Source organism: Diceros bicornis, unplaced genomic scaffold (assembly GCF_020826845.1).
Source record: "Diceros bicornis minor isolate mBicDic1 unplaced genomic scaffold, mDicBic1.mat.cur scaffold_55_ctg1, whole genome shotgun sequence".
NCBI classification, from domain to species: Eukaryota; Metazoa; Chordata; class Mammalia; order Perissodactyla; family Rhinocerotidae; genus Diceros; species Diceros bicornis.
In genome coordinates, this window is record NW_026691429.1 from 2,609,343 (window position 1) to 2,681,431 (window position 72,089).

The 72,089-nt window shown below is 41.7% G+C and overlaps 2 protein-coding genes, 2 long non-coding RNA genes and 1 pseudogene across 6 annotated transcripts in view; all 5 read right to left on the reverse strand.

The window, feature by feature from the left end:
• Positions 1–2,567, reverse strand: part of LOC131403199 (uncharacterized) — a 4,055-nt gene extending 1,488 nt beyond the window's left edge. Inside the window, exons 1-4 of one of the 3 annotated variants that reach the window (XR_009219286.1) lie at positions 2,134–2,567; positions 1,369–1,579; positions 1,130–1,225; positions 38–544 (exon numbers count right to left, since the gene is read on the reverse strand). This is a non-coding gene — a long non-coding RNA (uncharacterized LOC131403199). Of the gene's footprint in view, positions 1–37; positions 1,226–1,368; positions 1,580–2,133 lie in introns of all 3 variants that reach the window. The other 2 variants (XR_009219287.1, XR_009219285.1) reach the window with 2 other exon arrangements.
• Positions 2,568–35,755: 33,188 nt separating this feature from the next.
• On the reverse strand, positions 35,756–38,010 carry LOC131403204 (uncharacterized). Its single transcript, XR_009219290.1, has 3 exons — positions 37,976–38,010; positions 37,421–37,490; positions 35,756–35,837 (listed from the first exon to the last, which is right to left on the reverse strand). It is a non-coding gene; the product is annotated as an uncharacterized LOC131403204 (long non-coding RNA).
• Positions 38,011–38,181: 171 nt separating this feature from the next.
• Positions 38,182–41,686, reverse strand: LOC131403116 (ral guanine nucleotide dissociation stimulator-like). Its single transcript, XM_058537459.1, has 4 exons — positions 41,508–41,686; positions 40,802–40,912; positions 39,908–40,144; positions 38,182–38,212 (listed from the first exon to the last, which is right to left on the reverse strand). The coding sequence occupies exons 1-4, from the start codon at positions 41,657–41,659 to the stop codon at positions 38,182–38,184; spliced, it is 531 nt and encodes a 176-aa protein (XP_058393442.1). The 5' UTR covers positions 41,660–41,686.
• Positions 41,687–54,016: 12,330 nt separating this feature from the next.
• On the reverse strand, positions 54,017–55,201 carry LOC131403203 (olfactory receptor 5M10-like). Its single transcript, XM_058537503.1, has one exon. The coding sequence runs from the start codon at positions 55,119–55,121 to the stop codon at positions 54,189–54,191; it is 933 nt and encodes a 310-aa protein (XP_058393486.1). The 5' UTR covers positions 55,122–55,201; the 3' UTR covers positions 54,017–54,188.
• A 9,726-nt stretch (positions 55,202–64,927) lies between these two features.
• On the reverse strand, positions 64,928–65,866 carry LOC131403087 (olfactory receptor 5AP2-like; annotated as a pseudogene).
• Positions 65,867–72,089: the final 6,223 nt, after the last annotated feature.

Consider the following 72,089-nt stretch of genomic DNA (forward strand, 5'->3'; position numbering starts at 1 on the left):
CTTGACCACGTGGTTCCTGGGGAACAAACTCCCTTACTTTCACCTGAAGTCCAAGACCTTTAGGAAAATCATATAGTTCAGAATTACATGCTGTGACACAGAGTTTCTTTTCTCATCCAGTGACACGTGAGCTCCAGTGCTTTTTTTAAATTGGGTGTTTCTTAGGAATGGGTGGAGCTAAAAGGGAGACATAATTGGGAAATGAAATGAGCATGGAAATTGAAGGCAGAAAACCCAGATTCGAACTGGTGGGGATACTGAGTTGCCCAGCAATTAGATTTTTTTCCCTCTATATTAGTCATCCTCTGAATAAGTTCAATTTGGGGAGTGTTTACTATTCTGCACGCTTAAGGAAGCAGGCATTCTTGTCTGCCCTCAGAGAGCACATGGTGAGGTTTAAACCATTCCTGAAGATTCCACGTCCAGGGAGTGCTGTGGGGCTAAACCTGAGCTGCACCTTGAGCAATGAGGTTTGCTTTAGGGGTGCTAGGGAGTTTCCTCGAGCTCAAGAAGAGACAAAGAAAGACAGCCTGCTTCTTCCTACCTTTGAACAAAATATTTTATTAAATGAGAGAGAAGAGATGAAAGCTCCTAGTACAGAATCTTCACGCATTAATTGATATAATTTCTATATAAATGTACAACTGATATTTGTATAATACATAACTATATATATGGTTGTATATATACATGAACAAATATATATTCACAACAAATGTGTGTATTTAGATCTGACATGACATTCACTTCCTCATACCTGAAAGCAAGAGTTTCATGACACATTATTCATAGGTTTTGGATTTATATAAGTCTAGGTTCATGTACAAATTCATCTAAGTAGAATTGATAAGGACTTGGGGAATTAAAATATATTTCATAGTATTGGGGTTCTGATCTGTAAAAAGGGGATCAAACTCCTTGCTTCCAAAAGTCATTTTAAATTTCAATGGGGAAATATTTATTTAGCTATCAGTAGCCTTTCTAGAAAAATGCAGGAAGTTCAAATAAATTGTCCTTTCCCCAGAAGCATTTAAGATATCAAGGGATAGGGCCAGAACTAGATTTTGGAAATCCCTGAATTTTTTAATTCCCTGGGATGAATTGTCATTGTTTTCTCTTGAACACTTACCTCTCACAGTGAAAGTTTTTAATCAATTATTTCTAGTTAAAAGAGTTGACACTGTTGCTAATTAGACCCTACAATCATTAGAGGTTTACTTGCAACCTGTAAGAAAGAACAGTAATTCATTATGCACAAGTCACTGCTGATCTGTGACAATGTGACAATCACAATTCGATACCCAAATAAAATAACTCTCGGATCCTAAAAGAACAATAATGAGAATCCTATTTAAGGGAGAATTTTACCTGCTAAGGGAGAAACATGAGCTGGCCTGCATTCATTATGGACCCCTGTTCTGCTTTTATAAAAAGTATTTCATGGAGGGCTCAGGCCACCACATCCACAGCATCATAGATGTAGTAGCTGGATCCAGACAGAGTCGTGTCTAATGTTTCCTTTGGCAGAGACTCCAGGGAGGCATTGAATGGACACTCCAAAAATTTCCACATTCAGTTCCTGCAAATGAGCAGTTGAAATGTTCAAGGCATCATTTGGTAAAGAAAAAGTCTTCTTGGTATTTAGAGGGGCTAACTGTCCATAGAGAGTGTTTAAATCCAGATATGTCAAAGTTCTGGTGCGCAAAGGAAAGACTCCCATGGTAGGTATCGAAAAAGTGGTGACATGGAATAAAAGAAGCATCCCACTGTGGTGTAGTGATCCACACCTTCTGAGTGGTTAAATAATGGTTTCCTGCAATGCTCACATTTATTAATCTACTTGTGTCACCATAAATGATAAACACGTTGGCTGATGAGTCTGTGCTTCTGGCTATGCATGTCCAATCTTTTGAAGTGTACGTCCTCTTGCTCACAGGTATCTTAGTCACAGGCAGGCACCGTTCATAGTCATCTCTCTTCTAAGTTCCCAGAGGAACTGCTCACCTTTTTTATCAACTGATACTAAGATTCCTACCCAGGTCCAGCCAAAATGTGTCAACAATGAGACCATTCTGAAGACTAGAGATGTGTCCTTGTGAGCTATCTGATAGAGAGAGGAAAACTAGTCCTTACCTTTCAGTACAGGATCAAAATCTCCATAGGTTGTCTGAATCAAAAGAGAAAAAGTGTTCCATATTGAGTTCTCTGGAAGAAAAATAAACAGAATTTCAACAAAATTCATATGATCAGTTAGCTAAACTTACATTCTTGGTGCTAACACTGTGAGTATGAAGCAATATTATCTGATGGTAGAAGTGATTGAGGGGAAGCTTGGCGTTGAAGCCAGACTGCCTGGGTTCAAATCCTGACTCTAATGTGACTAGCTTAACGCACTTGAGAAGGTTAAATAACCTCTATCCATCTTAGTTTCTATATCTCTAAAAAGTCCCATAATAACGTTACCTATTCATTGTCTTATATTAGGATTAAATTTGTGACTATTTGTAAAGCATTTGAAGAGTGTAAAGTGGTTTTAAGTACATGTTTACATATAAAATTTTATTAACTATTTGATAAATAACTAGGGTATGATTATTTCAGAATATCTAGTTTCCACTCCTTTGAGAGAATTTGGGCAACCACACTTCCAGAAGCTCCTGTGGTCTGCTTTAGACAGTGATGCTAGCCTCAGGCTACTTCATCCCTCTCTCAGATTCACACACCAAAATAATGAATCCACCATTTCAAGAACTATCTGTGGTAGGTTTTTTCCTTAGGGAGACATGCAAAACCACTTTCTTCTTTTCCACATGAGTGGCCACAGAATTTCACCAAGGAGGAAAACTTCAGTCCCTCCAGATCCATCCCTCCACCACGCTCATATCTGTGGTATTTTGTAGAGCTCCAACAGTGTCCCAATGTGGGCAGAGAATGCTGGTGTGGTTCCTGCAGTGACAGCCACATTCTTGTTCTGTGCCTGGCAGGTGTAATTAGGGATCATCTGACCCCATCCCGATAACCACCTCAGGGTGCTCACCAAGGTGCTGACATCACTGTGGAAGGAATTGTAGACATGGAAACCCAGAGACAGGGTGGGGAGCAGCTGGGGGCTCCTGTTGATCTCCTCGATGGCAAAAACAAAGACCAGGACATAATGATAGTTTTTGAAGTTCAACCTGTACCAAGCCATAGTATTAAAAATAAAGATCAAGTCATGCACTTCAGGCATAACTCATGTGGGGAAAAAAAAGAGTAAAGGGTGGCATTTTGACTTAAGCAACTTGTTCGTTCCAGAGCAATGGCTGTCTCTTCATGACTTTGGAATCTGGAGCACACGCACAAGATGTTCCCAAAGCCTTGGAAGATCAAGCCCTACAACTCTGGACTCAAAAGAGATAGATCAATATCCTAAAATGAATTAGTGGAAAGAAGAGGCCCAAAGGATGCTTAAGGGGAAAGAACCCATTTGCATATTTGTTTACAAGTCAAACACTATTTCATACAGTGGCACCAACATGAGGTTGGTCATGGGCATGTGCAGGTATAGTGAGATGAAGCAAAAGTTTATAATCCATTAAAGAAACTAGGTAGGACAGGGAAGTGCATAAGAAAAACTTGAAGGAAGGGCAAGTCGAGTACAGAATGGTATCATCAAAACTTCTGCAATATACCTTTCTAAAACTGCCTGCCTCACAGACTTAGGAAACACATACTACCAGAAGCAGGGAAATTGTACCATAATAAATAAGGAGATAGTCTTAGGGAGAAAATAAAGAGGAAGAAGCAATTTATGACTCTATGTTTTTCTAAAAGAGTAAAAACAATTCAGAGTCCGAGGAGCAGTGTAAACTTGCAGCTTTTCATCTATTTCTTTACAGATTAGAAAACCATCATAAGCAGTGGGCTTTACAGCTTATCTTTGGGTTGATTCCTCTCTTACACATCTAAGTTCAGTCTAACGTTAATTTTCAAACAATTTAATTGACAAGGTACAACATGCAATTCCAGAAGATTGCACAGCAGAACATAGGCTTTTGGTGCTCTAACATTAAAATATTATTTTCATTGGTGAATACAGCTTTAAAAACCAAAATGTTGGGATGCTGTAATTCTGAGTCACACAGAAACACTCAGATTGGATTACAAATAAGACTTGTATTCATTTCCTATTGCTACTCTGAGAAACTACCACAGATTTAGAGGCCTAAAATAACACAAAATTTATTATCTTATACTTTGGGAGGAGAGAAATCTAAAATGAGTCTCACTGGCTAAAATACAGGTGTCAGCAGGAATGCATTCCTTCTGGAGGCTCTAGAGAAGAGTCCATTTCCTTGCATTTTCTAGCTTCTAGAGGCTGCTCACATTCCTAGGTAACATCCTCATATCACTTCAATCTCTGTTTCCATTGTCATAACTCCTTCTCTGACTCTGACTCTTGACTTATTCTTTCACTTGTAAGGACCCTTGTGATTATATTGGACACATCCAGATAATTCAGGATTATCTCCTCATCTCAAGATCCTTGACTTCTTCACACTTGCAAAGTCTCCTTTCTATGTGAGGTAACATATTCACAGATTCGAAGGATTAGGAATTGGTCACCTTTGGGGGCACATTCCACCTACCACAGGACCCAACTACATGCTTTCCAATACTTGAAGCAAAACACAGAAGAGGTTAAAATAGGTAGAAATGATATTCCATTTAAATATGAACCAAAAGAAAGCATGGGTATCCTTGTTAATATCTGATAAAATCCGAGTTCAAAGCAAAAATCATGTGAAATATCAAAGGTGGTGACCATATGTCATATGTGACATATGTGGTGACCATATGTGGTGAAAGGAAGAGAAGATTGAGTACTAACAGTCATTATATATATCCCCCCAAAGTGAAAAAAAGCTATTATTTATAGACCCATGTGCATAAGTACATATATGAACAACCAGATTTGGAGATTTAACATATCCTCTTAGAAATGGTCAAATTAAAGACAAAAAAAATATGCAAAGTTATGGAAGACTTAAGCTTAACAGATATTTACATATAAATGTAAATAAGGCTGGTATATTATGAACCCCAAAGAATATACATACATTTGACCAGACACTGGGCCATCAAGTAAGCCTTTGAACATTGAAATTATACACAATGCATTCTCTGACCACAGTATCATTAGGCTAGCAATTAATAAAAAGATCTAGAAAATTCCATTTTATATATATATGTATATATATGTTAAACACTTGATCTTTGATCCAGTACTAGGGATCAAATGTACAACACGACTATAGTTAACACCGCTGTATGATACATATGAATGTTAAGATACTAAATCCTGAGTTCTCATCAAGAGGAAAAAAATATTCTTTTCTTTTTTCGCTTTTTCTGTTTTATTATATTTATATGAGATGATAGATGCTAACTAAATTTATTGTGGTAATCATTTTACCAAATATATAAGTCAAACCATTATGCAGTACACCTTAAATTTATACAGTGATGAGCATCAATAATATCTCAATAAAACTGGAAAAAAACCACATCTTTTTCAGAGAATACACCAAATTATTTTAGACCATAAAGGATACTGAGTAAATGCATTTTGAAGAAAAATAAATATCATCTCAATAAGTAGTTCGTTTTTGAATAATCTATACATTATGATGAGACTTTCTCTTAGTACTAACTTCTAGCCAAGGTATGGTTTGCCCAAAGATTCCCTCCCCTCCCACAATATGGGTCAGGAGCAGGGTGGCTTGTGGATCACTGCAGTAGGATCTTGGTGTTTTTTCCCTACAATTGGCATCCTTTAGGCTTTCAGAAAATAATCACTAATGGAGATTATTCCAAGGCAGGGGAAAATAAAAGATGCTTATTTCTGTCTTCTGTTTGGAAGGAAAATATTCCAGAAGGGAAAAAGAAAGGAAGCCACAAATAATTATTGAAGGAAAAGAAAGGAGCTGATGATTCATAGTTTACGGGAGAATCTCAACACAGCTTTTATATTCAACTTTCATAACTGTCAGAGGGATTCACACACACACAGGAACTTACACGCAAAATGTGACATCTTTGCTTGGACAAGTCACAAAGAAATTTCCATTGCATTTCTGAATCCTGGGTCAATGTATAGAAGGGGGAAAACCCACTGACCACCAAGTTCCCTTCCTTGTAGACACTGGGCCTTATGTAATCAAAGCCGCTCGAATAACTCATCAGGCACATGGAATGTGGAAATTTCCCAAAGAGGGGCAGAAGCAGCAGAAAGAACATCTCAGCTGACTTAACAGTTTGAGGCAAGGCCTCTAGTCAGTGGTGACTGAGGGATCAGAGATGGAAACAGACCTGCAGTGTAGCCTTCTGCAGGGAAATTTTACTCCTGTGCATGGTACACGTGTCTAAAAGTGCTCTGCCATTCAAGACCATGGAAAGAAGATTTGTTATTAATCAGAACTAGGGCATTTTCAAGAGCAATATATACTGGCTCAGATCTTCCCTCAATGTCACTGTGGGTCAGAGTTGCTTCCGGTGTCCTCTTTCTGTCACTCCCCCAGTCCAGGCCTAACTGCTCACTGCTCTCAGTAAGGAGCTCTGGGGTCCTCCCTGCCCTGGGGCTCTGCACCTGGCACGCTGTGCCCTGGTAAAGACAAAGGTGAAAAATACGTTTGGGCAACATCTTCCACTGAAGGTGCCAGAGATTTCATCAGGGATGGGGGTCAGCAAGGCTCTGGGAACTACCCCATTCTGAGATTGGATTTTTTCTTTCCCAGGCAAACATTCTGTTTCTTGCAATTGACTGAGTGGTGTTGCAACCATCAAAACACAACATCAGAAAGGGCTGGTATTGCAATCGGCAAAAATAGCCCAGCATGATTCCTGTGATACCCAAGGATGAGGTCATTGACCATGCCTTGGGTAAGCCTCAATGGTAATTTACAGCCTATATCACCAACCTCACCCTTAGGTCTATCTGACCAATGTCTGAAGAACTGGTCTCATGCACAGTTCAGGAAATGGATATCCATTATCCAGTTCATATCAGTTTCCCATGAAATGAAGTCTAAATTCACATATATTTACACCTAACCTCTTCCTTAGACCTATGTCCTGTGCTAGGACTCCAGTACTTAGTTACTACATGTTCCAGTACATTCCATTTAAAGTCTGTCTCTCCTAAACCCAAAGTCTCTCTCAACAACTCTTTTGCCATTTCTCTGCTAATCTTCAAGGCAAACATTTGCAACGGTTGTTAGTATTCAAATATTCCTCTTCCTCAATTCCCATTCTTTTCAACCCACTTCAATCAGGTCTGTCCACGTATGTCACTCAATCTGTTCTCGTCAAGAACATCAGCAGCTTCTACGAGGCCCAATCCAGTGGTCATTCTTTACTCTTTTTTTTACTTCAGCACGCAGCATCATTTGACCCGGCTGACTGCTCTATCCTTAGGACACTACTTTCTCATAAACTCAAGCTAATTTTCTTTTTGAATATAGTATTACATTCAGATTATTTTCTCAAACTTATCTAGTGATAGAGGTGTACTGAAGTCTTCTACTACAGTTATAGAGAAACAGATTCTTATTTGTTATTCTGTCATTTTTTCGTTATATATTTGGGTGTAATGTAAATAAGTACATACAGGATTAGGTCTTTTCTTGTGAATTGTTCCTTTTCATGAAGGGGTCTTATTTTTTCATAGCGAAGTATTTCACTACATTAATAAATGATCAAACATTTTTTCTGATAGACCACTCTTCTAAATGCCTTATGAATATTAACTTACAGAGTACTAAATATAAACTTAAGAAGTGTCCAGTACTATCATTCCCACTTCAGATGTGAGAAAACTGGCATGTTACTTGCCTGAGCTCTTTGGCTAGAAAATGGTAGAGCCTGAATTTGAGCCCAGACAGTAGACACTCTTAACCACCAGCATATTCCTTGAGTACATTCTATATGTCTAGCACTTTTGGAGACACTGGTGTCTGTAGCAATGAATGAAATTCCACTTTTGCTATTGGAGCGCTTAGGTTCTAATTGGGGAAAGACAGACTATAGAGAAATCAAGAAAACATGTTATTATAAGTGTCATGTAGAAAATGTAGAAAGCATTTTAAGATAGTTAAGAGGGATTGAGATCTTGCTTATTTGCATAGAATAGGAAGGGATAAACTCTTAGTTAAGGAGCACTTGAACAGATAGCATAACAAGTTGGGACAGTGAGTCATACGAATTTGTGTGACTAAAGCAATATATTCATGCAAAGGTCTGGAAGACAGAGGCCAGTGTGACTGGAGTAGATCAAGTTGGGGACAGTGAGGGAGTGGTAGAAGGTGATGTGGTCAGAGACTTGGTCGGTCCTGATGTTGTTGGGTTTTATGGTTCACTATTAGGTCTTTTCCTTCTGCTATCAATGAGTTGACATATCAGTTGGAATCTCAGCAGGAAACAAAGGACACACTGAGACTAGGATGATTCAAGTAGAGTTTTCATAAAGGGGCTTCTCGGAGTTGCAGACAGGATGTAAGAAGACCACAAAAGGTGGTTGGTACCCAGTGAGATGGTAAGTGTAGGGCTCTACTAACACCCCTAAGCCTGAAGGCGTAAGGATAGTGAAAAATTATCAATTCTAGAAACAAGAGATGAGGTAATGCATTCCAGAAGCTGAAAGGAGGTCAGGGGTAGCATCCAGCCCCAGGTTCTCCTGCAAGAAATAGCCAGGAACAGATGTCACTCTCTTTCACCCTTCTGATTTCATATCTAGGCTCCCCATTGACCAAACCCAGCCAAAAGCCATAAAGCAAGAAAGCCCGCTGACGTAGTTCATCTTCACTAACCTTCCTGGGTACAGCAAGATAGAGAAGGTGGATCTACTGGGGCAAATGGAAGATATTCTGAACTGTGCAGCCCTTTTTTGCCTGAGAATGTACTCTTGTCAATCACCTGGGTGGGAAGTTCATACCCCTGCCCAGGAATCCCATCAGCTACTGTCCTGTCCTAGGTGCAATCCAAGCATTGATATTCCCATGTGTAGTCTAAAATAGTTGCCATTGCAGGTGTTCTTCATGTAAGATGGGTTATGAGGTTCTTGGGAAGAATTGCAAACCATAATTAACCAACAGGTCCTGGTTCCCAGAGGTGGACACTTCTACCAGGAGACAAAGTCAGAGTCCCATTGAACTTTACTACTGCTTATGACGCCAACAGAATGAAAGAAGTCACTATGGCCTCTGGCACAAGTAATTCATCCAGAGGACAAGGGGCTTCTGTTATACAGTGAGGGCAAAGAAGACATTTGGCCTTCAAGTAATCCATTGGGATGTCTTTTGATATTCTTTCCCCAATAATTAAGTGTAGGAGCTCTATCCTGTGAAGGATGTGGTTATCAGGTGTTCAGATGACTCAGGGATGAGGATCTGGATCCTCTCTCCAGGTAAGCCACCCAGACCACCAGAGGTGCATGTCAAGGGTGAGGGGAATCTAAATGGGACAGTAGGAGAAGTGGGATTGTAAGTATCAATTGTAGCATGAATAAAAGGTGCAGTCAAGAGCTGTCTGTAATTTGTCCCACTGATCTTCCTGTTCTAAGTTTCCCCAGTCAAGAAGACCAACCAGAATCCTAGTGCACTGACTGTAAGAAGCAAGTGCATCTGAGTGGCATAAGTGGTGGACCATAATGGAGGCAGTGGTATATTTTCTAGATTCTTATTTCAGGACTAAGTCACTCGCTCTTGTAGCTGCAGAAATTATTCTAAGGGCTCATACTGCCAACCTCTCTGGGAATTTCCTTGGGCCAAAGGAAAGTGCCACACCTAAGATTGTGACCACTCCGAATAGCAGCCCGCTTCCAATCACTGGTTCATGGGGGGAGAGGGGTGGATACAAAGGCCCAATTCCTTTGCCTCAATTTGAGAGACTCCAGAAGGGCCACCTCAGCTCCAGTGCTCCCACTGGGATCAACTGTGGTCTCCACTTTTAACTTATCACAGTTCAATTTCTTCTGCCTAATCTCAGTTCTCTTCTTTAGAGATGGTTACCTCAAGCAAGTAACAAACTTTTTATGCCAAAGTTTCTTCATCTGTATAATGAGAACAATGAGATTGACTACTTCACAGACTTGTATTAAGGATTCAATCAGCTAATATATGTAAAACATTTATGAGACTCCCAGTATATAGGAAACATTATATATTTCATCTTTTATTGTGAATTAATTAAAATCCATTGCAGGATTATACTGAGCAAAATGAGCCACACACAAAAAAGAGTAAATATTGTATGATTCTATTTGTATGAATTCCAAGAACAGTCAAAAAATAATCTGTGGTAGGAAAAATAATCAGAACAGTGGTTGCATCTAACCTCCGATTGTGGAGAAGGGGTGAGGCAGGAGCAAGGATTGACTGAGAAAGGACATGGAGGAACTTTATGGGTTGAGGAGAATGTTCTATATCTTGAAAGGAGTATAGGTTATATAGGTGTATGCATTTGTCAAAATGCATTCAGTTCTACACCTAAGATCTATGCTTTGTGCTATGTGTAACATATGCCTCCATTAAAATCAGATTCATTTTCCTAAGTGAAAGAAGCCAGAGATGAAAAGCCATTTATTGTAAATTCCATTGTACGCCATTTGGGGAAAGGCAAAACTGTAGGGAAGGACAAGAAATCAATGGTTTGTGGGGCAAAGAGTAAGAGAGGGGGATGACTACAAAGGGACAGCACAAAGGAATTTGGGAGTGATGGAACTGTCCTATCAAGACTGTTCATGTGTGTATCATGTTAGATCATGACTGTGTTGACGGATACACAACTCTATGCATTTGCCAAGACCCATAGAACAGTACATCCCAGAGTGGATATTACTGTAGGTTAAAAAAATTAATGCACCAGCTAGTGAAGGGAACATAAAATGGAAAACAAGCTATAACAAATGAATCTAAATGTATTGCAAATGAATAACATAGCCACAATGAAGGCTATGAAAAGGAAACCAAAATTACTTTGGAAACTTATGTTTTACCAGATGCTGTAAGCCTGGATCAAAAGAACTGACCAGAAATCCTGCAGTCTAGTTCATAAAAAATGTTTCTCAGAAGGATATCAGTTAGCAATTCTGAAACTAATTTATGCATACACTAGACATGAACAACTAAGTAAATATATTGTAGATGATGAGAGCCAGTGTATCACAGTCAAAGAAAGATGTTATAAACAAGGAAAGAGAGAAGGCTGGCTCTTATTCCAATCCAACTGAGGTGTTGGATTGGAATAAGAGCTACCATTATCAGTTCATGCTTTTCACGGATGGATGGGTAGATAGATAGATAGATAGATACATAGATAGATAATAGATAGATACATAGATACATAGATAGATAGAGAGATAGATAGTTAATGTGTGTATGTAGAGGACAGTATAGATTCATATTTTTCCAAGGCCTGACAGCTCAGAAGGCCTAGAAGAACGATACACCAGTAATAATGAGAATACCTATCAACCACCCAGAAATTGGTTACTAAGATACTATTCTAAAGAAAAAGGAAGGAACCAGGGCTCTCTTGAGGAATACTGGATTCCAGGGCTATGGTAGAGGAAACACAACCTGACCCTGAAATATCTCTGAAGGATATTCTAGTGTAAAATAAAGATTCACAAAAGGAAACCCCCAAAATCTGACTAAAAATCCCCCTTCAGGTCCTTGAATAACACCTAACTTGCGCACGTGCAGGGAACGAATCTAGGAGACTTAGAAGAGAAAAGCCACTGAAAACGGAATATTGTGCAGAAATTTCGGAGATCACACATGTCAGGAGTGGGAGGTTGGCTTTTGGATTCATCTGGAGTGGAATGACCTTGATAAAAGAAAAAAAAGCCCTAGCTTTCAATTATGACCCTAGAAATGTCACAGCCTGAGAGTCAGTGCCACACACTAAGAGTAAGGACTACATCTTGGGAGTCAGTGCAAAACTGAAATATATATGTCCTTTTAGGGTCTAAAACCTAGGCTTCAGAGGCTCAGGGTGATCCATTCGTACTAGAAACCTAATCATTAGAGGAAGGCAACATGATTAAGACCTTCTACGAGGTATTGTTCACAAGATCCAGCACACAATAAAAGCTTAATAGACATGCAGAGCAGCAGGAAAATGCTCTCAATTATGAATATATAAATCAGTAGAAGCAGACCCAGAGACAATCCAGATACCTGAGTTAGCAGACAAGGACTTCAAAATAACTATGAATAAAAGGAAAGAAACATGAACAATTGTAGAAAATGAAAGACAAACTAGAAATCTTTACAGCAACCAAAGAAAAAGGACATGTTTCTTTCAAAAGAGCAATAGTAAGTCTGGAAACTTTTCAAAAGAAACTTTGGAAGCAGAAGCCATGAATGACATCTGACAGCTAAAGGGTTGAATGGGAGGGGGGAAAAAAGCTGCCAATTTAAAATTCTCTGACTTAAGTAAAATATTCTTCAAAAATGCAGACAAATTAAAGATATTTTTCAAATGGGGTTTAAAAAAAACAAGCTAGAACAATTAAACAGCAGCAGAACTGAAATTCAAGAAACTCTAAAGAGAATTTTCAGGCTGAAGGAAAAGAATTCCACACAAAGACACATAATGTTAGGAATGATCATCAGCAGGAAGGAAATGTATGTAAATATAATGAATATTGACTGAATAAAATAACCCTGTATACTTTTACAACTTTTATGTAAGTTTAAACATTTTCAAAATATAATGCTTTTAAAAACATGTTGAACTGATACCCGAAAAATAGCGATGATGGAAGCACCTCCAAGAAAATCTTCACTCCACCTCGCAAGACTAGAGATTATGAAGCCCCAGCAAATGGTGCTCACAATCTGCATCCAACAGCAGATGTGACAGAAGCCCTAGAGAGACATCACCAGTTCCTTCCAAAATTAGAGGCAACCAGACCTCAGATAACAACTGTCATCCACAAACACAAATGCTGGGGTCTGAGCATCAAGACCTCCATTCCCCCAAAACTAGAAATTATGGGACTCCAGCAAGCACCCCCTAGTCACTTCCAATTCTAGAAATGACAGCAGTCCCATAAGTAACACCCTTAGCTGCTCCTCAACACTAGACAATGGGAAGGCCCAGCCCAGTGACCCACCCAGTCTATGCCAACAGTACAGACAAGGGCAGACCCGGAAAGTAGACTTCCGATCTCCCCCAACACTAGAAAAAAGTTCTATAAAGACCTCTCCAGAGCCCCCTGACTAAAGATACATGGAATCTCATGCAATTAACCCAATCCTCTCCCTGAATTAGAGACAATGGCCCTCCATGAAGTGACCCCTCCCTGTCACCCCAACACTTGAAAGGTGGGATCCTCGTACAAGCAGTGGTCCTCCAGTCTCCAAGCACCAGATACAACAGGAACCTCAGTCTCATGCCTCCCAGTTATCCCCAAAATAACGAGGGCTCCATCAAATGACAGAAGCTTCAGCAAGTGCTCCCTCATATTCCTGCAAGATTAGAGATGTTGGAAACCCCAAAAACCAACTTACAACCCCCTCTACACCAAGAAGAAAGGAGCCCCAACCAATACCACACCATTTTCACCCAACACAAAGCCCAGCTCGCCTCTTGACTACTAAGACTAGATATGAGTATACCCAGCAAGGAGTAACCCAGTCTCCCCCCAGAAAAGCAATGACCAGAGTCTCACTAGGCAACACACCAGGTTCTCCAGTGTAAGTGTCAAACAGATCCTCAGAAAACTCCCTCTCTTCCCATTATCAAAAGATAAGAGTCTATAGAAGCATCAGCAAGCAGTACTCAACACAAATGAGAGGAGACCACAATGCAAGTCCCTCAAGTCCCTCCCAACAGGAGATGACTGCCCCTGTGGGGAATCCTCCCTAATCCCAAACACAAGGAACATTCTGAGCCCCAGCTGGCAACTCGTCAGCTTCCTCTTGCTGTGTAGATGTCTCTGTCCCCAACTGTAGTGGATAGATAGAGCCCCATTCAACCTAAAATCCCCTGCCCTGGGGAATGTGGAGGACCCAGTCTCAGAATAAGAAACACAGTAGTTGTCCTGACAAGCCACCAACAACCCCCAAGCTCCCCTTCTACAGAAGGTGACAGGAGCCCAGGAAACAAACTTTCCCCCAACATTTCCTGCTCCACCAAACCCCTCTTATCTGTTGCACATCCTGCTGACCTTCAGAATAACTTCTACTGCTAAAAGAGTCACTAGGAGCCAAGAAAGGCTGGAGCTGGGGGAGAGGCTGAGAAGGATAGAGAGGGGAGAGGAGTAAGAGTAAAGGGAAAGATGAGACCTTCCATGTTGTCCCAAACACAGCCATGAATTCCAGAGGCCCCAAACAGCTCCAATCAAACCAGGTTCTCAGGGGTGAGCAGGAGCAGAAGAAAAGGAATTCTGGGCTTATGAGGAGAGGCGGTCTGGAGGAAAGGGGGGTGTGTAGGCTAGCAGCCAAGATAGCCACCAATGGTAACTTCCACCTGTGTTTATGCCCTGTGCAGCCCCCTCCTACATTTGATTAGCCGTGAATTGTCATGAACACAAGTGGTCAATACAGTGCTGCAGAAATGACAATGTCTGACATCTGAGGCTACATCATAAACCACACTGAAGCTGCCTCCTTGGTCTCTTAGATTGCTCCCTCTCTAGGGGAAGCCATCCACCATGCCATGAGGATGCTCCAGTAGCCCTGTGGAGAGGTCCACGTGGAGAGGAACCAACTTGCCAGCACCAAGTGCTCACCATTCAGTGAGCCACCTGGGAAGATCTTCCAGTCTCAGCCAAATTTTGAACTTTAATGACTATGTATGCTAACATGTTTAGGAGTGAAGTCTACTGTTGTTTGCAACGTACTTCAAAATGCATTAAACAGAGATGGATTCTTGGGTGATAAATGGATGGAGGTGGCAAAGTAAACATAGTAAATTGTAACTGATGGAATCTAGGTGGTGGACTGTCTTCATTAGGCTGCTGTAGTAAAGTACCACAGACAGGGTGGCTTAAACAGCAGAAATTTACTTTCTCATAATTCTGGAGGCTGGAAGTCCAAGATCAAGGTGCCTGCAGGATTGGTTTCCCCTAAGTCCTCTCTCTTTGGCTTCCAGATGACCATCGTCTAGCTGCCTCTTCACATTGTCATCCCTCTGTGCATGCGTGCCCCTGGCGTCTCTTGGTCTGTGTGTCCTAATCTCATCTTATAAGGACACTGGTCAAATTGGATTAGGGTCCACCCTAATGGCCCTATTTTATCTCAGTTACTTTCTTTAAGTCACAAACTCCAAATAAAGTTACAATAAGAGGTACTAGGGATTTGGGCTTCAACACATGACTGTTGAGGGGACAGAATTCTGTCCATAACGTGACTGTTCACTGCAAAACTCTTTCAAATTATCTCCCTGCCTGAACATTTTTCCTAATAAAGTGGGTGCAGGTGGTGTGCTAAGGCAGGAAAGAAAAAATGAATTGTTAACAAAAAAATCATGTTGGAACCCCCAGTTGTTCTGTGGAATAAGGATTATCATAGATTTAAAGGTACAGATTAAAGCTGTGAAAGTCCTATAAAAAACCAAAGGATAAGTATTTTATATATAATCTCAGAGAAGAGATGGTCTTTTAAAACTATAACAAAACAAGAACCGAAATTAACACGTTTGATTTCCTTTCAAAAAATCTGCATGGCAGCAACAACTAGAGGCAAAAACAAAAAAAGGAAAAGAGGAGGATGTTGGCAACTCATCACAAAAAGCTAATTTTTTAATATTAAGGAACTCTTACCAACCAAAAAAGACCAAGAATCCGTTGGAGAAATGGACAAATGGCGAAGAACAGTTCACAGAAAATAGAGAATGCTCTCAGTATAAGAGATGATTCTCAACTTCGCCCACCAAAGGAAAGATAAGTAAAACACCAAAATTCTTGTTTTTATTTATCAGATTAGGAACACTTACTGTTTGTTTAATATGTTGATCTATTAGGATGTAGAGAAAGTGACACTCCGACAGCACAGTGAAGAGGGGGTGAACTTGAACAACCAGCGAAGCCCGGGACTTGGCGGGGAGAGACGGAAAGAGCCGAACTGTGGCAGTGAAATCGGAGAAAGCCGAAACCAGACGGAGAGAGACGAACCCGAACCACTGAGCCGAGGAGCGGCGGGGACAGGCGGAGGGAGCCGAAACCAGGCGGAGAGAGACGAAGATAAACGGAAAGAGTCGAAGATGTGAAGACACAGCGGAGGCCAGGCGGAAGGGCCCGACGCCTGGTTAGAGGAGCCGAGCCCAGCCGAAAAGCGGCGAGAGGCGGCGGAGAGAGCCGAGCCCCGGGCCGCTGGGAAGAGCTGTCAGGTCGTGGGCGGTGAAGCGAGAACAGGCGGTTGGCGCCTCAGAAGGAAGCGGAGGCGAGGACGGCGACGATGAAGGGGACCGCGCTGCATGGGGCCCTGGATGTAAAGTCCGGAGCCTTCCACGCGCCCGAGCCGCCCCGAGCGCCCCCACGGAGGGTCGTGGACCCGGTCCCCACTGCCCTCCTCCCCGCTCCTCCGGCCCCGCCGCTGCCCACGGCGCGGGGCGCTCTGGCCGGACAGCGGCGTGTCCTCCGCCCACGACGAGGACGCGCGTGTCCCCGCGGCTGCGTCCTCCGGACGTGATGGCCGCGTGGAGTCTGGCGCCGGTGTCCGCGCGGGGACTGACCCCGGGGGTGCAGCCTCTGACCCGCGCTGAGCCCGCGGACCCAGCCCGTGGGGAAGCCGCTGGGGGGCAGTGACCAGGCCGGATGACCGGGGGTCTGGGAAGAGGCCCCCATCCTAGACGGAGGCTGGAATGCGAACTGTGGGCCCCTCCTGACCGTCTCCCCACTTCCAACACAAATGCCAAGACATTGATGTTGGGCCACTGAAGGTGAGAGTGGGACCAGCAAAAGCTGGACCAGAGCAACCCAAATATCCATCATCTGATGAATGTATAAACACAATGTGATCCGTGTTTCTGTACATTGCATGTTCTTCAGCCATAAAGATATGAAGGACACGTGCTAGACCACGGATGCACCTTGAAGACCTTCTGCGAAGTGAAAGCATCTAGTCAAAGAAGACTACTTATTATATGATTCCATTTACATGGAATGTCAAATACAGGCAAGTAAATTCGTGGTTGTTTAAGGTTGGAGGTGGGAGAAGTGCAGGGGTAATACTCAATTATTTCTATTTGGCTCTTTTTACAATTTCTATCTCTTTATTGATATTCTCTCTGAATTGAGACATCATTCTTTTCATTTTCCTTGGTCCTTTATCCCTACTTTCCTTTAGCCCTTTGAGCATATATAAGAGAGTTGTTTTAAAGTCCTTGTCTCATGAGCCCGATGCCTGGGCTTCCTCAGGAAAAATTTCTGTCAAATTCCTTCTATTCCATATGAACCGGCTATACTTTCCTGTAGCTTCATATCATTTGTAATTTTGTAGTGGTAACTGGACATTTTCCGTATTACAGTGTTGTCGTTGTGAGAATCAGATTCTCCTCGCTCTCCAGGTTTTGCTGTTGTGGCTTTTTATGAGCTGCAGTCATCCTTTTGTTTAGTGACTTTTCAAACTATTTTTACAAAAACTATGTTTTTTGATGTGTGTGGTCACTGAAATCTCTTTTCAGTTATCTTAACAATCAGCAAGTGAACTGACAGAGATGTCTTTAAATGCAAGTATCCAAAAGAACACATTTTAAAAAAAGAAAAAATTAAAATTTCTCCAGTGTTTGCAGCTGGTCCCCTGTAGCTCTACCTTAGACTTCACCCCCTACCTGCATGGAGCCCACAAATCTGCCAGAGGTGCAAGCCCAGGTCTTCTCAGGTCTTATCTGAGCACCCGTCCAATCCTGGGCGTGCACATTGCACTCCAGCTTCCCTGGTAGATGCAGTGGCCCTTCTAACCTTTCATTCCCCAAAAAACTTCCTCCTCAGATGCCTCCTTTCCAGATTTTTATGTCTGTCTCCTCCCCCAGCCATTGGCGCAGGCATCTACCGGTAGCATAGATCTTTAAGTCTTTCATCAGACAATGACAACACTTGGAAAGTCCCTCCACCCTGAGGGGGAGAAATACCTGTCAACTTCTGTGCTGGTCCCTCAGGGACCCAAAAGACAGATCACTACCACCCAGTCACAGAATCACCCTATTTGAAGAAGCAGGTTAGTATTTGTCTCCTGGCATGAGGGAGCCGTGCAAGGATTCTGGCTCCCATCTTCACATCCTCCGCGGTACCAGAGAATGTCAGCGGGTAGGCATTAACCAAAAACACCACAGTGCTTTCTTACCCAAATTCAGCCCCATTTTCCTTCATTAATCACTCCTCTGGATGCTGTAAGTTTTTTATTATATTTCCGATTTCTGAAACACTTGATTCTGTCAAGTTTTGTTCAACTGAATGGTTGCTTCAGTGGAGAGACTGGTTCTGTGAGTACGTTAATTTGCTGATTTTCTTAACGGAACTGGGGAGATGTTTTGATATGTCACTTTGTCCTTTTTCTCAATCTTGTTTATTTTGTTTGGTGGTTGGTTCTCAAAAATTCTTCTTTCATTTTGTAAACTTTCTCTTGCATATGATTTAAGAATCACCATCACGATTTCAAATAATTATGATTTTTAAGTTTATTACATTGAATCAAGTACTTTTGAGGAAAACAACTCCAATATTGTTGGTGAAAACAACTCCTTTAATATTGTTAATGTTCAGATCTGCCTGAGCCAGCTCCCAACCTCAACTTGAGGGTAGGTGATGTAGTCGGTTGAATAATGTCTCCCAAAGATTCAAGTTCACCCAGAACCTTAGAATGTGACCTTATTTGGAAACAGGGTCTTTGCAGATGTGATTAAAGATCCGCAGATGAACTCATCCTGGATTTAGGGGGGGCCCTCAATTCAACGACTGGTGTCTTTAATAAGAAGAAGAGAGGACACAGAGACATGGAGGGAAGAAGATTACGTGAAAAACGTAGGCAGAGATTGGAGATCTGCTGCCACCAGACAGGGAAGCAGGAACCCCCAGGAGCTGGAAGAGGTGAGGGAGGATTCTCTGCTGCTGATAAACTGTGAAGCAATTGTAGGCCTCCCCTTTGTTCTCACTCAAACCATCAAAACCTAATGGTCCCTTGTCTTAAAAATTCTGATTGTCACATGGCTCATATGGATGTCCTGAAGATCATGGACCACGCCCGATGCCATCATTTAAATTTCTCAGGTCTACAATTATCACATGTGAACACCTTCATTTTTCAATGTAACTCACTGAAATCATGGTCTACATCTACGAATTCGTCAGGAATAATTTAAAGATATTGGAGCAAAAACCCAACTGACGTTAACCTAAAACAATTTAACAGAATGTACGAGGGAAGAAATGATGCAATGAGGGAAGAGATCAGCTCATGTTAATGAGACTTGAGGAGTAGATTGTGACCAAGCACAGAGATGCAGCATACAAATGAGGGGGCAGGTCTTGTCCTGACCATCCCCCTCAGCCACTCTTACTCTGTTCTCCTCCCAGGTGGACTCAGACCCTGTCAGCGACTCCTACGCTGTGACCTCACTCAGCTCCACTCCCCATAACTCCAGGTCTGGCAAGTAAGAACCCCGTGTATACCCAGATCCTCTTCCTGTTCCATAAAGGGTCCTGTGCCTGGATCCTGTAGGGTCAGAGAGGGCCATTTGACACTCCCTGTCCTAGGACATCGGGGGTTTTGAATACGCAGAGTAGCTCACACTGAGGAATTAGAACACCCTAGTCCTAGGGAGGAGTCAGCCCCACACCAAGCTGTGGGCTCTGGGAGGGAGACATCACTGTGTTAAATCCAGAGGCCGTTGTCAGGAGGCACAAGGCACAGCTGTCCACCTCCACTCCCTCTCTGCCCTTCTGTTTCTCAGTCACTCTTTGACCCTCTGAAATAGGCTTCCTTCCCCATGACTGCTAAGACTGCTCTATCAAAGGTCTTCAAGAAAGTCCAGAAAATTCCAGATCCTTCCAAAACCACATCAGTCCTTTCCCCTCCTGACCCAGTAAGATTCCTACCATCTGACTACTGTAACTTGACCCTTTTTTCCACCAAATATTGTTCATCACATATTTGTTGAATAATTACGATGTGCCCGACTCTGTGGGCAGATGGACAAGCTTCGTTGACTCAGGACCTAGTGTCAAGGCGAAGGCAGCAAGCCTGCTGCCAAGATTCTCTCAGCGCTGAATGCTCCCACACAGCATTGTCCTTGTTAGGAATCTAAGGTGAACTCTATTTTAAAAAATCACCGAGGTAATTTTAGGTAACAGATAAGGCTGTAACAGGTAGTCTAAGGACTACTTAAATTATATAAAAATGTCTTATATTTGAGTTAGTATTTGGAAATAAAAGGATAGAACTTATGTTAGAATGAGATATAAAATCAAGCTTAGTAAAGTAAGACTTTTATGGAATCAAATTAATTTAATGTTAAAAAATAAGCTCTTTACAGTAGGTATCCTCTTTTCCTGAGTACAAGTATTCTAAACAAATATAACTAAAAACACTAAATGATCCCTTAGGCCAAATTACCTTTAATATAGAAGTGAATAAAAATCATGGTAAGCAGAAATTGCAGTAAACCAGGACAAGTAAAGATCTTCTTTCCTGTCACATGAAACACGATCTCTCACCCACACAACAGTCTACTCTTCACATTTATGTCTCTCAAAAGAGTTTAATGAAGTACAATTATAAAATGACAAAGCATCACAGTCCAGAGCAAGAAGTGGGGTTGACATTAAATGAGGCGAGTGAAACTGGGGGCTGTTCATGGGGAACCACTTCCCCAGGGCCACACTTCTTGGCTTCTTCCACATGACCTTCTCCTATTTTCCATCAGGTCTCAGAACATCATTCTTGGCTCCTTGCTCTCTCTGCCTCCCTGGCAAACCTGTCTGCCCTCAGGGCCTCAGCCAGTCTCTCCCTTGCTTTTTTCACTTTCTGACTCTGTTTGCGGATGTCTCCATAAGTTACGGGCTGTCTGTAGAGTGGGTGGGAGAGACCGAGACCCACTCCTGGTATTGTCTCTGCCCAGTCTGAAGACTGTGTGGCCGTTGGCTTGAGGCTGGGGTCTAGAGACCCAGCACCAACACAGCCCAGGGATTCACCTGGACCACCTGGTGCAATTATATTTAAGGTATTTGTGATATCAAAAGTACTTAAAAGTTCTCCTTCACTGCTGCGGGCCTGGAGACCCTGCAGTCTCCTGTATGCACAGATTTGCTGGGGCTTCTGCAAGGTCTGCTCCCGTTGACTGTACCTGACCTCATTGCCAGGGTGGGAAGTCATCCTTGTAACTGGCCTCTTGAAAATGCAGCTGGTGAGTCTTATAGGAAGTGCAGACCTTTCCCGCTGTCTCCGCTTGGTCTTGGCTAAATGAACCTGTCTTTTCTTCTCTGCTGTCTGGGGAATCATATTTCTTTTGAGCTTTCCCTTTGAAAACAAAATGAAATGTGAAATTTGAATAAAATGTGGGATGCAGACTGCCAGTCATGAATTTTCTCACCTCATTTGGGTCTTCCACCCTCCTGTATCCTGGAGAAATATCTCTCAAACTGCCCTGTGCATCACAATCATCTGGAGGGTTGTTAAAACACAGATTGCTGGACCTCAACCCAAGTAGGCCTGCGGAGGGCCAAGAATTTGCACTTCTAAGTGTTCCCGCATGATGCTGATGCTGCCGGCACAGGCACCACACACTGAGATGTAGATTCTGGGACGCCAAACTGATGAGTCACGGACAGAAAGGACTATTTTTAGATGATTGTGTGCCCAGAGCATAGTAATTTAGTTCCTCATCTCTAATGAAATCGTGTTTCTCTCAACAATTTGATGCTCACTTCACTTGCACACCCATGTCCCATCTTCACTCAAATATTCTCCTGTACATACGTAAATAACTCACACACGCCATATTCCCATCACATAGTTCTATCCACTGTAAATAACCATTTTTCCTCCCCTGACTCTTCCTCTCTCCTCCTACTCCTCCCTGTTAATCTGGTCTCCACCATCGGACTTAACACAATTGATGCTTCTTAGAAGTCAATCCTGCTCTCACATTTGTTACACATCCACACCCTCTTCTAGGCCAGCCCATCAATTTCCCTGGCTTCACATACCATTAATGAACTCGAAATGCCCATAGAATCAGACAGATCTGGCTTGAACCCTGAGACCCAAATACCCATCTGCCCACTCACCACATCAGTGATAACTCGATGACCAGCTTGCAATGAGCAGGTACCAAGTTGATCCAACCAGTTCTCCAAATAATCACCCATATCTCAGGGTCCCCTAATCTCACTTGTTGGTGTTAATATCCTGTCTACACCTGAGTGTCATTCTGGACACCCTGCCACCCAACACTCGTACATCAATGAACCATCCATCCACCCTCCTAAATCCAGCTAAATATTCTCCGCTTTTGAATAATTCCTGAGCACCTTTCAGATTCCTACAAAATACATTTCCACAGAGTGACCTTTCCTGATCCAGCCATCAAAATTAATGTCACATTTTCTCTGTGTTAATTTTTAAAATTTTTAATTGTATGTGTATTATCATCTATTTCTCTCATAGTGTTTTTCTCACTAAATTGGATACTCCATGAACTGAAGACTAATGTGGACTGTAATGTGTTACACTGCCGTATTCACTCATTGCTTTGCCCTTGAAAGGTGCTCAATATATTTATCGAAAGAAATTATTCAAACTCCAAAAGATACTTTCTAAAGTTTTCAAATAAATTCCCTCAACTACAATTATACAAGCATATAATCTCTTTTGTGATATACTGCAATAAATTATCACTACGATTGCAAATCCTTTCTCTCTGTAATCCATTATAAAACTCTAGTCACAATAATCTATTTGAAATGTAAACCTAATCAGTACACCTTTCCTTTACAATCACTCATTTCTGTCTTCAGATACTTTTTAAAAGTGAAGTCATAAATCTCACTTCATTCCTATTGTCCTGCCATAATTATTAATACCATCCCTTTCACTATCCAACATGTCCCAGTTTGGAGGAAAAATTATTTGATCCTCCCATTTATAGAGCACCTATTATAAGCCAAGTTATGTACTAAAACCCATGATCCAGAATTTAACTTAAAAACATGACTGCCTCTGTTTATTTTAATCTTGGTGAGAGGAATGAGTTAATAAAGAGACTAATGAATGTCTAATACAGTGTTAGGTATAATTAGATCCTGTGATAAACAGGAAGGGCTACGCAGAGATAGAGAGACAGGGAGAGATGGAGGAAGAACAGTAAGGAGGGATAAAGGGGAAGGAAATTATCTACAATTATTTTATTTATTTTTTTGTGAGGAAGATCAGCCCTGAGCTAAGATCTATGCCAATCCTTCTCTCTCTCTCTCTTTTTTTTTTTTTTGCTGAGGAGGACTAGCCCTGTGCCATCATCTGTGCCCATCTTCCTCAACTTTATATGGGACGCCGCCACAGCATGGCCTGGCAAGTGGGGCCTTGGTGCGCGCCCGGGATCCAAACCCAGACCACCAGCAGCAGAGTGCTCGAACTTAACCCCTACACCACGGGCCCGGCCCACCTACAATTATTGATGATGAAGAGTTTAGGGAAGGACTAACTGATGAGGTGATATTTGAGCACAGAACTGAATATTTTTTAAAAAAGACCAATCACATTGTGGGTAAAAATTTTTCCAGAGAAGGGAACAATGTAAACAGTGCAGAGCCGAATACTACTTCCACTTCCCAGTGATGTTGTTGGGTAAAAACAAAACAAAAAAAAAGGTCTGGCCTATTATCCCAAGAAAGCTCTCTGTACAAATAAGTGCAATACCTTGAACATTACTTAACAAACATTGACACCTGGGAAACAACTTTCAATAAGGTATCTTCTTGTTTTAACAGCTACTGCCTGCTCACTTAAAGAGGTTTCACAGAAGGACCAAGTGTACAAATGGACACTCTTGCTGTCCGTATGGATTCCACACTCACCAGAACAGGCTGGCTTGGAAAATAGGCCGATGCAGGTTCCTCCATGGCTGCAGAGTTGTCCTGCTGACCCCACTCCTGATGTGCAGACAGCCCGTGGATTGCTGGAAAATGCAGTGAGTTCTGCCTCTGATTCCCCTTTTATGGAGGGAGTGGATAATCCAATCAGTGGATAATCCAGAGGAGACTTCCTGTCTCTTATCAATGGGATTTGAGCGATTCCTAAAGCTTTATACATAAACAGAGAAATGTGGGGTTATTGACACTGTCAGATACTGTTGGTAGATGAAAAAATTTAATACAGTTGTGTGGGGAGGTGGTATTTGCAGTTTCTATCAACATTTTAATATTTCCTTTGTCTTCCACTATTGATATTTTCTGTAAAAATAGGAATGGAAGTTTATATGTACAAAAATGTCCATACAACATATGTTTTAATAGGAAAAAATAGAGAATGTGTAAACATTTATCAATAAAAGAATGTCCAAAATATTTATTAATAAGTCTCTAGAATAGATCACACAGCCATTAAAAATAAATTAGTACTTTGTGCATTTACATCTCAGGTAATTACCAGTAAACTTGTAATTATTTCAACCATCTTACTCTTTCCCTTCCCTTTGACCTGAATAATTAACGTTCCTTTACTCTCTTTACTTCACTGATGTTGACTTAACTCTTTTATTATTCCGTTATTTTGTCTATAAAATTATTAGTTGAAATCATATAGAAATCTTTGTTTAATGGCACTAATGGCTAAATCCTGAATCCTTAATACAGTCTAATGAGAATAATTACTTTTACCACCTCCCTCAAATGCTAATAACTTAAACACTTTCAATTCTATTTTTGACCTTCCTGACATTTGTATTACTGTTTTCATGCATTTTATTCTACATATATTTTAATCTCCATGAGAGATTGCTAGAATTACTTCACAAAATAAAATTCATTTATATTTATCTATAAATTATCCTTTCCTTTCCTCTTCAGTCCTTCCTCCGTTCCTGGTTTTCTACCTGAGATTATATTCCTTTGGGTGTGATAACTCACTCCAGTATTTTGTCTAATTCAAGGCTGCTGACAATCAAAAGTTTCACTTTAAGTTTTTCTAGGACATCTTTATTTGAGGCACTGTTGCTGCTGGGTGTAGAATTCTGGTTTGACATGAGATTTCGTTTAGCATTTAAAAAATACTGCTCTGTTGATGTCTATCTTATTTTATTTATGGTTAGAAATCACCAGTTGGCCTTTTTCTTGCTTATTTGGCATCTATAGTCCCTAAAATCCTTTACGTTAACTTTGGTTTTTAGACCATAGTTCAGTTCATTAATATTTCCTGTGTAGTCACTCTGCTTAGGGAATGTTGAATTAATTGAATCTGTAGATTGATGTCTTTCATCAACTTGGAACATGCTTGTGTATTTTCACTTCTGATATCAATTCCTCTCCACATTCTCACTACTCCCCTTTTAATCACATCCCATGTGTATTCTAATTCTACCCTGAATTTTCCAATGTCATTGACCCTGTGGTTTTCTTGGAAGATTTGCTCTTGAACAGTCTGCTGTTTTAATAAACCAGCCTTTTGCTGGAATCAAATCCTTCTTAATTACTTAATTTTTTAATTTCATTTCTAACATAAACACAATATACAGCTTTAATTTTTTAAAAAAGAGATAGCGGAGCAGTTTGACAATAAGGAGAAAATGATTTCCTTTTGATACAATAAAGCTAAAATAGGTAGGAGAAAATTATAAATTGGATCTTATTAAGTTATATGAGGAGCCAGTATTCATTGAAATTCAACAGTAAGACAGAGGGAGCATAAAACCTGAGTATCTTGTTCTTTGTACTGATGTGGACTACCTTTTGAAATGATAATATTTAGATTTCTTGGGTTAAATAAAAATGTTATAAAATCCAGTTTCATCTGTTTGTATTTACTTTCTTTAACATGTGTTCTGGAAAATTGAAATGACATAGGTCACATTGTGATATCTCTGTTGGTCTTGGTTGGATAAAGCCGTGATGTGATGATTAATTTTAGGTGTCAGCTTGACTGGCTGCAGGGGTGCCCAGCTGGACTGTGAAGCATTATTTCTGGGTGTGTCTGTGAGGAGGTTTCTGAAGAGATTAGCATTTGATTCCATGGTCTACCTAAACAAACCCACCCTCACTAGTGTGGGTGGGCATCATCTAATCTGTTGAGGGCTCAATAGAACAAAAAGCAAAGAAAGGCTGAGTCCACTGTCTCTTCCTGACGTGGGATATCCATCTTTTCCTGCACTTGGACATCAAAGGTCTTGGCTGTCAGGCCTTCAGACTTTGACTGAATTATATCACTGGTTTTTCCTGTTCTCCAGCTTGCAGATGGCAGATTGTGGGACTTCTCAACTCCATAACCTTGTGAGCCAATTCCTACAATAAATCTCCACTTCTATATATTTATATATATTCTATGGTTCTATTTCTCTAGAGAATCCTGACTAATACACATGGATAACAAAATGCATATTAAGTGCACATGGAGGACATTTCCCAAGGCATAGGAGGCTCCTCCAACCCCGCAGGAGGAAGCAACTCTTCCCATCCAGGCAACACACATGAGCGCTCACACACACACACACAAACACAAGTAATTTGAAAATGTGCTCAAGCTCAAACTTTCACTCTCTGCCTTATTGTTCATCACAGCAGTGATTTCTACATGGCATGTTATACATCCTTTGCCATTTATTATCTCTTTCCTCCCACTAAGACTAAATCAAACAGAGGCAGTCTGTCTGTTGAGTTATTTTGTAGATCACAGGTTTTATACCAGAGCTTTGCATGTAGTAAGTGCTCTAAAAATAGAATGACCAAATAGTTTTCCCTCCAAACTGGAACATATCAGGGAATGAAAAGGGTAGTATTAATAATTATGATAAGACAACAGGAGAAATATGTGCTGAAGACAGAAATGGGGGATTTAAAAGTTAAGATGAACTGATCACTTTTGCATTTTAAACAGATCACTGTGACTAGAATCTCATGATTTTATTACGAGGAGAAAGGATTTGGAATCTTAAACTATTCTTGCTAATTTACTGCAGTGTACCACTCTAAAGGTGGTGTCTTTGCATAAGAGTAGTTAAGTGGATGGATTTAAAATATTTCAGGAAGTGAATTTTTAATGTTTCAATTTTATATGTATATAAATATAAAATATATATTGTACACATAATATATGTGACCCCTTTATGTGTGCAAAGCCATATGTGAACACTCTTGTGGGAAAATTTGGAAAATCCATATTGGTCTTGTCTTCATGGAGTATCCAGTTTAGTGAGAAAGAACTAAATCTTGAAAGAAATAGATAATAATGCACATATAACTAAAATAGAAAAAAAATCAACAAAGAGGAAAAATGGAGTTTTATAAATTGGCTTACTAGAGTAGAAGAGTTCACTGTGTGGAAATGATATTTTGTATGAGATCTGAAAGATGATTAGAAATAATTCAAAAGTGGAAAACCTGTACGTAGATTCAGGAGGGTGGATGGGTGGTTTATTGATATCTGAGTGTGGGGTGCCAGGGTGTCCAGAGTGACACCCAGGGCTAGACGCATTATTAGCACAAACAAGTGAGTTTGGGAACACTGAGAGAGAAGCAAATTATTTTGGGGAAGTGGTTTGCTCAACTTGGGACCTGGTCATTGTGAGTTGAGTCATCACTGATGCCGTGAGTGTGCAGGTAGATAAATGGGTCTGGGGGTCAGAGTTAGGTCTCTGCTGATTCTTTGGACATATTTGGCTCATTAGTGGTATTTGAAGCAAGGGAAATGTATGGTGTTGCCCCAGGAGGGTGCAGATGGGCAACAGGTGTCTGAGCAGGGCTGACTTCCGGGAAGGATCAGTCATTGTGGGGTGGTCATAAAGAGAAGCCAGAAAGTGGCTCAGGAAGTTCAGACAGGCAAGAGCAGGACAGTGTAAGGTGGTGGATCCCAAGGACAAATAGGCTTTTAAAATGACGTTGAAGTCCACAAGGTCACATGCTACTGCAGAGCATGTCAGACAAATCATGAAAAGTCCCCAGTGGATTGGTAAGAGACATGGCTTGTGAGGTTAGTAAGAGAAAAATCCACAGAATGGGGATGGGCTTGAGTGTGCACTGTGCAAACAGAGGCATTTGGATATATGTGAACTTTTCACAGCGGATCCCTGGCAGGAGGACAAGAGGAGGGGCATGGGGGGTGAGGACTGTTAGGAATGCTGGATGAGGGATTGGTTTGTAGATGGTAGAGATTTGTGCATATTTGAAACCTGAGGGATGATTGCAGTAGGGAAGTGATGGAAAGTGCAACAAATGTGGAGGGCATAATGTCATTGAAATTGAAGAATGAGATAAAAATCAGAGTGGTTTCCGCAAGAAAGAAATTTCTTTGGATATAGCAACAGAAAAGGTGTGATAAATCAATTCCTTATGAGGAATATTTGTAGATCTGATGACTAGAGAGTCAAATAGTTCTTGTTTGATGGTTAACAATTTATCTGTGAAAAATGGAGGAGGTCGGAATAGAGATTTATGGAACTCAAGAAATGGAAAGAAATGAGCAGAGCGTTAGGGAGCATTAGAGAAATGCATATAGGTCCATTGGTTGCTGTGATTTTCTGTTGGGATCCACAGGCTCCTGGTGCATTCTCTCTTCAGTGCAAGTGTCAACATGGCATGGCAGGTATTTGAAATCATCTGAAGTGGGCGGCTTGCAAGGCAGATATAATGGCAATAAGGAATCTGCGAGTATGGTCAGTGGGTGATTGAAATGATGGACTGTGGAATGCAGGATTAATAGAGAGGAGTAGGAGAAGAGAAGCAAAATGGTTGTGAAGATCTGCTTACTGGAGTAATATACTTTCTCGAAGAATGGTTACTTAGAGGGGAGTTCTTTGTGCCAAAAGTAGAAATGTGGAAATTTGTGGTGGGAATATGGTGTTTCTGAGTTACTGATTTGGGAGCAGGAGAATTTTGGGTGAAGATAGGATCAGGGTGTGGAAGTGAATGACTAAGGATGGAATAGTGAATAATTTCATTAGAGATGAGGCCGTAAAGGAGCTGTGGAGTCCTTGGAACTCTGTGTCCCAATAACAGTGGGCTGTGGGGCACCAGCATGTGTGTATTTGACCATGACAGAGAGAGGAGGAGAGGAAAGTCCTGAAGCAAGATGGCGGAGGGAAGTTGGTCTGGATTTGACACTGGATAATGACCTTGAGCTTTCTGTCCTTGTCTCACATCAGTTGATGGTGTCACTGAAGCCTGTTCTCCACATGTGGTCCCTGTACCAGCAACATCAACATCACCTCTTAGAAATGAAAATTCTCCATTTCTTCCCCAGACCTACTTGGGTTGAGATCCAGCACTCTGAGTTTTAAAAACCCTCCAATGATTGTGATGCACAGTGCGATTTGAGACACTTGTGTCCAGGGAGAGAAGGAGGGTGGAATATCCACGTGAGCTGAGGATGTTTTCCGTGGATGGTAGTCTTCATCATCCATTTTGTTCAAATTTCACATTTTATTTTGTTCTGAAAGAGAAAGCTCAAAAAATATGCCCAGGCTTCATAGTGGAAACAGTAAGACAATGAAACTAAACCCAATCAGAAAACTGAAGTTCTACGCACCCTGAATCCTAAGTAGCTGCATATTCCAGAGGCCAGTTACTGGACTAACTGCCCATCCTGGCGGTGAGGTCAGATGCAGTCAGTGGGAGGAGAACTTGGAGAAGCCCCAGCAAGTCTGTGGATACAGTAGACTGCAGGGACTCCAGGCCTGCAGCAGTGAAGGAGAACTCTTAAGTTCTTTGGAGTCGCAAATACCTTTGAAACAGTGGCACAGGCTGGTCCATGTGAATCTCTGGACCATGCTGGGGCCGAGGGATCTGCACACCAGCCCTGAGCCCACCCGGGCCACTGTCCATATTGGGCAGAGATGAGTCCAGGAATGGGTCTGGGCCACTCACAGCCCCTCTGCAGGCAACGGGCATCTTCTAGAGATATCAGGAGACAGACACAGAAAGTGAAGAAAAGCATGGGAGAGACTGACTGTGGCCTCGAGGACAGACGAGATTGCCGGGGAGGCAGAGAGAGCAAGGAGCCAAGAAAGGCATCCTGAAAACACAGTGAGGAAGGCAACATTGGTGCTGAAGAAAAGGAGAGTGGTGCCATTGAGAGATTCCCCATGAGACAGGCTTGACTCTCACAGCATCTCTTTGTAACATCCATCGTGATCTTGACATTTCATGTTAAACCTCAATTTTTATTTACCATGAGTTTTCTCCTTTTTATATTAAAATTGATAGGATAATTGTAGCTGAGGAATTAGTGTTTTGAACTTAGATTTGTTTTTTCTAGAACTGACACTCAATGAAGAGATGATACCTACTTGAATGAGATTTGTCTTTTAATGTATATTAAATCTGATGCCATAAATGTTTATTACGATTTTGCATCTAATTTGGTTTTTTTCTTTTTTGCTGAGAAAGATTCACCGTGAGCTAACATCTGTTGCCAGTCTTCCTCTACCTTGTGTGTGGGTCACCGTCACGGCATGGCTGCTAATGAGTATTGTAGGTCCGTGCCTGGTAACTGAACCTGGGCCACCAAAGCAGAACATGCCAAACTAACCACTCGGCCAGGGGCCAGCATTATGAATTTGCATCTAATTATAACATAAAATGCATCAATCTTTCTCTTCACTGCCACATGTTAATTCAGACATAGGTGATTTCTATATCATGAATTAAGTATCTCTTATCTGTTACCTGGCAAACTTGTGTAGCTTTGATTTTGGAATCTCCAGAATGAGCACACCCCCTGCGGGCATTATTTTCCACTTAGAGAAGCTTGCAGCAGGCTCATTGCCTTCCTTCCCACACGAGATCCAGAGTCGTGGAAATGGGTTCGCCTTGCACACAGCACAGAGCACATAGGAATTACTCCACAAACACGTGATAAGTGAATAATTGGTGGCATCATCAGGTCATTCACAGAAGCCAGACTGAGAGAGAGCTTCCTTAGGTCAGGAAGGAGAAGCATTCCTTTATATTTGTGAGGTTTTAATTTGTAACATTGTAATGTGAACAGCAAGTATACTATTTTTATCAAAATTGTGTTCTGAAGGTTTTCAAAAATCTCTAAATCTCAGAGTAGAGAAAAATCAATCTCTGTGAATCTGTTACTTGCTTCAAAGATTGTCAACTCATATACCATCTGGCTTTGTTTATCCTCACACCAAGACCCCAAGAATTAACCAGCTGAGATGGCTGAGAGCACATCATTTCAGCTGTAAATATTTCCGTTTCTGGTACAGATGAGGGAATTTTGGAACACAAACAAAATAACATTATCACACACAAAAATAAAAATGTCATTCGGATAATCAACTATCTAGTCAGTATCCAAAGTCTCCCAGTTTTCTCAAGGTTATTTCCTGGTTTTACATTTTCTTTGAGTCAGGATCTTAATGAAACCCTTCTTTTGCAATTGGTTGATCTGTTTCTGAAGTCACTTTTAATCTCTTGTTGGTTCATGCATCTTGGGATTTGGGTGGAATATGAGTGTGTGTGTTTGTGTGTCTACACCGATGTGTGAATTCTTTCTTTCCTGGATGGGAATGCCCTGAAAGGAAGGACCTGGGCTGTGGGAACCAGGATTTCTACTCTGCTTCTGGCTGAACTGAAAAGGCCTCCCTGGGTGACACTTGCAGCCTTCAGAAAGGAGGGGGAAGAAGTACCAAGGAATTCAAGACAATGGCCCTTGTCTTACAGGGTGTTTCCAGGGCATGATGTTCAAAATGCCGGGTGCTAACACTTTAGGTCCAGGTCGTCGGGTGGGTTCTCGGCATGAGCTCTGAGCAGTGTTTGTTAACCACCCACGTGGGGAGCATTTCAGTATTTTAATTGGTAAGGTTATGTCTGTTGTGTCTGTGGTGTCTAAGATTCGTGGCATTCCCCTGCTGGACCCACTTCTATACCTGCCCCTCTCCTGCCTCATCTTTCAAAACTCCCAACAGGAAAGTTTCACATCCCTGTAACACAAATCCATATAACCACAGCACAGACTGGGGAAAAGAACACAGCCGTCCCAGAGGCTACGTGCTCTATGCGCTCAGGCCAAGCTGCCCCTTTGGGACAAGTCAGTAACAACACGACTGAGTGTGTAAACTAGTGATTGTCTGAGACCATGGACCTGAGAACCTCATGGGCCCAGATGTCACCCAGGGCAGCAAGGGCTGGTGTGGGTCATTCCGTGGACAAGATTAAGGTCTATTGTCCTGGCAAACCAGAGCTCACCCCTGATCCATCAGGCCCAACTGGGGAGGAATGGCCACGATGTACCTGACAGAGAGGCTGGGGGCCTTCTAGGGAATTTCTACCCTAAAAGAATCCTACAGTGAAGTGCAGGGATGCTGGAACTCCTAATTCACAGGGAGCAGTGACGTTTATAGAACAAAGTCTTGTTGTAGGTTTAAAAGCTGCATCATGAGTCTTTCCCTCTAGACATGAAACAAGCGGGAAAAGGACTTCCATGGCATGGGCCAGGATCCCAGGAGGATTCCAGTCTAGGCGAAGGGTGAACAGGGAGCCCTAGAGGCGGCCTGATGGGGATGTCCTGTTGGCCCTTAGTCCATCTGCACATGGTCTTCCTCTGTCCTTGTCCGTTCCACATGCAAACTTTTATCTTTTTACATTTTTTCCTCATTTAGTGTTGATGCGAATCCAGACACTGATTAGAAAACGGCAAGTTCCAATATCTGATCAAAGAAACCTCAACAAGAGAAGCAAAAAACATTCCTTCTTCCTGGAAAGCTGTAGAAAGACAGCCGCTGTCCTGGGGAAGGACATGGTCCTGGTAAGTGCTATTTGAAAGACACCCACATTTCAGTGGTTATTGCTCTGCCTGGGAAAGTCCCTCCAACCTCTGCATCCAGGGAGATCTGAGGGGCTGTCTCTTCTCCTGGCCCAGGTGAACCACACTGAAATCCACCTGTCCTCTGAGGAAGGGGGACTTGAGGGTTACATTCAGTAGCCAGGGAGGAGGCTGGCCCTCCTCCCTTCTCCCACATACAATAAGCTGTGACCATACACAAGTTAATTCAAGGAGGAAAGTGAGATTCTGTGTCTCATTTACATGAGCATAAGAAGTGAAAGAACCACACCACAACACCCAGGCTGTGACAGAAACAGGATATAACGTAAGAGTCAAATCTACCATTTACTATTAAAGAAATAATATCACTCCTCCCCAATGGGTTAACAGTGGCTGGCATGGAGATGTCAGGGAATTGGAGGGGGTGGTGCCCTCCCTCTGGGTCTTTAGGGGAAACCAGGGAAAGTCTTAGGATGTCCTCGTTCACTCAGGGTGGCAAGAGCTGGCCCGGTGCACCCCGAGGGTCCCAGTGTCCCTGCTGGTCAGGAGGAGCTGCACTTGTGGTCTCCAGAGTGTGACGGCTCATCACCAAGGGCATGGTGGCTGAAGAGAAGAAACAGACTATTTTGAGGTCCCTCCCTGTGATTCATGGCACAACTCCCTGCCCCACTGCACTCTGATTCAAACCCTGTACCGAGTGCTCAGTCCATCAACAGCACCCCGTTTGTCCCTGATGCAGGAGGCATCATTTAGCATCACCCATTTCAGTGGATGCAACTGAATCCCAGAGAGGAGAGGGGAGCGGCCTGTCCCAGGCCTGCTCAGCAGTGGAGCTGGGATCGAGGCCCATGCTTAGCCCGAAGCTGTACTGAGCCCCTGGATTCAGTCGCTCCTGGTCCCAACACTCACTCGGCCCTGAACTGGAGGATGTCCGGTTCCTCTTTCTCCTGAAGAGCCGCATTTTGCTCGCCTTCTGGTGTGCGGGCTCCAGCCGGCAGGAGACCCAGTAGCTACAGGACAGAGTGGACCTGTGAGCTACCAGGAGCCACACCTCAGGTGCCCCTCCCAGAGCCTGCCAGCAGCTGAGTCCTGGTGCCCCATGGGTCACCACGCTACGAGTTCTGAGGCTGATCAGCGAGCCAGGCCACAGGCTCTGGAGCTGGCCATCAGAGATAGTCTGTCCTGCCCTCACCCAACTCCTGTCCCCCTCACCTCTCATGGACACTGATGGGCTCCATGGCCTGGAACCAGGCCCCAAATCGCTCGTCGGGCTCCAGGTCATATGCATTTGCAGCCTGCTGGAGCAGCTGGATCCTCCGGATGAGTTTGAATTTCTGGGAGGAAGGACAGGATGCAGACAGGGCTTGGGTGGGGAACGCTGCCAGGGACTTGTGTGGAGTGAGGATCTGGTCTGGGGTCTGTGCTCACTCGGGAACCCTCCTTCCTTCCCACTCCATTCAGGACTTGCCTGTCCTCACAGTTGGCTTGGCTTGAATTAGTTCCTCATCCAGGAAGGTGTCCTTGATGCCAGTCCCTCCCACACCCACCAACGTGATGGGATCCCCAGCTTTGTGGATCTGACTCTCCCAATAAATGTTAGACCCAAGGGATGAGGCCAGAGAAAGTCTTGCCAGGGGAGGTCTCTGATTTCCACATCCCCACCCTCCCCGTAGCTGCTCACGTCACACCATTTCTGAAAGTTGACCCGATTTCCCTGGAAGGGAGACAGCCAATGTCCATCAGAAACAGCCCCCTAAGCCCAGAACCAACCCCCATCCCACCCCTTCTCAGGGTGCAGGAATGTGAGGGCCCAGCAGAGGGCAGACCTTCCACAAAGAGAACTTGACACTGGGCCAGGCTCTGGGCTCCAGAGCAGGAGGGACAGGGGAGCTGAGGCCAGAGACCTTATGTAGCACACCCTCTCTCATGACAGACGGGGAGACTGAGGCCTCAGGGAGGAAGGGACAGCTGGAACACAGAAGTGCTTCCTCACTTGCAGGGGCTGATGGCACTCCCCCAGGGGCAGGGCCTGAGGGGGAGGCTGAATCCATCTCAGACACAGCATCCTGCAGCTCTGCAGGCAGGCAGCTATGAGCTTCCCCAGCCCAGGTAGACTGGTGGGGGGCTTATGCGGAGCGTCTATTGACACATTGCTAAGATGGGTCTGACTGCCCAACTCCCAGGGGTGGCCATGGGGCTCTCATGAGAGGAGGTTTGCCAGGTACTGAGAGCTCAGGTCCCAGTGCAGGGCTCTCGCCTCCCAAACCTCAGGATCCTGCTCCCTGGCCCCACCTCCAGACTCACTCACTTCCAGATCATCCTCCATCCCAATGTCCAGCAGCTTCAGGTGATAGAGGAACATGCCCAGGAAGGGGACAACACCCTGTGAAATCAGGGTGGGAGTGGTGAGATGAGTCCCTCCTCTCAGGTGCCCCCATGGACCCTCCCCCAAATCCCTTCACCCCAGCCTCCTGCCCACCACAGACTCCCACAGAGAACAGCCTAGGACCCTCAGCGGCCTCCCCCCAGTTGCCCCCTCCAGGGCCACCCAACTTCCCCAGTCACCTCCCAGGGGCGGCTTTTGGCAAATCCCAGGGTATGTGGTCCCTGCCCCTCCCCACCCTAACCCATCCTGGGCCCAGCCCTTCCAGGCCTCCTCCTGGTCACTTCCAGGGCAGGCCTTTCAGGCTCTTGGGCTCCTGGAGCTGGGCTGCAGGAGGAGGGACCCCTCTCTTAGGGAGGCCTCCAGCCGTGAGGTGAGTGACCTCTCCTCTGACACCTAAGACCCTCCCCCTCAGGCCACCTCACCTGCTGCTGCTGTCTCTCCTGGGCTCCCTGGGGGTCCATCTGCAGGGTGGCCCTCACAGATATCACCTCCTGCGGGGTCAAGGACAGGCTCAGGGAGGCCATGTTCCCTTCCCCATGGCTCCCAGGCCCCTGATCTTGGACCCTGGCCATCTGGTGTCTATGGCTGCTCCCATTCCAGGGTGCCCTGATGCTAGATCACTCCCAGCTCCAACACTCCCTTCTCTGTGCCCTCAGGCCTGCCCAGGCCCCTAAGCCTCTCTCCTCATCAGGAAAGTGTGAGGAGGACTCCCCATGCATCCCAGGGTCCCCTGAGGACTCAGTATCATCTGACTGTCACCAGTGCTGTCCCCTCCCCCATCGAGGAGGAGGAGCACAAAGCTCCTGCACGTTCCTCTCCCCCTTGTACCTCATCACCCCTGTGAGGCCTGCACCACAGATCATCTCTCTCCATTTCCCAGATGAGGAGACCGAGGCCCACAGAGGGGCAGTGACTTGCTCAGGGGCCCACAGAAGAGACCGCTCCCCCTCCCAGCCAGAGGCCCTGGCCCCCGGCCTTCACTCTTCCTCCAGACACACCTCGGACCAATGTCCTGTCCTCTGGACTCTCGGGGTTTGTTGAGGCCCTCAGTCAACCTGAGCCATGGATGGAGAGGCACAAGGTGTCTCGGGGTCCCATGCAAGTGGCTTCTGTGTTTTCCAGCCCCCTGGGATTCTCTGAGACCAGGCTGGCCCTGAGGCCATGCCAAAGTCCTTAGCTCCCTAGGATCCCCTCAGGATCTCCCTGCACAGAACTCCTCCTTCACTCACTCAGGAAGGGGACCCCCGTGTGCCACATCTGAGTGACAGTGTAGGAGTTGACCACGGCACTGGGTAATGGTGACATTTGCATCCTTTTTCACTTGGAAACTTCTAATGTCCCTTCTTCTTTCTCAGCTCTCATGTTTGAAGTCTGTGGTCTGAGCCTTTGTACAATCCTTAGGCCCCTCCTGCCAGGGCCTCGATGGAGGCCATTAAGAATCTGTCAGGAAGGTCCATTAAGAATCTGTAGGTTCCCTGATAATTCTCATTGCCATCTGGGGCGTATCCTTGTCGACAAGGCACCGGGGGAGACTCACTGGTTTGTCAGCAGTGACCACTATCGGGCTAGAGTGCACAGTCCCAGAGAGCACACAGTTCTGTCCCAGATCCACCATTTGGCCCAAGGCTGTGCAGCCCCTCTGTCGACAAGGCCTGAGTGCCCTCCCCTGCGAGCTGCAGTGAAGACAGAAGGAGCAGCAGGGGCCTGGCTTCCTGAGGACAGACTGGGCTGCTTTAGGAAGAAAGGAACCCCCACCCACTCCATCCACCCGCCAGCCTGAAGGATGGTGAGGGCCAGCTGATGGGTCTGCATGGAAGCCAGACACCTGCTCATTCTGCCACCTCCTCACCTCTTGCAACAGTCCAGGCGACACCACTGTATCCCGTGACCAAGGCCTCCTGCCCCAAACAGTCCCCACCTGACCCTGCAGCTCACACCCCCGCTTCCTGTCCAGCTGGATAAGACAGACCATTATTTCTCGGGGAACCTTAAGTGAAAAACTTACCAAAGCACATCCTGCCTGGTCCCTCCCCACCTCACCTCCCATCCTTCCAGATCTCCAGACTCCACTCACCTCCTTGAGAAGCTTCCTGCTCTCCCGGTGGCATGTTTGGAAGATCTTTTTAACTATTTGACAGTTCTTCCTGAGGAGGGAAAAAAGGAAAGAAACACTGTGGAGTGGTTTGAGGGTAAATCCCTTTTGTTTGAAAACCCAGAAGATCCAGACAGCCTGGATGAGCATTTTCACTGTGTCGTCTGAGCCCTGAGGTGTCTGGGACTGAGGAGGGGGCTCTCCTATTGTCACCTGGGGCCTCCATTCTCTTATTTTCTCAGCAGATGTGTTTTAAACAGTCTTAATTTCATGTGGACAGAGAGTTCTGTTGCTGCAAACACTTGAAAATCTTCAATTTGGTTCAAGCCATGATCTGTCACTTAGGGAAACTGATTCCTGAGGCAGAACGACTGGCCTAAGTTTTCAGAAAGACTTGAAGCCTGCCAACCAGGTCAGACCCTATCCCCAGGGTTTGCTGTCTGCCAGGGGGTCCCAACTGACTGAAGGGCAATGCCAGCCCTGTGGGGGGTGTCTGGTCCACCCAGGTGGTGCTCGCATGGAGAGAGGCCTACCCACCTGGACACCTGTCTCCACGTCTCTTTTAAACGTTTAATGGAGGGGCCCTCCAGAGCCCACAAGATCGCATGGAGAGAGGAAAGGTTCCTCAGGCCGTGGCATTCCTGGGGAAGGGAAGAGAATGAGCTGTGAGGGGGAGCTGGAGCCCTGCTTCCTCTGGCTTCTGTCGCCTCATTGACGTCTCCTGTCCTGGATGAGACAGTGGCTCAGGGAACCTGGGAAAGGCACAGCTGGAACCTGATGAGGAATACTTCCAGGGAGGAGGATTTCAGCTCAAGCCAAGAGAGGAGCCCAGGAAGGGGTGAGCTTCCCACCACTGGGACCAGGAGTCAGGTCATCGAGGCCTGGCAGGAGGGGCCTAAGGATTGTGCAAAGGCTCAGACCACGGACTTCAAACATGAGAGCTGAGAAAGCAGAAGGGGCAGTTCCACCGACTCCAGAGAGGGGCTCCCAGGGCCTCCCACATCTTACCTTGGCCACCTGGATCCAGAGCTCCACCACCCTGGCCCTGTCCTGGGCTGTCATGCTCGGGTCCCCAATGCAGGTGGTGACAATACATTCGACCACTCTGTTAAAGTGGGTCATGGTGGCATGGATGGTCGGTGCCAGGTGCTCAATGCCCCTGTTGTCACACTGGGACCAGATGGAGTCCAGGAATTCGTGGGGCCTCACTGTCTTGAAGAGCTCCTGGGGAGGACAGGGAGTGTCACCCAGCCCTGCCACAGCCCAGGTCAGCTTCCGCAGCCCCCAGTCCCAGGCCGGGTCAGTGGTGAGAGCTGGAGCTCAGGAAGCTGAGAATGTGGCCTGAGGCTTGTGGAGTCCCTGGGTGTTGCCTGTGTGCCCTGAGGGCACCCAGCACAGGATGACCCAGGAACCGATACTGTGGCGCAGGGAAGTGGCATTTGCTCGCCGCCCAGTCTCACTTCCTCCAAGCACCAGAACTCGGCTCCTGCTTGACCATCTCTAGGGGCATCTTCCACCCATTCTGACCATCCTGGGGTCTGACTCCTCTTTCAGATGCACATTCCCGCAAGGCAGCAACAACTACGGGCTTTGTTTGTCTGCCTTGTAGTCATGTACACATGAGGTGCCCAATTAGTGCTGAGGCTGTTGAGGCCTCCTGGGCAAATGAGTGAACTACCCAAGGACGAGACAGCACTTCGTGTGCTCCCCTCCCCCACCAAAGCGCAGACTCTGCCCAACTTCCTCTCTGCTCCACCTCTTCCACCTGCACAGCCACTCTGCATGGCAGCTGCTCTCACAGTCCATCCCTACTGTCCACATGAGGACAGCAAAGGCTTGGGAGTTAAGAAGGCTGCTCAGGTCACATGAGGGTAAGTGGGGAAGCAAGAGGTTGGACCGAGATCATGGGATTCTGGATGAGGAAATGGCAGGTCGGGGGCAGCTGATGGCACAGGGAAGGCCGGCCCCACCTGCCCTGAGAGCCCCGCTGCTCACCACATCCATCAGTGTTAACTGCTCTGCCACCAGCCGGGGAGGGAACTCCAAGAAGTCAGGCTTCTCCTCCCTCAGCAGGTTCTTGGTGGTCACATCCCAGGGGCAGGTGGGCTCTGGGGCTGGATCTGGCTCTGCTGTTATCTCTCCAGGTGGAGGGAGGATTCTCCCTGGAGCCAATGGTCCAGCTGGCTCCAGTTCAGGAGCTGACACTGGGGCTGGAGCTGAGGTTGGTGGTGGCTCTGGCCCTGGAAGGACTGATGGAGGTGACACTGGCTCCAGCTCTAGCACAGGTGGTGGAACTAGAGCTGGAGCTGGATCTAGCCGTGGAGCTGGCCCTTGCTCTGGCTCTGGAGCTGGAGGGAGTTCTGGAGATGGTACTGCAGCAGGAGAAAGAAACAGTGTCACTCAAGTAGCTGACTTCCCCTGTTCCTGTCAAAGCCAGGAAAGACCCCACTGCCCTGAAGTGAACCAAGCCTCTGAACACTCTGCAACTTGTCTTCCAAGACTGCAGTCGCCTCACCTTCCAGCTCTGCCTCAATGGGCCGTGGATGCTCCAGCTGGACCTGGAGAAGGTAGGCGTGGCCCTGCAGCCCCGAGCCAGGCAAGCTGAGATGCAGAGAGGCCAGCTTCATGCTGAAGCAGGGATAGTGCAGGAGCTCCCAGAAATCCTGCAATGGGTCCAGGCAGGTTTCCACCAGAGAAGAGATGGCACTGGGGGAAACAATGGGGCAAGAGAGTCAGAGGCCTGGCCTTTCCCTCCACACTTCTCACCCAAGGCACCCTGGCTTGGGTCTGGGCCCTATGCCTGCCCCGCTCCATCCAGGTGAGAGCCACCTGGCAGCCCTGACCCCTGTGAGGCTGTCCTGGCAGTGGCAGGCCTGCTTATCCAGCAGGTTGACACAGAGTCTGTTGTGACTCTCTTCCCACGGACACTCTTCTCCTGAAGGTCTGGGACACAGCCCACCCCAGCCCTCCATGCACTTGTGCAACTGGATTGAGCACTGAGACAGATTTGTGACCAGGTTCCTCACACACCTCCTGTTCTGGGCCTGGAGGCGGTGGTCAGAAGAGGTAGATGTGGAGAAGGGGAGGCAGATTCAAATGGGTCTGTGGTGGGAATGGGTTTCTAGGGGAGAACTCAGCCCAGCCACCCCTCTGGTTCCCAGGGGTCCTGGCACCCATCCATAGCTCTTTGACTCCTGTCCTCCTGGAGTGGAAGCCACCGGGCCTCTGCCTTCCCGTGGGAATCAAAAGATGCGTGAGATGCGGCTTCTGACAGGCTCCCCTCAGCCACAGCCTCCATCTCTCCCCCCACAGCTTGTTCTTCAGAGACAGGAGGCCACCCTTCTGGACCCAAAGACCACTCACTTTTTTAGGTGGTCCTGCGCTCTGCCCTCCTGGCTGGAATAAGGGGAGATGCCTCCAGATGTCAAGGAGGCTATGAGGGCATCCCTTGGGATGGACGGTGGATGACAAGACCTGCGAATGATGTCTAATGTCAATGTCTGACTCTCAGACGGAAATTGAGGCCACGCATTGTGTCTCCTTCATTCACTGAGTTTACTGTCTCCAAATGTCCTGCATGCAGTAGGTGCTTAATCTACATGGTTGAATGAATGTAGTCCACCCAGAACCATCCCAGACACCTGAGTGGGCCTAGGGCCTCTCTGCTGCCCCAGAGATCCTTGACTGGCTGCCCCAAGGAAAAGGACCAGGACCAGCTGGATGGACTCTCCAACTCCTTGACAGGGTGGTTTCCATGTGCTTTTCCAAATTCAGAAAGGCCGCATCTCAGAGATGGGTGAGGCAGACTACTTTTCACGGGGAAGAGAGAAATAAACAACATGAACAACCACAGCACGTCCACAGCCCTCTCTGCAGAGCCAGGCACCAGGTAAGCACCCGCCATGGCTGATCCCATTAGTTCCTACAAGATCCCCATGAAATTTATCCTCTCCCAACCTACTTTTCAGAGGAGCAAACTGAGGCTCAGAGAGATTTGGTGACACTCCCAGGACACACAGCTGGCAGGGGGCAGAGTCACCACTGTGCTGAGGAGGGAGTGGCCACTCACCTAGTAAACAGCTGGTCCAGGACCTGGTGGGATGTGTCTAAGGCCGAGTAGTTGACCATGAAGGTGGTGAAGCTAGAGATGTTCCTCCTCAGGAAAGCTGGTGCGATGGACTCTGTCAGCTTCTCCATCATGCCTGTCTGGAGGGCCCGCATCCTGCAGGCCTCATTGAAATTCACGGTGGACTCATGCTCACACTGAGGGAGAGGAGGAGGTACATACACTCAATGACATCATGGTGAACCACCGGGAGGATTGAGGTGACTTTCTACCCTCCTGTGTAGCTGGTGGGAAGGAGTGGAGGTCCAGATTCCTTTGGGAGTGAGACTGTGGAACACTCTAATGAGAAAACCCTGGGGGGTTCCAGGGGAGACTCAGATTTGAGTCTGCATTCTAGTAGTGCCTTGGTCATCTCAGAGTCCTGGGTATGAAGACCCCTCTGCACCCACACTCACCTCAGACCAGCCCTCTTCATTGATGGACTGGTGCACCTGTGTCCTCTCCAGGGAGATGGCGAACTGGAAACTATCTACCAGCTCCTCAACCATCACTTTGGTGCAGCTCTGCAGTGACAGTGCCCAGAAGTCAGGCCAGGAGGCATCAGGGGCCTGCCTGGACTTTGCCACAGAGGGAAACCCCACCACAGTTCAGGCACAGAGGGGCATCTGCATAGTCTCCATGAGGGAAGGAATGTGATGACACCTCGATGGCCTGGGATTCACATGTGGGTAGAAGAGCTTGGTCCCCAGCACTCACCATCCTCTCCTGCAGCCAAATCTTCAGTATGAACATGACACACCACCAGATCTCCACCATTTAGCTACCTGCTCCTGCTCAGGGTGGTTCCTCCTCATACTACCTTCTCTAACTCCACCTCCCACATACATACACACACACACACACACACACACACAATGAGGGTCAAGGGGTGTGGGGCTGTCCATTTGGGATCACAGTTGTGGCCTGACCTAGAGTGGCCTGCCCTGGGCTATGCTGTTACCTGATGGTTCCTCCTGCCAAAAGGCCACAGACATTCGAGGTGAGGGCTGAGCCAATGTCTAAAGCGACTTAACATGCTCTCATTCTTGGCTTTCCGGGGGCCAGAGCCTCGGAAAGTCACGGGACAACACGAGAACATCCTGCTGTGTCCAGTGTCTCCACTCAAATGAACTGGACAGGAGGCTGTGGTTACAATGTGGGTGCCTGGTAACCAGAGTTCTAAGTTCTGTTGGGGGCTGTCACCGAGGAAGTGAGGTCACTTCTTCAAGGTTCTATTACTTGGCCCCTTCCTTCAATCAGACCCACCCAAAGACCCTGCTAGGCTGTTGGCTACTCTCCCTCCTTGCCCATGTCATCTCCATCACTGTACACAAATATCCATCACCACCCTCCCCACAGCTCCTTGGGAGCGGAACCAGTGGCCAGCTTTGAGGAGACAGAGCTGAAGTCACACCTCTTTTATCCTACCAGTTCTGTGTCCTGGAAAAGCCACTGTGCCTCTCAAGATCTCCCCAGTCTCCCAACCTGCACAATGGGGATGGTGCTCAAAACAGCTTTCTAGGAACATCGTCAGGTGTATATGAGATAATACCTACAACACCTGTGGATTGCTGTCACATGTGTCTAATGCTGAACCTCCCATCTATGTCAGTTCCATCTGTGCAGCCTCCACAAACCCCCACTCCATACTTCTTGTCAGACATCATTGGCATGAATTTGGTCTGGTCACTCTTATGTGCAAGAGGGGTTAGGAATTTTATCTTTTAGTTTCTTGAATTGCCACCCGAAATAAAACTGATTCTCTGTTCTGAATATTAAGGGAGAAGGTGAACAGTGGGAACTACCCATGCTCTCTCCCTACACTAACCTTCAAGTTGAAGGGGAGGAGATCATCTTTTCAGATGAATCAAGCATGTATTTACCTACCACAGGCTCTCTTTTCTTGTTGTTTATTCATCCACAGAGAACAAGAAGTCTTGCTTCCAAACCAGAATGTATGAGACGTCCACTGCCCTCTGTTCCCAGCAGAATGACCAGAACCAATTTGTTGGCTTTTATTTGCCTGCCCCTTGTAAGTAGATCTGAGAACATTCTTTCTATGTTCTTCATAGAGTGGGTCTGGGAGGGTCTGAGGTTGTAGAGAATTGTAGGCAAATAGCAGGCTTCTGAAAAACTGAGTCAAATTGGAATCTCTGTAATTCAAAGAAGGAGAGTGATATCAGCATCATGGTGGAAGAAGACACCTCCTGTTTTTCTACTCCTGCACTAACAATGCTTTGGCATCCATCCATAGACAAAAGTGCCTTTGTGGGAGAAGTGGGATCCAGCACCATATGGCAAGGGACCCAGAGGGAGTCTCACCCAGCCATGCATCTGGTAATAGGCAGACAGACCTCGGTCCCAGCTCTGGACCCTGCAGTGGCCCGTGAAGCAGCTCAAGCTCCTTTCAGCTGCTGCATGGAAACCCCTGAAAACACTGTCTTAGATCATGACACACAGAGGAGAGGGCCTTTGTGGAAGTCCAGGTTTCAAGAAGAGAAGTTCCAGCCCTCTGTTGGAGCACAAAAATATGAGTGTGGATGGGTTGAAGAGTTTGGGGGCATTGGCAGATAGGTACTCTTAGAGGGCTTTAAAGGATGTGGATCCTGTAACTGCACTGAGCACTCCATCAAGAAGTCTCCCACGACTTGTGGGGTATACCTCACCCATGGATCTCCCCAGCTGGCCTTTAGGCACCCCCAGTGCTCTGCGTGCCCCACATACACACACCTCCACCCTAGGGCTTCTTCCCTGTGTATGCTCCCAACAGTGGTGGTTAGAGTGAATTTTGGAGGACAGCTAGTGAGCACGTGCAGAAACTTGGTCCAAATCCGCAGGCCAGAGAGAGACCACAAACTTGAGGTTTCACACAACCTCTGGAATACAAAAGGGAGGCTGTCAGCGCCCAGCCTATTACATCACAGCATCAAGAGAATGCATACAAGCTGGAGAATTCTGCCGTTAATGAACAAATTAAAAATGCTGGGATTATACTGGTATAACACATTAAAATACAAATGTATTATTGAAACATATATTAAGTTTAAAAAAATGACATTTCAAATGTTGGAAAAATTAAGTTTGAGAAACCTTGTAGGTGGTCAGTAAACATCTGTCCCTCCCTCCCTCTCCAGATCAGCCGTATGTATATGTATAAATACACACACACACACATATATATACCCACTGTAAGTTCTATATATAGAGAGACGCATATGTGCATGTGTGTCCACAAACACTCACACATATATATAATGCATGTACCTATGTATATCATATATATGTATGTATACATGATAGAATACTCACATGCACATGTGTATATCTCTACAATTTCACCTTCAATAAGGTAAATTTCTGGTTTGTATTGACTCTAAATAACTCTGCATTTTAACTTGTTAGGTCTGTTTCGGTTTGTTTTCCCCAAACGTTCTGGTTAGTCCTCTGGGCACTTCTCAGTTGGATAACTGTTATGTTTTTCATTTGTTGTTGTGCTTTCATTTTCTCTTTTTAATAAACATATTTGTTGAAATAAGACATACAATCAGAATAGAGCACAAATCCAAGTGTAAAGATTGATAAGTTATCCAAAAGTGTACACATGTGTTAACACCACCCAGGCCAACAAACAGAACATGACCAGTTCTATTTACAGTAGATTATACATGATGTATATAATAGATAATAACCGCAGTTACCCAGATTATTATTTCTCCTTTTCAGGAAGTAGCACACTGAATGGCAATGCATAAAGCAAATTTAGTCATGATGTGGCCTCCTTCAAAAATATAACTGGATTGGGAAGGTTAATTTTTTTTAGGAATACATGAGTTTAGTTCCAGAAAAAAAGAGGCTTGTAAATTTCCTTTCCTGTAATGACCTTGTAAGATTTTTGTAGCAAAGTTAAGCTATTCTCATAAAATAAATCAAAAAGTTTTCCCATTTTTCCTGTTCTGTGGAAGAGCTAGAGTCAATGTGTATTATTTCTCTCCTGAATGTCTGGTGGAATTTGCCAGCAGAGGTGTTGGCCACGATGAAATGCGGGAATGTTTTAAACATACAGATCAATGGAACAGAACTGAACGACCAGAAATAAATCTATACACCTATGGTCAACTGATTTTTCACAAGGGTGCCAATGGTGCTGTGACAATTGAATAGCTATATGCAAAAGAATGAAGTTAGACCCTAACCTTATCCCATAAGCAAAAGTTTACTCAAAATGGATCATACACTTAAATTTAAGAGCTAAAACTATAAAACACTTAGAAGAACACACAGGCATAAATCTTCATGACCTTGTATTTGGCAATGGACTCTGAGATCTGACACCAAAAGCAGAAGCAACTAAATAAATGAATAAATAAGTTAAACTTCATCATCAAAATTAAGAACTTTTATGCTTCAAAAGACACTATCAAGAAAGTGGAAAGACAATCTAGAATGGGAAAAAATATCTGCAAATCATATATCTAATAAGGACCTTGTATTCGGAACATATATTAAAAAGCTCTTGGGGCCAGCCCAGTGGTGTAGTGGCTAAGTTCGCGCCCTCCACTTTGGCGGCCCAGGGTTCATGGGTTCTGATCCCAGGCACAGACCGACGTACCGCGTATCAAGTCATGCTGTGGCTGCGTCCATATAAAGTAGAGGAAGACGGGCACGGATGTTAGCCCAGGGCCAATCTTCCTCAGCAAGAAGAGAAGGATTGGCAACAGAAGTTAGCTCAGGGCTGATCTTCCCCACCTCCTCCCCCAAAACAACTTCTTACAATTCAGTAATAAAAAGACAACCCAATTTAAAAATAGGCAAAGAATCTGAACAGATATTTCTCCAAAGAAGATATACAAATGGCCAATAAGCACGTGGAAAGATGCTCAGTATCATTAGTCATAAGGGAAACGCAAATCAAAACCACAATAAGATACCACTTCATACCCACTAGAATGGCTAAAATTAACAAGTTAGATAACAAGTGTTAGTGAGAATGTGGAGAAACTGGAACCCTCAAACACTGCTACAGGAATGTAAAATGTTGCAGCCACTTTGGAAAATAGTCTGGCAGTTTCTCAAATAATTAAACATAGAGCTACCATGTAACCCAGCAATTCTACTCCTAGGTATATATCCAACAAATGGAAACATGTCCACACAGAAACTTGTACATGAATGTAACAGCATCACTCATAATAGTCAAAAGGTGGAAACAACCCAAATGTCCATTGACACACAAACAGATAAACAACATGTGGTATATCCACACAATGAAACATTATTTGGTCATAAAAAAGAATGAGATACTGACATATGCTACAACATAAATGTACCTTGAAAATATAATGCTAAGTGAAAGAAGCCAGCCAGAAAAAAAAACCATATACTATATGATTCTATTCATAGGAAAGTCAGAATAGGGAAATCTATAGAGACAAAAAGTAGCTTAGTGGTTGCTTAGGGATGGGGTAAACAGGGTCAGGGGATAAAGGGATGGTAGCTGAAGGGTTCAGGCTTCTTTTAGAGGTGATGAAAATATTCTAAAATTTACTGTGGTGATGGTTACACACATCTGCGAATACATAAAACAACCCACTGAATTATAAACTTTATATGGGTGAATTGTATGGTATGTGAATCATATCTCAATAAAGCTGCCTAAAAAATGTAGTAGCCAGCTCCAAAAAAAAAAACATCATAGTGAAGAAAGCAGAATGTAGGGTCAGGGAGCAACATCACTTTTGTTCATTATTAATCCTTCCTGCCCTTAAAGCCATGCCTGCATGTTTGCAAAAAAAAAAAAGGACTAAATGAAGTAGACGAGTGACAGGATAAAAGCAGAGTAGGAAACCCTGATTTCACCACATGAAAAGAGCACAATTCTACACTATGCAATGTCACCAAAAATTAGACATAAAAATATCCTCACTTATACCTGGACATACAAACTACTAAAAACTAACTTACCAAATAAATTTCTGAAACATCAAATGAGTCTGTGTTAAGGCATCGTTTGAAGAACTTAACTTGTATTAATTGATTTAACCCACACAACCACCCTATGTGGTACATATATAGCTGATCTTCATTATTTACAAGTTCCATATTTGTGAATTCACCTAATCACTAAAATTTTTTTGGAATCCCAAACCAGTATTTGCAGCATTCTCATGGTCATTCGCAAACATGAGCAGAGCAGTGAAAAATTTCAGTCTATCAACACACACGTTCCAGTTGAGGTCAAACAAGGTGACACTCTGCCTTACTTCAGCTCTCATACAGAAATGACCAGAGAATAGAGATGGTAGGGAGCAGTGTGGTGTAATGCAAGAAGCTCCAGTTCTTTAGAGTTCAGGAGAGTTTAAGTCATTTTCCCAAGATCAGAAAGCTAACGAATGGAGGACTGCATGAGCCAAGGACACAAAGTGAAGAAATTGATGGTTGAATGAATTCATCGTTAAAAGGCTAAAAAAAGAGATAAAACGAGATCATAAAAAATACTTAAACCAAAAGTAGAAAAAATGGAGAACGGAAACAAAAAACAGATGAGACAGAAAACAAACAGTAAGATGACAGATTTAAATCTAACCGTATCAATAATCACATTCAACGTAAATGTTCTAAATGCCCCAATTACAAGGGAGAGACTGTGAAAACAGTGTGGCAGTTCCTCAAAAAGGTAAACATGGAATTACCATATGATGTTGCAATTCCACTCATAGGTATATACCCAAAGAAATGAAAGCAGGAATCACTCACAGGTATACACCCAAAGCACTGATGTGGCATACAGATACTTGTCCACCAATGATCACAGCAGCATTATTCACAACAGTCAAAAGGTAAAAATAACCCAAGTGTCCAAACAAAATGTGATAAACACATACAATGGGATATTAGTCAACCTTAAAGATGAATGAAACTCTGATATATGCTAAACATGGATGAAACTAGAAAACATGCTAAGTGAAATAAGCCAGACACAAAATGCCAAATACTATATGACTCCACTCATCTTAGGTACCTAGAATAGGCAAATTCATAAGACAGAAGGTAGGGGAGAAGGGAGAACAGGGAATTATTGTGTAATGGGTATAGAGTTTCTGTTTAGGATGATGAAAAAGTTACAGAAATGAAGAGTCACAATGGTTTCACAATATTGTAAATGTACTTAATGTCACTGAATTCTAAACCTTATAATGGTTAAAATGGCAATTTTTATGTTACGTATATTTTGCCACAATAAAAAAAAAAAGGGCAGAGATCATCAAACTATAAAAAAGCAAGACCCAAGTGTATGTTGCCTACAAAAACAAACACTTTAAATATAAAGACACAAACAGGCTAAAAGTAAAAGGATGGAAATAGACCATGCTAGCACTAGTCAAAAGATCTGGCTACATTACTATTGGACAAAGTAGACTTCAGAGCAAAGAATATTACCAGGGATAAAGAGGACCACTTTATAACGATAAAGGAGTACATTCATCAAGAAGACATAACAATCCTAAGCATTTATGTACCTAATAAAAGAGCTTCAAAATGCAAGGAGCAAAAAACAATGGAACTAAAAGAAGAAACAGACAAATCCAAAAAATTATAATAGGAGATTTCCACACCCCTACCAATAATTGACAGAACAAGGAGACAGAAAATCAGTAAATGTTGATCAAGTCTTTCATATCCCATCAACAAACGTGATAACATTTATAGAACACTCCACCCAATAACAGCAGCACATATATCTTTTTAAAGTCAAAATGAAACATTTACCAAGACCACATCCTGGGACATACAACAAATCAGATAAGCTTTTAAAAGATTCAAATTATGCAAAGCATGTTCTCTGACAGGGGAACTAAATTAGAAATCAATAACAGAAAAAAAGTCTGGAAAATCCCCCAAATATTTGAAAATTAAATAATACTCTTCTAAATAAGCAATGGACCAAAGAAGAAGTCAAAGAGGATATCAGGAAATATTTGTTACTGAATGGAAATGAAAACACAACATGTCATTATTTGTGGCATAGAGTTGAAACAGTATCTAGAAGGCTGTTTATGGCACTCAACACCTTTATTAGAGAAAATGCAACGTACCAAAGCAATGACCTAAGTTTCCACCTTAAGAAATAAGGACAAGAAACCCAAGCTAAACACAAAGTGAGCATAAGAAACAAATAAGAGCAGAAGTTGATGAAAAAGAAAACAGAAAAACAACAGAGAAAAATCAATGAAACCAAAAGCTAGTTCTTTGAGATCAGTCTAGCCAGACTATTAATGGAACAAAAGAGAAAAGACAAAATTAGTATCAGAAATAAGAGAGGTGACATCACCACATTTGCTATCAATAGTAAAAGGATAATAAGGAATACTATGAACAACTTTTGTCAACACATTTGACTACTCAGATGAAATGGACAAAACCTGTGAAAGTTAAAAATTACAACAACTCATTCAAAAAGAAATAGATAATCTGAATGGCTCTATATCTACTAAAGAAATTGAATTTGTAGACAAAAAGCTTCCCCCAAAACTTCAGGCCCAGAAAGCTTCACTGGTGAATTCTACCAAAAATTTAAGCAAGAAAGAACACCAATTCTAGACACACCCTTCCAGAAAACTGGGGAGGGTATATACCGCACAGCTCAATCTGAGGCCAAGGTTACTCAAAAACTAAAACTAGACAAAGACATTTCAAGAACACTACAGACAAATATCCTTTTTGAACATAAATGTAAAAACGTAAATGAAGAAATCTTTAGCAAATTGAATCCAACAGTATATAAAAATAATATACCATGACCAAGTGGGATTTACCCAAGGAATGCAAGGCGAGTTTAACATTTCAAAATCAATGTAATTCATCATATTAAAAAACTAAAAACAGAAACCATGGGATGAATTAAAACTATAAAACATCTCTAAGAAAACACAAGAGAGAATCTTAGTGACCTTGGCTTTGGCAAAGATTGTTAAATACAATGCAAAGAGCGGAAATATAAAAAAATATATAGAAAACAGACTTCATTAAAATTAAAAACTTCTGTTCTTTGCACTGGTAAGAAGTAAAAAGGTAAGCCACAGAGTAGGAGAAAATACCTGCAAAAGATATATCAACACGTAAGAAACTCTACAATTCAATAAGACATACAACCCAACTTAAAAATGAGCAAAAGATCTGAATAAACACCTTGCTCGAGAAGATATACAGCACGCAAATAAGCACCTGAAAAGATGGTCAACATCATCTGTCATCAGTCAAATGAAAATTAAAACGACAATGAGATAACACTAGACTAGAACGGCTAAAACTAAAAAAGACTAACCAGACTAAGTGCTGGAGAGGGAGTGGAGCAACCAGAACCTGCACACATGCTGGCGGCAATGTAAAATCGTACAACCACTTTGGAAAACAGCTTGGCAAGTTTTTAACTAATCACACACCTACCACACAATTCAACCATTTCACTCCTGAGTATTTTCTCTAAAGAAATGAAAGCACATGTCCACACAAAGACTTGTACACCAATGTTCACACAAGTTTTTTTTTTTAATAGCCCAAAACTGGAAACAATCCAAATGTTCCTCAATCAGGTGAAGGAACAAACAAAATGTGACACATGCACAACACAGAATACTACTCAAAAATAACAGGAAATGAACTATTGATATATGTAAGAACATGGGCGAATTTCTAGAATAATTATTCTGAATGAAAGTAACTGAGCCAGGTAAAACAAAGAGTACATATTATATAATTCCATGTATATAAAATTGTAGAAAATGAAAACTTATCTACAGAGTCAGAAATAAATCAGTGGTTGACTAACGACAGGCAGCACACAGTTGTAGGGAGGAATAACAAAGGGCCAGAAGGAATGTTTTAGAGGTGACGCTCATTATCTTGATTATGGTGATGGTTTCATGGATGTACACATATCTCAAAATGTATTAAACTGTACACTTTAAATATGTGCAGTTTGTTGTAGGTCAATAATACCTCAATAAAGCTACAAGAGGAGGAGGAGAGGAGGGGGAGAACAGAGAGACGAAAGAAAAATAAATCAGTCTAGGAGGATCAGGATCCAGAGTTCAGAGAGGGCAGTGAAAAAGGAGGTCAAGAAACAATCAAGGAGCATTCCCTAGAACTGAAGAACACAAGTCCTCAGCCTCAGAGTCAGCCAAGCACCGATCAAAATAAACTGAAATTTTAAAAAAATCTATACCTAAGTACATAATCATGAACACTTAGACTACCAAGGATAAAGATCTTGAAAAAATTCAGAAAGAAAAATAGATCAACTACAAAAGAACGAAAGCAGAACATAGAAATTAAGAGCATGGCCTTCCTGATTTTGACAATGGCTCTGCCATGTATTAGCCAAGTGACCCTGAGTACATTACTTAACCCCTCTGTGCTTCAGTTTTCTCATCTGTAATAGTAATAATAGTAAGTAGTAGTAGTCATGTGGTTGTTATGAGAATTTAATAAATTAATCTATAAAGTGCCTAGAACAGTGCCTGGTATGTGTTAAATACTACATAAGTATCGGTTAAATAAATAAATCACATTAACATTCAACTTCTCATCAAAGGGCCGGCCCAGTGGTGCAACCAGTTAAGTGCTAGCACTCCGCTGCGGCGGCCCATGGTTCGCCGGTTTGGATCCCGGGCGGGCACCGACGCACCACTTGGCAAGCCATGCTGTGGCAGCGTCCCATATAAAGTGGAGGAAGATGGGCACGGATGTTAGCCCAGGGCCAGTCTTCCTTAGCAAAAAGGGGAGGATTGGCAGATGTTAGCTCAGGGCCGGTCTTCCTCACAAAAAAAAAAACTCATCAAAAATACTGGATGACGTAAGTCAAAACAGCGAGTTTGGATGTGGAACCATGTAAAGAGGAAAAATAACATTTTCTAATATTAATAATGGTATAGTGAAAAGGTTAATCTCATATATTACTTGTCATAAGTATAAATTGTTAGGAGCTTTCTGGAGAAAAATTTACCACAGAAAAAATTAGCATGAGCTTCAAAATCATTTAAAGTATTTAATTCAGCAATTACACCTCTAGGAACATTCAGAGCGATACATACATAGAGATACGACTCAATCTTAAAAATAGGATACATCAATATGCTGGAATAATGGTTTGCAAGATAAATCAAGTGGAAAAAAATATACCAAAATGTTGAGAGCAGCTCTCTTTATGTAGGAGATTACAAGCAAATTTTGCTTTCATTCCTTATATCTTTCCCTATATTTTTTAGCTTGTTTTTCTACAATTGATATGTATTATTTTTGTAATTAAGTTCAAAATGAATTAATTTTTATACTACATTAAAAATGGTGTTCACCGAAAACATTTAGTCCACATGAAATGCAAACATTATACCATCAAGTGAAAATCAATGTTCATACTTGTATATGGCAAATTATTCCAATTTTGTTTTATTAATTTATATGCATAAAATTATTGAGAAGAAATATAAAAAACATAAACAGAAATTATCCATTGGTTTAGGACATATCACTGATAAATGTAGCTTCTTCATTTCTGTCTGCATTTTCTAGTTATTTAAAATGAACCTGTGTGCTTTCATAATCTGGAAAATATATCCATAAAATACTATCTAAATAAGTCTACCATGTATAAAAATTGCCTGCTTTACATGGAACAGTGAGGTAATTCAAATTATATTGCACACAAATTACCATCTTTACCTGAAATGTCAGAAGACATCCACATTAGCTACTATCAGCTGTATCACTCTCATCACAATCACCATGATTTCGTGTACAGCACTAACCTCATTGGTTTATTATCCCCTGCATTCTGTCCTGCATTTGCAGTGCTGAGGAGTTTAACCACTGCAGTGTGAGTTGGAAAGAGAAAGAATACGGAATCGAGGGATTTGCCTTTGTGCTACTTAGTGGCTGAGAGACTTTGGGTAAGTCATTTAACCTCTCTGTGCCTAAGACTCCAAATGTTATAAATGGAGGTCATAGTTTTCTCACTAGTTCAGTTGCAAGGATTAAAATAAATAGTGATATAAAAATGAGAACCAAAGTATAATTGAGTGTCACTTATGATTATTTTTATGCATGTTGATTTATGTTCTATCCTGTCTCTAAAGAAATTCTGAGGTGACTTTCACCCCAAAACGTACACAACGAAAACATTAAATCACAAATAGAAATAAATAAATAGAATATTTAAAAAAAGACTACAAAGAGATCAACCATTAGATTAAGAGAATTGCCAAGACTAAGTTTAAGTTTGGCTCCTGAAAGCCACAGTGGTTCTTAGGACTGAAAAATAAAAGGAAGCATACAATTATTTAGACAAAATATGGAGTACTTTTAAAATGATTCTAAAATATATTTTTCAAATAGGATTATAAATCTGGATATCAGCATATTCTGGTTGCTAGGAATGGTTGCTAACAACACTTTGCTTAACAAAAAGGGAAGTTTCTTATGAATTAAGAAAATGTTCCACAGACTAAATGATGCTGATCCTCAAAAAGAAATTGGAACGAGGGAATCTATTACATTTAGGACCTCTCTCTTACTCATTTCTAGGTGCTAATCACTATCTTATCACAGACACTTAGTCATTTCAAATGAACAGATGGCTAAACTGCAATTTCATGAACAATTTCCCTGAATCCTTTGCTGCATGGCATGGATCACATCCTTGTTCCTTAGACTGTAGATCAATGGGTTCAGCATTGGGCTCAAAAAAGTATAGAAGACTGCAATTATTTTGGACTCCTCTACAGACTTCTCAGATGGGGGCCTTAAGTGCATGCACAAGAGGGTTCCATAAAATATGGAGACTGTTGTCAGGTGGGAACCACAAGTAGAAAAGGCTTTGTGCCTGCCTTCAGCAGAACGGATCTTCAAAATGGCGGCAATAATGAAAAGGTAGGACAGGAGAATGATGAAGAGCGAGCTTAAGAGAGTAAAACCAGCAACTACAAACATTGCCGTCTTCTTGACATAGGTATCAGAGCAGGCTAACATTATAAGAGGAGGGTCAGCACAGTAGAAATGATTGATTTCAAGGGAGCCACAGAAAGATAAGTGAAAAGTCACCAGTGCCTGAGAGAGTCCATTGAGGAAGCCAAAAGTATAAGGGACCACGACTAGAGAGATACAAATGTTCCTGGACATTCTGGTGCTGTAATGTAAAGGGTTATGAATGGCTACATAACGATCCAATGCCATGGAAGCAAGGATATAAAACTCAGTGATCACCAGCGCAATGAAGAGAAGACACTGCGTGAAGCATCCAGCATAGGAGATGGTCTTCTGGTCTGAGAGGAAGTTGTGCAGCATATTTGGAGTAATGTTGGAGGAATAACAAATGTCTACAAAGGAGAGGTGGCTAAGGAAGAAATACATGGGCGTTTGGAGGTGAGGATTGGTCCTGATCAGCAGGATCATGCACAGATTCCCTGCCAGTGTGATTAGGTAGAGCACCAGAAACACTCCAAACAGGATCTTCTCCAACACTGGATTGTCTGTGAGTCCCAAGAGAATGAATTCCCTCACTACAGTGTGGTTTTGAGAAGACATTTTCTTATCTCTTGAAAACTGAAAGTGAAGAATTCTCTCTGATCCAGATTCTGCATTTATTCCATTTTTTCCAGTAAATGCATTTCATCATTTAGTCTTTGATCTACTCATCTATTGGGAAGTTATTCTTTTTTCAACAAACACATCACACATTGAAACCTGTCATAATGGAAAACTCCATATTTGGTATTTTTTTTTTCAAATTTTGTGGGAAAAAAAGCACAAGAATTAAAATCAGATACAAAAAACAACAGGTCCTTGGCATCATTCAAATGGAAAACTGAACCAAGTTGGATTTCTAGCATCCCTCCAGATCAGATATCCTATTTTCCAGATGCAAAATCAAAAATAAATATTCAGTACAGCATTTTCACTTGAAATTCATAATTGCTTGGCTTAATTTCCTTCAGAAGGCATTGAATTAGTAAATTTATCTCTTGACATATGGCTTAGAAGGTACAGAATGAAGAATTGCTCTCTCTGCTTTGTAAATTCACCCACTCCTTTATTAACGTACGCTACAAAGATTGATTTTTTTTACTGTTCCAGCTTCTGGGTTTATAGCAGTGAGTGAATTCCCCATCCTCGTGGAGCATACGTTGTGGGAAAAGGTACCGATGTTAAACACACAGATAAAGATGGATAACATGTCAGTTAGAAGCAAACACTATGAAGAAAAATGGAGGCTGGGATGCTTTTAGATGGCCATTCAAAGAAAGACCTTTCTGAGAAGCTAGAATTTGTGCAGTAAATAAGGAATACAAGTATCTGGAGAAGAATGTGAGGTTTTTCTGTCCCCATTTTATGTGCAACTAACACATATGAAAATATTTATCTAGGGAAATACAGATCATGTTTAAATATGTCCCTAGCTCCCACCTGGAGCCACTATCTCTCAATTCTTTGTGAAAATAAGATACAGCTGGAAAAATTGTACCTCAGAATTGCACCATAAGGATACTTTTATCTAGTTTTCATGTATACATCAGAAGAGATTGCATATAATAATTAATTTTTAGCGATGTCATGAAATATTAACATATGAATAGAAAAATCAAGTAAAATTGATAAAAATAATTTTTCAACATTGGTGGGATATTAATCTGCACAGAAAAGAACAAGCATATTTTCAGTGAACAAATGTATAAAATGACCTACCTGTATAAGTTGACTTCCATATTTTGTAAAAATGATGGGAGAAGACTTATAATGTATTTCTTGGTTACATTCTCTAGGCTATTTTAAAAACAATTCTAAAACATCCAAATAAAATAGTCTTTTTTCCTCAAGAGTATAACTTTATTTTGGTGCTTTGAGATCCTAGATTCTCCTTTGAGGCCAAAATTTCTACCTTACATCTGTGTACGCTGCTTGGTACCGAGTGCGTGAGATTTTTAGCACAGATAGAGAAATTAGTCATCATCTTTAATAATATGGAAGGAGGGAAACATGGGTAGATAAGTTTTGTATTTTTGGTATAGTAAAGATGAGAGGATTCTCAGCAGAAGTCTTCAATGTTTCTCTATAAACACTGAGGTTAGGTCATCTAACGAGAGTGAGGAGAAGGACGATGAAGTCAATGAAAATTTGAGGAGCAGAAAGAGCGAGGAGGGCAAAACGGTGACATAATCAACGGAAGGAAGTAGAAGCGCTGGTCAGGGGTGAGGACACTTTGGAGTGTGGACATTATGGATTTATACTGGAACAATCTGCCCCATTGAGTTAATTTCATCAACATGTTAGGAAGCAAAAATGAGTCTGAGAGCCAGGATCATTCATGAAATTGATGATTCTTAAAATTGGTGGTTTAGGAGGAGGGTTGAAATTAGAATAAAGAATATTTGAACATTGTTTGATGCTGCATTTGTTAGAGAATAAAGAAATATAGAGATATTTTCACTAGTCTGTCCAGTGCACTAATAGTTCCAAGTCAATACAATCAAAGAAATCAAAGTGTAGTCTGACCAAGAGAAGCATCTCTGATTTTATTAGTTCTCCAAATGATGTGTTACACTGTAAGAAATCAGTCATGAGATAAATCTGTATATCAATGTCAAAATGTAGACAATTATCAACTCACCACATTTGAGAAGATTTGAGCATTACAATATTTTTTTTCAAATTGAAGTGGAAAGATTTCTCTATTTCAATGTTTATCTCAATTTGCTCCTGATTTCCTGCACAAATAAAATAATAAAATTTAAAGAATAAAATCTATTGCTAAATATTCCCTTGAAATAAAAGTTTCTTGTAAGATTGTAGAGCTAATCTTAGGATTGCGGAGCCCTCATTTCCTGAGGCCTTAATATGGAGATTTCTTGTTTTACAAAAAAATAGTGGAAGATTTGAGCTTTCTTTAAACAGAATGTCAGTTTTTAGTTTGAAGAAAATTTGTCCTAAAGTGATTCTGCATGTATGCATTTAAGTATTTTCTAATATACTTTAACATATAATAACATTGTAATAATCATAAGATTTATAAAAACTGTTCTTCAACAAGAAACAGGACTAGCTCTGTAGTAACTGAATGCACAGGCAAAAAGTAGTGAATTAGCATTTTTAGACTTGGAAGGGCAAGTACCCATCCTTTTCCATATGGGGTCACTTGATCAGAAGTCTGCACATAAGAAGTTGATGTTCCTTTATTTGTACAGTAATGAATAAGATTAGAAGATCCAGACTTTACCTAAGTGTATAATACTAACTCAAAGAAGACTTTGACGCATTCTTGTTTTACTTTCCTAGAAAGCCTTCAGAAGACTATGTAAATTATACTTGATGACATGAATTCCTTAGTTAATATCATTGTGCTTCAATTGCAATTACCAGTTGACATGTGTCTGCTAAAAGGACCCCTAGTGACTTAGCTACACAAATGTCACAATAGTCAGATAGTTGGAAACATCCTTCTGACACTGTAAGTTTCTTACTCGTACTTTTTTTGTGTGTGTGAGGAAGATCAGGCCTGAGCTAACATCCGACGCCAATCCTCCTCTTTGGCTGAGGAAGATTGGCCCTGGGCTAACATCCGTGCCCATCTTCCTCTACTTTATATGGATCGCCGCCACAGCATGGCTTGACAAGCAGTGTGTTGGTGTGCGCCTGGGATCCAAACCTGCGAACCCTGGGCTGCTGAAGCGGAGCATGCGCACTTAACTGCTGCCCCACTCGGCCAGCCCCTTTTACTCGTATTTTTGTGATTATTCAATTGGCTATCTTTTTAAAGTTATAGTAGATTCAACATTGTACTGGAAATTCTAATCTATGTAATAAAATTATACAGATTGGCAAAAAAATAAAATTGTGTTATTTACAGATCACATGATAGTTTACATAGAATCTCATCTTAAAATACAAAAAGAAATGTTAACTAGACTTATTGTGGTGATCATTTCTCAATAGATACTGATATTGAATCATTAAGTTGTACACCTGAAAATAAACTAAAATATAGATGCAAAAGAAAAGTTAAGAATGTATTTCAGAAGGTGACATGATTAAAAGATCAATACACATAAATCATTTATATTATTGTGTAAAAAACAACCACAACTGGCAAATAAAATATTTAAAATACCACTTATAATAACATCAAAAGCATAAACTACTTAGAAATGAATATAATAAAAACTGTGCAAGAGACACATACTGAAAATCACAAAACACTGCAGAGAGAAATTAAAGAAGACCTAAATAATGGAGAGATATATCTCACTTGTAGATTGGAATGTTCTGTTGATGCAAATAATCCATAATTAATCTATAAGTAAAAATTGAGATGAGTTCATTATGAGCCAGACCTAAGGACCATATAGCCCGGGAGAGTACCTTCATGAAGGAAGGTAGAACTCCAAAGAAGTGAGGTGTACAGAGTGGTTATATACTGTCTTGGAACAAAGAGCATGCTTCACATATGACAGGAATATCTCTTTCACAGTAGTTATGAGATTTCTTTGCTGGCACAGCAGGTCAGTGGTCATAAGGTGAACTCAGCAGATCCATAATTAAGTCTTAGTTTCTGGGAGGAGATGCTTATCTTTAAAGAAAAACCAATATGGGGGGAAATTACATCCTTGTCTTTAAGGGCATCATTCTTTCCTTTGGGACATTGTAAATGTTTAAATTGGAAGTATAATACATGCCCAACAGGCCACATCAGTCCTTTTCAGAAAAACAAGGCCAGGCCTAATTAGTTTTAAACCAAATGGTTGCCTCGTATACTCTAATATATCCCATTGCTTTTTATTTAGTTATCAATTCAATACTAAGTTGTCAATTCTTCCTAAATTGACCAATAGTTTTAATGCCAGTCCCATCAACATTTCAGCAAGCTTATTTTTTCAAAAATCAATAAACTGATTATAGAATATATACACATATAAAAAAGACTTAGATTAGCCAACATCATTTTGAGAGAAAAGAAAAATTACTGAATGGTCTACACTACCTAATTTCAAGAGTTAATAAGAATTTATAGTACTCAAAACAATGTGTGGATCTAAGGGTAACAAATAGATTAATGGCACAAAATAGAGAATCCAGAAATATATCCACACAGGTATAGTCAGTGGATTTTTGAACAAAGGTACAAAGGTATTTCAATGGGGAATGGCAATGGAACAATTGAATATCTGTATAGCAAAATTTAACTTTAATTCCTACATCACATCATACTCCAATACTCCAATATTAATTTGATGTGGATCATGGAACTAAATGTAAATACTAAATCTACAAGTCCTCTAGGGAAAAGAAAATAGAAGACTGTCTTCGTGATCTTGAGGTAACCAAAGATTTCTTAGGAAAGACAAAAAGGCATTAATTATGAAACAATAAATACATATTTTTTGTGTCATCAAGTTTCAAAATGTGCACTCTTCAAAAATAATGTTAAGATAATGAAAAGGCAAGCCACAGACTAGGAAAAACATTCCCATTAAGTAATTCTGACAAGAACTTGTATTCAGAATACATAAAGATCCTCCACAATTCACTGATTTAGCCGGCCAATTAAATTTAAAAAAATCAAAGATGTGAACAGACACTTCACAAAAGAGGATATAAGAATATCCAATAATCACATGAAAAGAACTTCAGTACCTATAATTGTCAAGGAAATGCATATTTTAACTAAAATGGGATACTACTTCACAATCTCATCAATGGTAAGAATTAAAATGATTGACAGTGATAGTATGAGGCAACTGGAACCCTCATAATACACTACTTGATGGAATGTAAAATAATTCAACTACTTTGAAAACTGGCATTCTTTTTCTTAAAAAGTTACAATTTCTTAAAAATTTATGACCCAATAAATCCACTTTCAAGTATTTAACCTAGAGAAAAGAGGACATATATCCACAAAGAAACTCAAATGTATATTAGCAGAGTCATAGATAAACAAACTTTGATACATGCATGTAGTGGACTACTATGTAGAAATAAAAATGAACAACCTACTCACACACCTTAAATGAATCTCAAAAGCGTTATATGGAGATGGGACCCAACTTTCTGAATGGTAGAGTGATTGATACCAAACCTCTTAACCTCAAACTCCTGTGCCCGATGCACAGCAAGACAAACACAGAGACATTGGTACTTGGAGAAGGAAAAAGATCTATTCACATTGGCCAAAATAAGAAGGCAGGAGCCTGTGTTCACTCAAATCTGCCTCTCCAAGAACAGGAAGTAGGAGGTGTTTCTAGAGCTAAGGGGCTCAGCAGGAGAAGCTTCAGAGAAACAAGGGGTCACTCCCTCTAAGCCCCTGGGCAGTCTGACTTCTGAACTTCAATGGCTGCTGAGGGCGCCCATCCAGCTATCTAGTGATCTCAACGTTCCCGAAGGCATTCTATTTCTTCTGCAAAACCAGCTCACAAATCCTCAAGACCCCTGAGTCACCCCTCAAGTTAAACAGGGAAACAGCAAATTGGTTTACTATCCACAGTAATCCTCAGGCACTGGGCTTCATGGTGACCTCTCAAAACCCGCTCCTCTATGAAAGCAAGGAGAACACAAGCAAAAGTTATCTAAAACAACTTTTTCAGAATGCTGGAAATCAATCAAGGGCTGGCAGAATCTTAGAAGTGTTTAGTCTGGAAAAATGACAGAATCTTGCTAAAAAGAGTGAGCTTCTTTGCAGTTTTTACTTGTCCTATTCCCACGCCTTCTCCCCAGCTGCATAGTAGCCTTGAAAACTGGAATTGTGATCACGTGGTTTTGCACATTTGTCAAACTGCATTACACTGTACACTTAAAATTTGTACATTTTATTGTGAGTAAATTTGCCTCCATAAATTATGATGGAAAGATAAATTTTGCTTTCCTCAGAGTCAAGCAGATCACATTACTCACTGGTTGTTTAATACTGAGGTACTGATTTAAAAAAACAACACAGCACAATGTTATAAGGGCTCTTTCATACTAGAGATTAATGCAAACCGAAGGCTTAAACATTGAAAGCTAAAGTTTTCCTCAAACCCGTTCTTCACTAGAACTTTTTTTAACAATTACATCAAGAATGGAATCCAGAAAGCTATATGGTTTATCTTTTATCTCTTCTCTTTTCTTTGTTCCCACTGTCACTGAAGCCTGGGGTGTGGTGGGGGGAGGTGGAAAGAAGAAGAAGAAGGGGAGAAGGAGGAGGAAGAGGAGAAAGAGAAGGGGGAGGGGGAAGAGAGGTAGTCAGATGGAGAGTTTTAAACAGTGAACAGGGGTTGTCAAGGCAACTACTCACAGGCCTTCTCTGTGGAGACAGGGCCCCAAAGAGTGTTCACCCAGGCTGATGGGACCAATGAATTTCTAAATCTATCCATCACACACACTGCATAGTCTTTGAGAATTAGGCACACTGAAACATCAGTATAATAAGTGAAGATGATATTTCTATGTTGGTTAGGCAGTCTGACATAAGCAGAAAGAAGAAAACACATGAAACTCAAATCTAGGCACTATAGAAAAACCAAAGGACCAACAGCTGCATTTTCCAAGTTTTAGCCTAAAAGTCATGTCTTCTGTAATGCCTTATGGCTTGATTTTTTCCTGATCCTCTGTTCCATAAAGCAGGTCTAGTGGCTAGTTTAGTCCAAAGGTTTATGTGTAACAATTACAAACATACTAAGAAGCTTCTGACTCCTGGGTTTTGTTTTTAAATATATGAGAATAAGTAGGCAGTCAGCAGACTTAATAAGCCAAAATGTACTGACTTTAATACTGCTAGTTGGAGGGCCCCTGACCATTTCAGTATGTGAAAAGCAATCTCACGTCAATCACTTTCAATATAATATTGATCAGCATTGCAATCCCATGTGCTAAAAACACTGCACATACTTGCATTTTTCTATCAGCAGAATTCTAAGCACTATGATAGGCAGTGTTGCAAATATGTTTGAAAAAAGGAATCTACAAATTGCATCACATGGAAAAATATCTAACCCATCTACCAATAATGTTAACACTAGTTTTAATACTCTTATTGTGGTATAAATAGCATACAGCATCACTGCCTAAACTAGGAGTTTGCAAATAAAATGAGCAGTGGATAAGCAAGGAATTTAATGTTACTGAGTAAATGTACAGTGGACTGCAGTAGCTATTGTAGAGTAAGATTTCTTCTGATAATTCGTGACCCCACCCTTACCACCAACATACACACACAAAGGCAAATACATACACCTCTACACAATGACGTTTTGAGCCATTTCAGGTAATAGCTGTCCTTTCTAAAGAGACAGAGCCTTGCCTGTAATGCAATCATCCTAAAAGTATGCAAACTTGAGACCATCATGTGAAAAGTCTGTGAAAGAGAATAAATGAATCCATAATGAGAGAGGAAATGAGAGACACAGAGATAAAGAGACAGAGAGACAGAGAGAGAGACCTGGTGGCACAGAGAATTCCAGGTCTATGTTAGTTTGAATTAACTTTGTGTCATTCACTGAAAAGGTCCTGAAGACTCTATTACTATATGTCGAAATCACATTTACTTTATGTAAAATGAAAGATATAGGACACTGAAATATCATCTCCTTATTAAAATGTTTTGTTTCAAAGAAGATAGGACAGCTTGTTTTCAAAAGAATAGAACACTATCCAACAGATCATCCAGCCAGATATAAGATAACTTTTCTTTTCTAATATTAACTTTTTGAAATTGTGGTTATTGAATACTTTCAGTTCCAGATGCCAGAAGCAACATTTTGTCTTCCCACACCCTGTGCCTTCCATTGGAATGATTCTTTTTTTTTTTTTAAATTAATTTATTTATTTTATTGATGTTTTAATAGTTTTTAACATTGTGAAATCTTGGGTTGTACATTTTTGTGGAATGATTCTTTTTTAATTTGAAAACTTTTATTGATGATTATAAAGACATGGAGAGAAAAGGTAGATATAAAGAGGTTTATTTTCTCAAAGAGTGCTCAGTCTATGTTAGGAAACATTACACAACATTTCTGTGATTTGTTTCTGTGACTAAGAGCTTGATTAGTGTTGCAATATCTTTAGAATCACAGGAATGGGCATGTGTAACTGTTTGGGAAGGATGAAGAAGGGTTAGGGACAATCAAAAAGGAGATTATATTTGTGCTGTGTCTTAAAATGTGAAGAGCTCTCCATAAAAATAACTACAAGATGGACAAAAACCATTGGATTAGCAAAAAAATTATGTGTTTTTAATACACAATGCCTGAAAAGCAGAGTAAGAGAGGATTAAATTATAAGATCTGGGTTTAATTTCTTATCAAAAACCATAGGCTGTAGCTGAAAGCAAAATTATTCCTTAGTCTCTTTTAAATGGCTACTTTCTATTAGGACGACAATCAGTCTTTCGATGAGAAAGGGATATACTAGGATCACGCTTAGTATATTTTACTGAATTCTGACCAGTTTAAAATATTCATGTTCACATGTCAGTGGTGACTATCTGTAAAGAAAATCCAGTCCTACTGGGGAGATATCCCAGTTATGAAAATATTGGTCAAACCAGGGGAAAACTTGATTGTTGTTACAATCAAATTGCAACCAGCAGTAAAATAGAGAGGTATGCTTAACTGCTAAGGCATCAGGGAAAAGATATCCATCTTGCCCTAGCTCTTTAAGTGTAAACTGCTTACCCATTCAAAGATCAAGCCACATGACACTGTATTTTCAGGGATTATGAAGAATTCCTCTTTTCTAAGCCCCAGAAACTTTCATTCTATGATCCTTGGTGTTTTTTCTCTGTGATTCCCCCTTACATTTACCCTGTGGTTTGTTCCCATTACACCCTCAGTGGTCTAGATCACTTGTCCAGGTTAGAAACACTTGACTTCAGCACTTCTAACCAGGATTTCGTTCTGATGTTTCTCTCTAGTTCACTGGGGACAAGAGGCAGTCTCTAAGCCATGTTTCAGTCCTCTGGCCATATTCTAGTTCAGTCTACTCCCTATCACCTGTCTTCTGTCAGTTACATGCACAACCAACCAATAAGAGAGTCATCGAATGGGGGACAAAATGGAGTCATTCCTCCTGCCACTCAGTATTTTCTCTTTCAGCTGCTTTTATACTGGGTTTTATACCTCTGAACAGGGAGTTGAAATGTGATATTTGTTTATTTTCAAGCATAGAAGTTCTGTGGAATAAGTAGGATTTACAGAGTGATCATATTCCCCAGGATGCTTAGGACATTTGGTCCAACTCCACTATCAAAAAAATAAATGAAAAAAGAAAGCTCATGACAGACTGAAATGGGTCCAGGGTCAGTGGAGGTGGGTTTGGTCACTTCTAAGTTCCCTCAAAGTCCTTAATCTCATGCTTTGATGATTCTAAGTACAAAAGTAATAAGAGGTTATATTAAAAATTTTACCTAAGGAAGCTTTGACCTCCTTGTTTCTCAGACTATAGATGAGAGGATTTAACACGGGGATGACCACTGTGTAAAACACAGATACCACTTTGTCTTGGTCCATTGAGGAGCTGGAGCTGGGGCGCAGATACATGAACAGGATTGTGCCAAAGAAGATGGTGACCGTCATCAAGTGGGAAGCGCAGGTGGAAAAGGCTTTGTGCCTCCCCTCAGCAGAATGGACCCTCAAGATGGCAATGAGGATGTAGAGATAAGAAATGAGAAGAGTCAGGAGGCAGCTCAGTTCATTAAAACTGGCAAAAGCAAACATGACAATCTCATTGACACATGTGTCAGAACAAGAGTGTTTCAGGAGGGGTAGAATGTCGCAGAAAAAGTGGTTGATGACATTTGAGTGGCAGAAAGACAGTTGGAAGGTGAAGCCAGTATGAATGGCAGCATTCATGAAGCCTGCAAGGTATGTGGCCAACACCAGGAGGACATTAAGATGGGGGGACATAGTGACTGTGTAAAGGAGAGGCTTGCAAATGGCCATGTAACGGTCATAGGCTATCACTGCCAACAGGAAGCCCTCAATGCCAGCAAAGGAACCAAAAAAGAAGAATTGCACGGCACATTCATTAAATGAAATGACTGGGTTCTCCACCCAGAAATTCACCAGCATAGTAGGGGTAACAACAGAAGAATAACAGAAGTCAACAAGGGACAGGTTACTGAGCAAAACCTACATTGGGGTGTGGAGACGTGAGTCAATCTTGATTAATAGGATCATGCCAAGATTTCCAAGCACAGTGATCGTATAGACAACTAAGAACACCATAAAGAGAAGGCACTGTAGCTCTGGATGATCCCTGAATCCCAGGAGAATAAATTCAGTCACTGTTGTGTGATTTCTCATACTTTTCTCTCAGAATGGATAGTTCATCTCCTAGGATAAGAAAGAAACCAAGGAAATAAATTGTACAAAAAGAATACCAGAAAAATCAAATAGTTCATTCTCTGCTATAGGTAAGATTACCTCTTAAGATGTCCTGAGAACATGTATAATAAACATCTTTACTTTCTTATTATAGTAAAAAAATGACAAGATTCTGTAAGTAAACTCAGTAAACTATTTTATTTAAAAATGAATGTGTGTGTGTGTGTGTGTGTGTGTGTGAGGTCTTTGATGATCAACCCCTATTTGTCCATATCCTACCGTAACTCCCAACTTTTCTCCTCTCCTCCCTTGATCCTACTGCCTTCACCAATTATCATCCAATATCCTTGCATTTGCCATGGTAATTAAAAATCTGATACAGTTGAATATATTTTCTGTATCCAATTCTGTTTTTCCTGTTTTCTCTTAAGCCATCTTTAATCAGGTTTTCACCCCATAACTCCATGGAAACTGCTCTCACCAAAGATATCAGGGTCTTTATATTTTGGCAAATCCAGTGGTCAATTCTCTGTGCTTATCTTTTTGATCTATCAATAACATTTGACAGAGTTGATTGCTTACTATTCCTTGAAAGACTTTCTTCTCTTATCTTCCAAGACACTAGACTCTGAGTTTTCCTCCTACCATATGGGTTGCTCCCTCTCAGACTCCTTTGCTTATTCCTCCTCTCTCTCTGACATTTAAGGTTGGAGTAGATAAGAGTTCAGTCCTTGATCTTCTTCTCTTTTCTACCTACACTCTACCTTGGTGATCTTATTCAGTCACATGGCTTTAAATACCATCTATATACCTATAACTCTTGAATTAAGATCTCCAGCCCTGACCTCTCTTCCAAACCCCAGACTTACAATTAAACTGGTTACTCATATCTCCACAGGAATGTTAAATAGCAACTCAACATAACCCAAAACTAAATTCCTCGTGCCCTCTTTTGATTTACTGCAAACAAGTATTCCCTGTCTCAAGTCAGTGTCAAATCTATGCTTCCATTTGCTTAGATTAAATTAAATGAACAGATAAGTAAATATTGGAGAAATTAATATATTCTCTTTTTCATACACTCCGTAACCAGTTGATTAAATAATTATGTTGGCTTTTACCTTTAAAACATCTATATCAATAATCCAACTACCTCCTACAACCTTCATTCCTACCACCAAGGCCCAAGAGTCAACAACATCTCTCACCTAGATGACTGCAAAAGTCTTTCAACTGATCTTTCAATCTCAAAAATCAGCTAAAATCCTACCCTGCAAAATAACCACTTTTAAAAATTTGCAGCCATTTTATAGAGCTCTACTTTATGCGTATATATATACAAATACTTGCATTATATATGTAATAAACATATAAATTGACATAAATGAAATTATACTCTATATGATACATATGATCTTATATATGTGTGTACATATTTATGTATGTATATATATTTATGGATATGTATGTATGTACAGAAATGTATGTGTGTATATATGTGTATATATATATATACACAAACATAAGCACACACAAGATGAAGGCTGAAAATTGTGCATATAAGAGCATAAAATTATTTTATCTAATGACCTTTAGAGGGCCTTAAATATGCCAAGTGTTTTGGCACTCTTTCTAAAATTACTTAAATTTGCCTGTTTTGCACACACACACATGCATATGTATATATACCTATAGATATACATATATACATACATTTCTGTATGTATGTATATGAGTATGTTGAACATTCTATAAAATTCTTGTCTGTTATTAGTGATCCTAAATCCCTGTCTTCTAAAAAAAATCCATGTTCATTTAGTTGGTAACACGAAATTCAGTGTTTCAGACATATTCCAATTGAGATGTTTAGTCTAAAGTACTTGAATGTTTTTTGAGTTCCTCTGGGAAACTTTCTATATCTGAACACTTTGAGATAAATTAAATCATCTTACCTTTTGTCCTTAAAAAATACACTGGAAGTAGAGGTGTTTATTAGTTTAATTTTGTTTTATTTATTGGTTTTGGAGAAATACAAGTTTTCTGTCTTACAATGTGCAATTTATAGCTTTGATGAAAATGGACGTGTCATAAAGGATTCAGCTATGACAGAATTAAGGCATGGTTAATTAATTCCACAAAGAGTAGAAAACACTGCTTCTGAATCTGAGGCAGAGAGTCAGCCTTATTAAGGCTGTGATCATTCTCTTGAGAAAAAGTCTAAAGCTTGAAATGAGCTAATCCAAAATTAAAACATGCATTTATTTTTCACTGATAATTGCACTACATTCTCTCCAGTGAACCACTTATACCCTGGAGAGTAAATTAGGCATTTAGAGAAGTGCAGAAACTATTTCAAGGTCCTGAGACTCCATTGAGCATAACCTTGAATTAAATGGTACAGGATTGGTCAGATCCTGCCTCCAAATTTCAGAATTCCACTTAAAATATAATCCCTACTCGTTTCTACTAGAATACAGCTCTCATTGCATTCACTAGTTAATTCATTCAACAAATATTTAGTGAATTTGTTTTAGGGAGCAGACAGTATCCTTGGTACTGGCAGAGTAGACAACAAAATGAGTCTTGTCCATTCCTTCATGCAGCTTACAGTCTGGAGTTGGGGAGAAACAGTTCTTACAAAGTGATAAGATAAAGTCAAGTCTAAAACCTATTTATGAACTGTTTGATCTGCCACTTTCTCCAAATACCTTCCTGAATACAGTTTTTTCCCTCCTTTCATTTGCTCACTCTGGTCCACAATACTTGTCTCCTTACTATTCCTTTAACAAACTAAGAAGAATCCTGCCTCAAGGATGTTGTATGTACTGTAAGTATAGCTGGAATGCTCTTCCATAGACACTCATATGATATTATCCCTACTCAGACTTTGCCCAAATGTTATTTCCACAGAGAGCTCTTCTCTGATGTCACCACTCCCTATTTTATTGCCTGATTTATTTTTCTTCAAAGCACCACTCATATCCATGTTAAACACGCACACACACACACATCTATGCATATATGTATGCACATTTGGTATAAACAATAAATTCTTCCTCACTCAAATATAAGTTACATGAGATCATTGTCAGTGTTCTTACCTGTTATATCTCCAGTACATGTTACAGAAATCCAGACATTTGTGACAACATGGATGGACATTGAGGGTGTTATGCAAAGTGAAATAAGTCAGAGGGAGACGGTCAAATACCGTATGATCTCCGCCATTAAGTAGTAGATAATAACAAACAAACACATAGAGACAGATCTTGGATTGGTGGTTACCAGAGGGGAAGGGAGGAGGGAGGAGGGCGAAAGGGATAATTCGGCACATGTGTGTGGTGATGGGTTGTAATTAGTATTTGGGTGGTGAACATTAATAGTATTTTTAACAGCTTTATTGAAGTATGCATATGCCCAAATTCGTCAAATTATATACATTAAATAAGTGCAGATTTTGTATATCAATGAACAGTTTTTGAATGAATTATGAGTAAATAAAGATATAAAGGGTGTCCATTTTCTTGGAAGTATTACACAAATTAAGGAAGTATAACACAAAATACCATTTAAAACTTAACATGGAAAAGGGCATTTTTAAGCCCAATGACATATAGATATGATGCTAAGATACAGACCCTGCTACGAGTACAAAAGTTGTCATTATTTTATAGGTGTATGAGTACAATAACTAAGTAAAGAAAGCTAAATTCTTAATCCGTTTATGTGTCCAAAAATCCCTAGACATCAGGTTGTCAATTGAATATACTAATCTGGAATTCAGGTGAGAGGTCAGGGCTGGAGCTAAGCATTTTGGAATCATTGCACTATTCTTAGATCACCTAAGAGGGGGGTGCAGATGGAGAAGCAGTGCACCAATGAACCAATGTAAAGGATTAATTCTATGGCTCCAAGATTTGGAAACCAGGATGAGGATGAAGAGCCAGCAAAGTTATCTGTGAAGATGTGGCAGTGGAGCGAGAAGGAAAATCGGAAGATTGACGCGAGATAGAAACCTACAAAGGGGTTTTATTTTGGGTAGCTGAAGGAATTAACCATGGTAATCCTCCTGAAATAGCAAGCAAAAGTAACGTAGAAGAGCTACCTTTGCGTGCAGTAGTGTTCAAGTCTCATGTGTCCTTGGTTCAAGGAGGGGTGGTACAGAAATACAATCAGAACAGTTATGGGGCATGAGGAAGTAGAGACAATGACTAGAGACAGTTCTTCTGAAAAAATTAATTGTAAAGGGAGCAGAGAAATAAGTTGGTGACTGGATGGCACTTTCAGCCAAGGAAATTGTTAAGAAGAGTGATACCAGATGCTGTTTGTAAACAGATGAGACTATTCCACTAGAGTTTGAGAAACTGATGCTTAGGGAGAGTAGAGATATAATTTCTGAAGTAAAGTTCACGGAAAGCCCCAAAGTTGTGAAAGAACTGGTCTTAGGTAGAAGCAGGGATATATTATCCATTATGACAGGTGGGATGAAAAGTATATATATAAAGATTTAGAGGTGATAAGATGGGGATGGTGTTATCTAATTGTTTATATTTTGGAGGATGAAGTATGAGAAAAGATCAGTGACAGAGTGAAGTACTGGGGGATGTTCTCTAATTGCACTAAGCAGCCTAAGTGGAGGACAGAGAAAATAAACAATTAAGTTTAACTGAATTGGGATTTAATTAGATGAGTAGAATGGAGAGAAAGTAGAACCACGGAATTGAGAGTGATTGAGAATGAGTCATCATATGATGGGCCATGGAATCTCAGTTGGGCAATGAGTGAAATGTTGATGTGCGAGTAGTGATGAATAATGATAAAGGGCCATTTTTCTTAGATTGGTGAAACAAGAAGCAGGTAAGGCATGGATACTACAGTAGATGAGTCAAAATGAAAGAGAACATAAAGGAGGATGCCAGCCATGATACAGTCTTGAATGTCTTTGAGACAAACTGTGGTTAACAGATAAAAGTGGAAGTTATAAGGAGATGGGAGGACAGTTCAGAGTGGACAGGATGAGTTAACCCCTCCTTTGTGGTCTCTAACAAATTTTTCAAGGGTGAGGAGGTCTCACTTGCAGCATGAAGGGCACTGGTGCTCTCCCTCATGGTCTGCAGTGGATAGTGGAATGGAAAGAAATAAGGAGTAAACATTTACCTGATTCCAAAACATTAGGCTTCCTTCAACATCCCGTCTCATCAAAAAAGGTTGTTTCCCCTCTGCTCCAACATTGACAGCCCCCCAATCCACTACAATGAGCAATAAATAGATAATTTAATTTGATAAATGTTTATTGAAAACTACCTGAAAGATTATGAGAGGTAGAGATTAAAATGTTAAAGTACATGATTACTACCCTCAAAATATTCCAATTAATTCAAAAAGTCAGTAAACTATTGCTCTGTTAATTGCTGTGGTACCCATATTATTATAACACCTGATAAGACTCTTTCTTGTATCTTATTTGGTACCCTTGACATCCATGTGAGTGAAATAGTGTTATTATTTATAATGGATGCTGTGGTATACTACCCATATTTGCCTTTCAGGGTTGAAGTATTTACTCGGCTTCCAAGTGAATTGGCAACTGACACTTCACAGCTGAGTTCTGTTCTCGGAATGTCCCTGCTGAAAGATATTGCCATGCCCAAGATTACACCCCTTCCCGGTGGGTAATCCATATCCCAAACTGCTCATTGTGGAGGCACAAATACCTGGCCCTTTTTTCACACGTTAGGATATCTCCGAAGGCTCACCTCAGGTCCAGAGCTCCAAGTGGAATCAGTTGAGTACTGTGTTGCAATTTCATCACAATTCAACATTTTCTACCCAATTCCCTCACTCCCTTACAGGTATGGTTCCGGAAACACTCTCCAATAAACCTCCTGCATAAATATCAGTCTCAGAGTCTGTTTGCCCAGATCCCAATCAAAGACACCAACATATTATAATAAAACTAAGATTAAGAAAAGCTAAATACTAAAATTAAAACTTAAACCCAGATCAGCCAATTTCAACTATTTTGTTGCTTTATCAGATACTACCCTCCCCCACTGTGTTGATTCATCATATAGGCCTATTGACACACATTTAAGACACCAAGAGATTAAGAAGCAGACCTCATTTTAAACAATCTACTTTAACACAGAAAAAAAGCTTAAGCAATCAGACAATAAAATTAATATGAAAATATATTTTCTTC

What these genes read in the sequence shown, in the direction of transcription:
- LOC131403116 (XM_058537459.1), bottom strand. Translation starts at nt 41,659, where the DNA reads ATGCGGGCCCTCCAGACAGGCATGATGGAGAAGCTGACAGAGTCCATC. An exon ending in CTGGACCAGCTGTTTACTAG is followed by an intron (nt 40,913 to 41,507) that starts GTGAGTGGCCAC and finishes CATCATTCGCAG; the next exon opens with GTCTTGTCATCCACCGTCCA. An exon ending in AAGTTGCAGAGTGTTCAGAG is followed by an intron (nt 38,213 to 39,907) that starts GCTTGGTTCACT and finishes ATTCCTCATCAG; the next exon opens with GTTCCAGCTGTGCCTTTCCC.
- LOC131403203 (XM_058537503.1), bottom strand. Translation starts at nt 55,121, where the DNA reads ATGTCTTCTCAAAACCACACTGTAGTGAGGGAATTCATTCTCTTGGGA.